The following is a 61,564-nucleotide window of genomic DNA, read 5'->3' as shown; positions in this document are numbered from 1 at the left end:
CGATATTTTGGGGCTGAAGGGAAAAAAATACGTGAAAATAGGGGGAGAAGGGAGAGGGTGATGCCGAGAAATTAGGCATTGATCCGGGTTTGATCGAGTCTGGGAGCTTCCACCAGCAATAAGCAGGCAAACACTCCCAAAACAGAGACAGACACACGCTCCCAGCTCCACTGATTATGTTAAAAAGGAGGGGAAAAAACGAGGACGAGTGAAAAAAAAAAAAAAAAGAAAAAAAAAAGAAAGAAAGAGCGAAGAAAAAAAAAGGCAATAAGCTGTATGTTCCCTCGAATCTGTGGTGCTGTAAAGAAATCAGTTTCTGTATAAATGATTGTATTTGGGTGGGTGCTTCTCCGACTTATTTGTTGAGTAAATCTCTCTCACCGCGCTGAAGGCGAATCCCTGTTGATAAATCCATCATTACCGTTTGGATACAGGGAGACAGCAGCGCCACTAAATTTATCTTACATTTGTAGCGCTTTAATAGACATTTATTAAATGCTTTCAGAGAGAGACATGGGGCGCCTGATTACATCCTAGTTATAGACAGAACATAAAGACACACGTTAACAGCAATTTACAAGAAGGAGGGAGAAAAAAAAAGAATAAAGAAAAGAAAACAAAAGAAAAGGCAAAGTTTGGGAGTGAAGCTGCTGGGAACCAGGCAGCGTGTGCCTCTCCGTATGGCCGCTAAATACCAGCTTTTTTCTCCTGCATTTCTGGGAATATTAATCGTGGCCTATAGATGTGTGTGCATGTCTCCATATAGAGTATGAGCCATGCACTCGCACACGCAGATGCGCGCGTATGGATCAAACAAGGCGACGCAGATTTCTGTTCCATTCCCCAACACACAAGAATACAGGAGAGCATTTACAATAGATTCATCACCCTCTTCCACACTCGCCCTCCACCCCCTTACCCCTCTTACACCCCCCACACCCCCCCCGCCAGCTTTTAACTCTAATTTCAATCTTCTTCAACTGGAGAATCTCCAGGGACCTGGGCAAACTTGTGTAAAATAGTTAAACCAAGCGTGTTTCAAAGAGGATTGCTGAGTTCCTCTTCCTGCCTTAATAAACCGAAAGGCCCAGTTCAAAGAAAACACGCTGGAATCAAAATTCAAAATATCTCACGACTCGCACGGATGGAGCAGGCTCCGAGCGATGGATACGGCTTCATGCGTTGGTGGGCATGTAGTGACAAACATTTCACCCTCCTTTTTGCGTGTGTGGAAACCCTTCCTTTGGGCTTTTTGTCCCTTTCTTAAATACATAAGTATATTTTAAACCTTACTATTTTCTTTCAAGCCCCTTCCTTCCACCGTCTCTCAGGTACATGTTTAAAGCCACCTCTCGCTTTTATGAAGTTAACCCGCTCCTGCAGAGATCTGATCAAATTCGGGTTCACCCCGCTCACCGCCCTCCGCTCCATAGCGCGCCCGCACCGCGGAGCTTCTGCCTCAGGACCAATGATTTATACACATATACATTTTTTTTTTTTTTAATTTTTTTTTTCCGGGCTTCTTGCAAGGATCGCCTCCGAGTTACCTTCCCACCACCCGAGTCACTCCAAGGGCAGCATCGCCCGGATAACACATGTAGCTCGGAGCTTCTCCTCCTCTAACACGCCGTGGGTCGCCTTTCACCGGGGACAGGGACACACACACACACACAGACACATCCGCACAAGCACAGAGGTGATCCCTGCACCTCCAGGAAAATAAATAAATAAATAGCCATCACGCGAAACCTTCCCTCCACCTCTGCCCTTCTGCGAGAACACTCCTTCTATCTAAAAGTTTCCGAAAGAAAATAAATACAAGTGACACAGTGGTGGGGGAAAGCTCATTAGTTCGTTGTCCAAGTCTAATAAAAGAACAGAAGTGCAAATTATAGAGTTCAGCTTCAACACACGCTCTGTCAACTAAAATCAACCGAGTGCAGCCTTGATTCAAATAGCTGCGAAGTTGGTCCGCAATTCAAAACCACCTTCCCCCTCCTCCCTTCCCCTTCCCACCTCCACCCTCCGCCCTGCCGCAGGGACATTTGGTTGGAAAAATATTGTTCCAAGGAAGGTAATGATAAAGCTTAACATTAGGAAGAGGAGTGCGCAAACTCATTTCCCCATCGGTAATCCCAATAAAAAGAGCGTGGTGCTTCGCTGGGAAGGGCTGGGACGGGGGCTGCGTGTGTGTGTGGATGAGGGGGGGGAGGAGGGACAGGACTCCTGAAATAACATCTTCTTTCCAGCAAGGTAGAAGAAGAAACGGCCCCTTTGTTTTGATAATTAGCTAAGCCCAAACTAGGAAAGCAGATGTGTTTGCTTAGCTAATCATAAGACAAGTTTCTTTCAAAGAACTTCATTGAGCGATGGCAATTCTGAAGGAAGGAGAAGGATTTCATTTTCCTCTCTCCCTTGCCTCCCACCCCCTCTCTATTTTTATTATTATTTTTTTTCCCCTATACTTCTAACATGATAGAAACGCTTCCGATTACCTAATGGGAAGAAAGCAAACCCTCTTCATCATAGCACCGGGCTCGCCCCCGGAGCAGCGCAGCCACCTCGGGCTCTCCCTGCTGCACGTTACCAGCCAGATCTGTTGACATTTTACTTGGGGGGGATGGGTAGAGAGAGGGGGGAAAAAAAAAAGAGAAGTGGGAAAAATAAAGTTTTAATGACATGTATGACATATTAAATTAGGCAGTTTTACAATTGGGTTTGAATGCGATGCTAACTGATTACAACTGTGTTATCAAAAGGGTGATAAGATTTATAACTTCGCGAGCACAAGCCTCTCCTCTTAATGACAATAGATGTTCAATAGCAGAAATCTGGTTTCTATTTCCCAAGAAGAGACGCTGTGTGTCTCCGTTGCCCCTTTATTACCGCAGGATTCAAGATCCTCTCTAAAACAGCTCGGCACTTGGAAATCCACAGGCCAGGAATACCTTTATGGTCCCTATTAAGTACTGTGTTATTTACACTTTCGCTGGTGCTTCTCACTCAATACCCGTATCACATACGAGGGGATAACACAGGCTCTCTCCTTGCCTTTCGCTGGCTGTTTTGGGTTTATATTTTGCATTTCTTTGCTTTACAAAAGGGGGGGGGGGGGAAGGGAGAAGGGGGAAAGGAAAAAACCAACCCCACAGCTCTGTCCCTTACACCCTTCTCCTCCCCAGCTCCCTAAACCAACACATTAAGCAAACTTTAAAAACTGGGTTCCTATTACAAAGCAGCGCCCAGGACTAACTGCTTTAAAATTACTGCATAATTAGATTTAGTTGAATTTCACCATTAATTAGGCAGCCGCACTGCGGGGAGCCTTTGAAATCTGAGAAAATGGGAAAAATCATCTGAAGCACGTTTTTTAAACCCAACTTCAATAAATCCTGACAAGGCCTGCATTTCTCCGTGTATCTCTTTCCATTCTACAAAGCAAAGCGAAGCGAGCGCGATCCCCAGGACCCACTAAAGTTTTAATTAAAAAAAAAAAAAAAAAAAAAAAAAAAAAAGAGAGAGAGAGAGAAAGAAATAAAAATAAAACCCATCTCCATTCCCACATCCCGCTCGTTATCAGCGGCGGTAACGGAGCGCCTCGAAACATCCTTGCCTTTTCCTAGCTATACCTCTTTCTTTCCCCCCCTTTTCTTCTTTTATTTTTTTTTTTCCATTCCCCCCATCCTTTTCTCGGCCCGTCCCGAGGATGCCGCGCTCCCTGCGGGCGCACACCCCGCTATCCCACCCGGGGTCGGTGTGACCCCGCTGCACCGCGCCGCGCTCGCACGGGGGAGATGCTTCCACAGGTCATTGACATGCGGATGGGATACGGGCTCCGGGGGAAGCGCCGCCCGCGGCCCCGCGGCCCCGGCCTGGCCGTGCTGCCCGAGCGCTGCGCGGGCGCGGACGGGGCCGCGGGGCCCCCCCCGGCTGCGCGGGCCGAGCGCCGGGCCCGGGGCCGCCATGTTGGCTGAGCGCAGCCGCCGCGCACTTTCCCACGCGTCTCCCCCGCGCCCGCGCAGCGCTGAGCGCGCCCGCCCTCCCTCCCTACTCCCCCCTTTCCCCCAAAACCGCTGCTCCTCCAAACCTCCAAAAAAAAAAAAAAAAAAAAAACAAAACCCCCAAAAAAACAAAAACAAAAACGCAACCTCCAAAAAAAGCCTCCCACCGGGCCGGCCAGGCCGCTGGCGGCGCGCAGAGCCCCGCGCACGGCCCCCGCGGGCGCGCACGGATAGGCGCAGTTCCGCACGGACACACGCGCAGTTCCGCGCACTTACACGCGCTCATTCACACACACGCACCGGCACACACTCACACCAGGGGCTGGCACCGCCCGCCCGGCGCCTCCTCCGGCCCCAGCCCCCGCTTTTGTCTGAACTTGGGGAGCCGCCTCCGCCCGCGCCCCCTCCGCGCCCCGCGGCGGGGCCGGGGGAGGTTTGGGAGAGCGGCGGCGGGGAGGGGAGAGCAGAGCGGAGGAGGAGGAGGAGGAGGAGGAAGAAGGGGAAGGGGGGGGTGAAGAAGACCTTTCCCGAGCTGTGGGTTGCACCGCGGGCGGCTCCGCAGCTCTCGCTGTCGTTCCGGGTCGCCTTTGGGTCTTTCCCCGCCAGTCCCGGTGGCAGGGGTGGGGGGGAAGGAATAGAGCGAGCTAAGATCAGATTAAAGCAGAAAATATAATAAAGGGGAGGGTTGGCAAGGGGGGAACCGCAAGGAAAATAATAAATTAGACACTTAGAGGGAAAGAGTCGCCATGTTTAACAGCTTTTTTTTTTTTTTTCCTTTTCTTAAAAAAAAAAAAAAAAAAAAAAAAAAAGAAGGGATCTCCTCAATTCAACATAGAACAAGCTTCTCGATCCCAACCCTCCTCTTTTGTCCAATTCAATCTTTGGATAGATCTTTTGTTCTAACTCAGCATGAAAAGAAAAACTTTCTTTAAATGCTATAAACTTAAAACTAACTGAAGTCCCTAAACAAATCCTCCTCTGAGTATTCCAAACATATATACACGGGGCTTGTGTGTGTGCATGCGTGTGTGTGTGTGTGTGTGTTTTTATTTAACCCTGGTGCATTTTCTGTTTACTATTATTCTCTGTGAACCAAAGCTCGCTGCAAGAAACTTATAAATACAGAGATAGCTTACAGGCTTTAAAACATAAAAAGCAGAGAATGTTTTGGATTTGAAAATCATAAATTATAATTTAATGCCAATAACAATTTACAACAAATGGTTGTTTACAATAAACTAACACAAAACAAACAAGTCAAGATCCTGTGTTCTTAGTAAGCATAAAAACTTCACACACACACACTCACATGGATAGCACTTGCAATAGAAAAAGCTAAATCTAGAGGTCAGCAATTCCCCTGCAATAATAGTATATTTATATATTTATATATATTTATATATTTATAGAAAAGGAGCCATGATTCAGATGTAAAACTCTGCTCAAATTCACAGTCATACGCCCCTCAGCCCCCAGTACAGATGTGTCTAACTGGAACACACTAAAGATCAGGGTTTAATCGACTTTACAGAATGATCTCTCTCCCTCCCTCTCTCTCTTTTTGTGAAACCACAACATGGTGTAGTTACGTGTGGTAAAAAGGGAGAGGGGGAAGCCTCAGACAAGAACAAAATTGCAAGCTTTCACATACAAAGCATCTGCTATAGACCAAGGGGAGGGCGGGCGGGGGGAGAGAGAAAGAAAAGAAAAAAAAAATAAATGACACGCACACACACGAAATAAAATATCAACCCCTTGCAAAAAACCACATCATCTTGCCTTCCTTCAGGTTTGGGTTGGGTTATTTTGTGGGTTTGTTGCTGTTTTTTTTTTTTTTTTTTGCCTGCTCGGGATAGCACTCAGCTCCCCAGTGGGGTGTCCGGTCCTGTGCCACCCGCCCAGGCAGGTCCCACTCCCGTGCCAGGGCTGCAGGAGAGGGCCCTGAGCCTCCACAGGGGACAGCCAGGGACGCCCACGCGTGTCTGTGTGCCAGCATACACACAGACATATAGCCCATATGCAAAAGAGAGAGATGACCTGTGGTCATGCTTTCACAGTCTAAGGTAAAAAAAAAAAAAAAAAAAAAAAGAAATCCACTTGAGAGTATATATACATTAAAAACCGACTCCTCAGTGCTAGAAGCTAAAGCCACTCCATTTGAAGACCTCTCAATGACAACGATAGATGGCAACTACGGAGTATTATAAAAAATCACACATACTTAAAGAAAACTCATTGCAAACAACTGACCTATATTTACAATACTGCTATTACCTTGCTTGAATGATCTTGTGCGCGTATGTCAGACATTTACAAAAGATTTTTCGCCCCATTCTGATCATAAAATAGATACTGATCTCCAGATTTCTAATACTTTTTCACAACAATACCTTTCCTACGCAGGCACTTAAGTGTGACAAAAATAAGGGCCTTTTTTTTTTTTTTTTTCCAGAAAATCCATTTTTAATTAACAGGAGGATTAGATGAGTGGGGGTTGATGGTTTACCATTTCAGCATAGTACTTCCTAAAACCAGAGATAAACCACGAACTTAAGTCCTCCACCCCCATCCCGGAATTAAACAGGTAAATACACTACAATACATCTGCTACAAACTTACTGTGACAAGTAAACAAATCAATCGCCTATGGACTTAAATGACTGCAAACTATAGAGAAGTAATGTGGTTTCTGAAAGACATTTATGACAGCCAAACAAGTTTCAGATATCAAATAATATTTTAATTTCTGAATACTTTCAATTTTCCTTGGAATATAACACACAAAGACTCGACCAAACAGTTCAGTTATTATAACTTTTACAGTATACAGAAATGTTGCACTTAAAAAAAAAAAACCTTCAGTTTTTTTAAACACAAAACTGTAAACTCTAAGATACTGAATCAATCACGTTATCTATAAGTGCCAACAGTGTTATTTTGTCATGCTGATTTCAATGGTATTTTTTAAAAAGGGAAAATATCAACAATTATTATAATACAAAGGGCTTGCAAATATACAAACAGATAGAGGAGTTTAATAACAATTCATGATGAACTATGTGGAACCCAATTCAAATTACAAAAGTTCACTTTGCTCGTTTGCTTGTTTTTTTGTTTTTTTTTTTTTAAATCAAAACCGTAGTGTGTCTTGGACACAAAATCCTTCTACCTATAATAAATCCCCACAGTTCATTTTCTGTCCGAAATATCAAAAAACCTAGATTTGGGGGGAGTTATATGACACGTGTGGTTCATTCGGGTCTATATAATTATAGCTCTCTCAGCTTCAAGCTAGATTTTGGGTCACCACCTTAAGTGCGCTTCCATCATTGTGTTGTTGAGGGTTTTTTTTTTTTTTCTCTTTTCCTTTCTTCCTATGATACTTTCGTGGACTCAGTTTTAATTCTTTCAGAACATATATTTTAAGGATACACAGTTTATTTTTTTTTTAAAGAAGCCAAGGTTATATCAAAAATTATTATAGAACCACAGAATAAACTGGTTTGAAACCAGAAAAATACAAAAAAGAACAGCTATAGGTACATAGACACATAGGACAATTAATAATTTGGAAAAAAAAGACTTACTTTCTTCCGTTCTGCTAATTTACTCCAAATTTCCTTTAAATGCACTTTAAGCGAGATTTTTTAAAAAGTTTACCCCAAAAAAAAGAAAAAAAAAAGAAGAAAAAAGAAAAAAAGAAAAAGCCCACCATCATTTCTTTTCTTCTTCTTTCTTTTTTTCTTTCCCTCTTTTTTATTTTTTTACAAAAAAAATGATAAGTAGCAAGTTTTTTTCTGAACGACACGGGAGTTTTTAATGCATTCTGTAAAAGTTCATTTGACAGTCTCTTTTTTTAAATTCACAGTCCATTATTTTTTTCCTGTCTTCTCTTAGCAAACTTGTAACATCCTTTTACATCCTTTCTTAGCAGAAGGAAATTTAAGAAACAACCAGAACCCAAATGTCATTTGCTTTCCTTTCACTCTCATCTCCCTTCTCAATTTCGAATTTTTTTTTTTTTTAATTTTTGTCTTTTTTTTTTTTTTTCTCTCTCTCTCGAATGTTTTATTGAATGGACATGTAAGGCCAGTTAAAACTGCTGCCAGACAGTAACATATCCCTGATTAGGGTTTCTATGGGGGTTTTACCTACCAAACGGACGAAAAACAATTGCTCTATGACAGAAGAGGAGACAGTGCGAAGGGAGGGGAGACGTAGTAATAGCTTCCCGAATCGTGTTGGCTGGTTGGGATACTGGCTCCTAACATACTCTTCCAAAGCACACTGTGACTTCTCCTGTAAACTTTCAACATGGGCTACATCAGAGAGACCACAGGCATCTAGAAGAAAGTGTATTAAAAAAAAAAAAAAAAAAAAGAAAGAAAAGAAAAAAAAAAAGAAAGCAATCATCAGATTAAAAAGGTTTTGGTGGATTGTGTTTTTAAAAAAATTTTAATTTGATTTTTTTCTTTTTTTTTTTAATGTCTAGGTTTAAGAGTCGATCGTGCGCCATCACCTCGCCCCCCAGAGTTTAAGTGGGTTTTACCAAAAGGGACAATCTCTCTGTGCATGTGTGCGTGTTTGTATTTCTCTCTCTTCTAGAGGGTCTCCTTTAGGACTGAGCACAGCTCCCAGAGTCGAGATTTCTAATGGCACGACAACCTGAGGGGTTGGCAAGGAGCTGCTGGCCAAGGCTCATTTCATATATCTGTATTTTTTGGGGGAAAGGCTGGGGGGGCGGGGAAGGCTTGAGTCAAAAGGGGGGAAAGGGAGCCACTATTTCTCCACACCACCCCTCCTTGGAAAATAATTGGGGAGAGCCTAACCCTGAGATGAGAAGGAATACTACTCATAGTGATAGAAATCATAATAATAATAAAAAACTGGCCCAGCCAAAGATAATGGCGCCCCGGATCCAGCAACAGATTCTCCCCCAAAGAAGACAACGCGTTTTTCTTCAGTCTTTGAAACTGATTTAAGTGGCCCTTTAAAACTGATCTTGTCAGTTTAGCCTATTCAGAGGCAGCCATGCAAACTGTGATCTCTCTGTTCATTTGAGCTGTTTCTTTTCCCCCCTCTTTTCTTTTCTCTTTCTTTCTTCCCCCCCCTCCACTCCCCCCTCTTTTTTTTTTCCTCTTCTTCTTCTTTTTAAACCTAAAGGCCCTTACAAGAAGAAAACTCCCTGATAGGGTCTGGACATTTTTTTCTCTTTTTTTTTTTTTTTTTTTTTTTTTCCTGATACGCTAAAATACAATAAGTTCCCTTTAAATCAGAGACGTCTGTGCTGAAAGAGCACAGGTTGTGACCTGACCTCCCTGTGGCTTTCCTAGGCACAGGGCTAACACATGCATATTCTGCGAGTCATTAGAACCCAGATTTTTCCCCCCTCCCTCTTAAAAGAGGCTGCAGCAAACATTATATGCATCTATGTGCGTCTGCTTTACATCAGGGAGGGTTATTGGGGTGCTGCAGAAGCTGCAAGCATCACCCTATATTTTTTTGCATGCGGCTGTCTTCCCCAGAATCAGATAACAAGAAACGTTTATCTAGTTGGGAGGCAATTTACACGCCAGGCCTCCCATTTTGAAAATAGTCATAAATTAAACAGTTACGACAGGATCGGACGATTGTTTTCTCAGAAGGCTCAAAAAAAAAAAAAAAAGTGATTTGGGAGAAAAGGCAGGATTGGAAATAAACTCCTTGGTGTGGGTGTGAGCTGGGCAGGGGCTGGGGAGGGATGTGAGCGTGTGTGGGATCCTCGCTGAGCGGCTGAGCGAGGGAGAGGAAAATGCATCCTAGAAAAACGATAGAAAAATAAAATAAGCACCCCACGGACACCCCTTCCCACTCGGGATCCCTGTCTCCCTGTGGCTAACAGCACCCTGCTCATTGATCACCTTAGGATTTAGCACGAGTAATTTGGGGGGGGTGGAGGAAAAAAAAAAGGAGAAGTTTTTTATGTGTAAAGCAATAATATATAAAAGGAAGTTTAGGTCACGACCCAGAACCTGGACAAAGTCCAGAAAATGACTTCGTTCCCCAGACCCCCTTTAACACAACAAGGAATGGATTGTGAGCCCTTCTTTTCCCACATAAACTACATTTTTTTCCTGTTTCCTGATATCAGGCTTTAAAAAACTCTGATGAGTAATTATTTTGCAGGTCCTGCTTCCATTCATATGTTTATCGCGTGGCCACTTTCCCAAGCGTCCAAATGAGTTACAGGCGAAATATATGTATTTTTAAATTTAATCCCCAAACTTCGAGGGCTCCAGCACACTGGCTTGCCGGTGCAGCCTCAAAGTTAGTGATCTGAGATAACGTATTGCACAAATTAGCGAGCAGATTTTTTTTCCCCCTCAGAAGAAAAAAAAAAAAAATTTAGCCTCCAGAGTTAATATCAGGATTATTACTCACCCAGGTTAAACTCTAGTGCAAGCTAATTAGATTTCACAACGCACTCAATTATTGCTTTATAACTCATGCACTATTTCTAGGCAGCAAAAGTTGACACATATTTCCCCCCCCCCCCCCTCCCCTCTTTGATTATCTAAGAAACACCTCGAGGTCTTTTCCTCGGGAGAGTCATGGTTGTGCCACCCCGGAATTACACTGCGGAGCGGCAGCTTCAGCCTCCTCTTACTTTTCCATACTATCCCTGTCTACTTATGGTAATGATCTTTTCGCACCCGCTACTCGCTTTGGACTATGCAGTTCCTGCTGGGTACAAATGCAAACTTTTCCCCTTAGCTTAAATGACACAGAACTGCTCACTGCCACATTCTGTTTAAATCAGAGACAGCTCTTTGCAAAGTTGATTTATTTTATTTTATGAGATGGCAGGGAACATATTTTAAACTCAGATTTGCGCATTTAACTTTTTTTTTTTAATTCAATTTTTAATCCTGCAGGGCTTTTTTCCCTTCCTGGCTGCCCATAAAATGATCCTCTTTTTAAAGTGATTTCACTGATAGGACGACTTGTATTTAACAACATCAAACAGATTTTGCTGCTGTTCGGATGCGTGTCATTAAATGCAACAACCCAGAGCTATACTGTTAAATAAAATATTATTTTCAATGGGAAGAGCGCAGTCTCTCGTGGCGAATGGGTGCCTCTTCCCGGGCCCCTTCTTTCCCAGTCCCCAGCATTATTCAGCTAGGGTTGGGGTGTATTTTGGCTGTCTGGTTTTTTTTTCCTTCAAAATAAAATAAAATTATGTGTGTGTGTATTTTATTTTTATTTTATCTTTTTCTGATTTGCACTCCCTGGAAGATGGGATGCTCGGATCCGAGGCCCTGAAGGGGAAAGCACAGGGCATCGCTTCCTAAAAGGAAAAGAGACCGCGCTGGTTCTCGGGGGGCAGGGAGCAGGGATGGGGTGCAGGCAATAACACTTTGCAAGAGCAAACAGTTCTCAAGAGGGGCCTGGGGAAGGAGGGAAAAAAAAAAAAAAAAAAAAAAGGAGCAAAGAAACGCAGCCTACCTGAGGTGAAGAGGACTATGGCCTTTAAACAGCTATATTCTGCAGAGTCGACATGCAATGCTTTCAGTTTTTCTACTTGCTCTTGGAAGATTCGTATGTGGTCCATAAAGGCGACCACTCGGTCAGCAGACATTGGCGAAGCGTGCAGGCCAGCAGCTGCCAGGAGCGGAGCTACGTGGAGGGGCATGGAGCACTGGGCAGCGTTGAGGACAAATAACTCGCTCCAGGTCAGCCTCAGGAGGGCCACCTGGTCTGTGATCTGGAGGTCTGGGAAGAAGGGGATATTCCTGGCCCACTCCACCGCGCTGAAGAGCATCCTAGCTGCCAGTTCACAAATGTTCTCGATGCCCATGATGTTGTTGGGTTGCATGCACTGACTGCCAAAGCGGGAGGTGGGGTAGGGCTCTGCTCTCAGAAGAAGGGAGATATATCCGGATAGGTAGGAATGGCAGTTGAGAGGGTCCCCATTTGTCAAGGCGAACTGACCATGAGTTGGCTGTGTGGGTGGCATTCTGCCCCTCTGGACCGCTGCAGTAAATAAAGAAGAAACTACAGCTATTAATATCTGAATTGCGACCATCGGTTCAAATACAGCCTGCTTTGTGTGCTTGTGCGTGCCTGTGTGACCCCGGACCCGGCCAGCTTCAGGGGGAACATGCATTTTCCCAGCCAGAGTTCAGCCCCAGCCCGGCTCTAAGGCTCCGCAGTTCTCGGGTCAAGTCAAAGCAACAATAAAAGCTGAGGGACGCTGTGGGCTCGGCCGGGGCTGCTGCGGGAGCCCAGCTCCTCACTTCCCAAAACACACCACAGTCCAGTTATCCCCCCGCTCCCCTCCACCGCCACCCCCTCCTTCAAGAGATGCAGGATACGTCTTTGTGTGCTTTTTCTCCATTACACCTAAAACAGCTCATTGATTTGAGGCTGGGGGAGCGGGATGGGGAAGGAGGAGGGGAGAAGGAAGAAACACTTCAGTTCGAAATCCCCGGCTCTGGTCCCACACGCGTTTGTCGCCCACTGAATACATTGTTGCTGCTGGTATTATATATCACCCCCTCTCGTAAAAAATACCAAAGGAGGCAAAATCACCCCACGACATCCCCGGCAGGTCCCCTGGTGAGGCTGAGGGCATTATCCAAAGGCACCTTCCCTCGCTGCCCATGGAAAGTGGGCCTTTCATTTTGTTAATAAATTTACACGGTGACAGCGAGAGAAAAAGGAGAGAGAAAAAGGGCTCAGAGGCAGAGAGACGACAAGAAGGGAGAACGCCTAAAAATGTGCTTGATTTATGTTTGTTATCGCCTGTATTCCAAGGTTAGTTACTCTTGCAGAAACACAAAGAGAGGAGCCCGGCGAGTCCCAAGCCCCCTCACCCTTAACCTACATAGCAGCGTCCAGACACAGAGCACGCACTGGAAAACTGCAGGCTCACATTTCCCGTCTAATTTTATATCACAAAGACTCCACTTGCAGAGATCCGAGCACCCCACACTTACTTCTGGACTGCTCCTTGCACCCCCCACCCCATCCCTTCTACCCCCTCCTGCCTCTCCCGGAGGAACAAGAAAATAAGAGGAAGAAGAGAAAAGTAAGGTAATAACAACCAGGAAAGGCAGGCACACGGCAGTGTGTATGTACACACACACACGCGTGGAGATATGTGTGTGTGTATATATATTTTTAAAGGAGGAAAAATCCGGCTGGGAATCCACAGTGGAGTGCTGTAGAGCCTCGGTAGGGTGAGTCCCATTGTAATAGTAATTTGAACCGCCTGTGTAAAATTGCAATCTAAGGCAGGGTGCTGGAGGATATATATATATATATGTGTGTGTGTGTGTGTGTGTGTGTGTGTGTGCATCTCGAGAGGCTCCGTGTGTGTGTGTACACACACGCACAGACACACACACACAGGGCTGCTCGGGGGACAGGGGCTAAGGCTGAGCATGCAAGAGGAAACACGAAGGAAAAGTAACCACACGTCAGAATCATCATCTCGCTCCTAAGCAGCGTGAAACTAAAAATCCACTTTCAATAAACCTCCATCAGCAAAATCAAAACAAACACAAATCAATTACGAGTGCAGGAGAAAGCATGCGAGAGCCCCTGCCTCCCTGCCCACCCTTCCCAACACCGCTTTCTTTCATTACGAGAAAGTTTCTGGCTGGTTTATTCGAGGGGGGTGGGTGGGGGGGAAGAAAGGTTCTGGTTGGGTTTGGGGTTTGGAGAGGAAAGTTAAAAATGCTAGGAGTAATTATATATATTATTTAAAAATAATAAAAAAAGGAAAACCAAACAAACCCCAAAACGCAGCGAGTGAAAAAAAAAAATTGCAAAACAAATGAAATCCCAATACCTTCCCGTCTCATGCCAACTTTGAGGCATTTTTTGAGGCGGCAGTACTGACACTGATTGCGGTGGTGCTGGTCAATGGGACAGTTCCTGTTGGCACGACAAGTGTAGCTGAGATTCCTCCTTACACTCCGCTTGAAGAAACTCTTGCAACCCTCGCAGGTAAACTGGCCATAATGTTTGCCACTAGACTTGTCCCCACAAACCACACATTCAATGTGCTGCTGCTGCTGCTGCTTGTCTCCTTGGTTCTGCTGGCTCGGCGGGTTGGTCTGGGCTGGCGTACTGGGAGGGCCCCCGGGCCCCGGGGTCTGTGGGGTGTGCGGGGCCCCGGCCGGGGGTCCCTGCACCGGCGGGGCTTGCGAAGGCTGCGTTCCCTGAGCTCCGGGCACATCGTCCTGGGGGTCTCGCCACGCACCGACTACCATTGCCATATCTATTGGACACCGTTGCCAAACTTCCTGTTCCCCCTTTATTTTCAAAGTTTGTTTGCTTTGCTTTTCAGATCAGCTTTGCAGCAGTCTTTTTATTTTTTGTCCTCCCCTCTCTCTCTCTCTCTTTCCCTCTCTCTCTTTTGTTGTTTTGCCTTTTTTTTTTTTTTTTTTTTTTTTTTTCAGGAGGGTCGGGGTGGGGGGGATCTCCCGGTACCGGCGAAGGTGCAGAAGCACGGGGCGATGGAGGTGTGTGTGCGGGGGGGCGAGGTGCGAGTCGATTGTCTGGGCTCCAGGAGAGCAAAGTAAAGGGGTGGTGGGGGTGGGGGAGAGAGGGGGAGAGAGAGAGAGAGAGAGGAGAAAAAAAAAAAAATCTCTTCAAAGATCTCCCTCTCTCTCTCTTAGAGCTGATCTGCAGCAGAGTAGTTGAAGGAGGAGAGGCGGGTGTCTGGGGGCCAGGTCCAGGGAAGCTCGCAGTCAGCCATTCAGGAAAGCCATCAAAATAAGAATGAATAAAAGGTTAAAGATTACACACACAGCGGAAAAAAACACGCACAGCGGAGGAGACTCTTCTCGGCGCGGAGAGCGGTCGGTCTCGCCGTAGTTTTTGGAAGTCCAGCTTGCAGCAGCAACATCAACTGCGATCGCTTTGTTTTTGTGGGCTTTTTTTTTCCTCCTCCTCCTCTTTCCTCCTCTCTCTCTGCTCTGTCTCTCCTCCCTCCTTCGCTCGCTTTAATTCTTCCTCTCCGCCGCTCCGCCCGGCCGCTGCGCTCTTGCTCTCTCTCGCTCCCTCTTTTGGGCTCGGGGGTGTGGGGGGGCTGTTGGCTTTTTTTTTTTTTTCCTCCTCCTCCTCGCTCTCTTTTTTTTTTTTTTGTTTTATAAAAAAATTCTTATTATCGTTACGATTACGATTATTATGAATTATTATTATGATTGTTTATTTGTTCCTCCTCCTCTCCGGCGCCGCCGCTCTGCTCCGCTCTGCCCCGTTCCGCCGGTTCGCCGCTCCCGCCGCGCCGCGTCCCCGCCGCCGCTCCCGCTCCCGCCGCCGCTCGGGTGCTGCTGCCGCCGCTCCCGCCGCCGCCGCTCCCGCCGCCGCTGCCGCCGCCGCCGCGCTGCCTTATGCTGCTTCTGCCGCCTCGCAAGTGGGCTCTCGCCTCCGCGCCGCCGGTGCTCACGGCGCGGGCAGGGGGAGGGGGGCCGCGGGGCGGGGGGGAGGGAAGGAGTCAACTCGCCAGCGCAGCAGCGCCCAGCCAGCCAGGATGATAAAAGAGGGGAGCGGGAGGAGGAGGAGGAGGAGGAGGAGGAGGAGAGGAGGAGGAGGAGGAGGAGGAGGGAGAGAGAGAGAGAGAGAGGGAAGGATCATAACCCAGCGCGCAGCATCGCTCCTCAGCCGGGGAGGGAGGGAGGAGGGGAAAAAAATCACCACGGGGAGAGCGCGCCAGCGCTTCCCCCCCACCCCCCCGCCCCAAAATAAAAAGAAGCAGGGGCTCCCCCCCGCTCCCCTCCCCTCGCGGCGGCGGGGAGGGGCGGCGCGGGGCGGGGCGGGCGGGCGGTGCGGGCGGCGTGTGGGCCGAGGAGCGGCGAGCGCGCTCCCCGCCGGCCGCTCGCCCCGCTGGCGGGAGAGTGAACTTTGACACGGCTGCTGCAACTCAGCGCGCGTCGCCATGGCGACCGCGCGCCTTATAAGGCAACCGGGCCGGCGCCTGAGTGGCCAGGAGCGCGCGCCCCGCCCCCCGGCCCTCATTGGCCCGCGCCGCCCTTGCGCTGCCCGCCATGGCGGCCGCCGCCGCCCGCGCGGTCCCAGCGCCGCCCGCCGCCCCGCGCCCGCCGCCCCGCGCCCTCCGCCCGCCGGGGCCAGGGGTTACGGCGAGCCCGGCGTGCGGAGCGCGGCGCCGCCGCCGCCGCCTCACCTGGGGCTGCCCGCCGGGGCACGGCCCCGGGGGTCGGAGGGGGGTGGCGGGTGCGAAGCGGAAGGCAGGCGCTGAGCCGAGGTGAAACTCCGTGGAATAAAGTAAAGCCGAGTCCCCGGCGCTGCTGCCGCCGCCGCCGCGGGGAAGGGGCGGCCGCGCGTTCCCCGAAAGCGGTCGGGGAGCGCAGGGCGGGCTGGCGCCCGTCGGGGGTCTCACGGCGGAGCCCCCCAGCCCCGCTTCGGGCACCTGCGCTGGCCGCGGCCGCCCCGTGTCCCGCCGCTCGCCCGAGCCGTGCCCCGGCCGCCCGCGGAGCCGCGCCGAGCCCGGCCGGGCTGCGCTGAGCCTCGCCGAGCCGAGCGTGCCCGCGCCCGGCGCTCCGGGACCGGCCGCTCGCACAGCCCGGGCCCGGCGGAGCGCGGGGGCTCCGCCGCTCCGCCCGAGCGCTCCTCGTTCCCGCTCGCCCCGAAGCGAGGGGACCGCGGCTCCGCTCCAGACGCCTCCGAAGCCCGGCACGCCGCTCCGCAGAGCGTGACAGCCGTGCCTTTCGCACGGCATCGCCACGGCGTGGCTCGGCTCAACCCCTTTAACTTTATTTCGGGGTTTTGCGGGTTCGGGGGTTTCATGACCACACGTACCCCGACACTGTAACACGAGCTCCGTGTTGTACCGCGAGCAGGTAACAGAGCCAAGCACGGAGACGTGTCTGTTTCCCGCTGAATGGAGCTACCGGCCAGCGGAGCGGGGACTCGAGTCCGTCTCCCGGTGAAAATGGCCAAAAGACACTCGAACAAGCGAAGGGACGGAGAGATAAAATAGAAAACATGTTAACATAGACAGATAAATGCCCGGCCGGACCATTCCTCCTCTGCGAACACACGCGACTATGAGCGCTCACATCCCAGCCGGTCACCAAGCACGGCCGCGGGGACACAGACCTGGGCACAACTCTGTAAGCCACTAATTGCCCCTCACCTCCTCACACACACTTTTTCATGTTGCCACATGCCCACACACTTCTGCCGCAGAAAGAATACATGTGGCTGAAGCCGCAGGTGCGGAGATGGTTGGAAAGTTGTAAAAAGCACTTCGACTTTAGAGTGTCCTGCCTGGAAACCTGGTGTGTTCAAACCCCACGGGCGAAGATGTTTTTGCGACTCAATTTCAAAGACAAGGCTCCAGCGATCCCATTGATCCTCACGGAGCAAAAAATAACCTTTACCCGAAACAGTGACCAGGAGGGACTGGGAAGACAGAAAGTGGGAAAGCAACCTTTCCTGGTTAAAATGTGGGGAAATGCCTTATGATTTCCAAACAACCCAGAGCTGAGGAGGTCACTTTTCGGGGAGAGCAGGAGAAGATGGGGGTTCAAAATGCAGAATAGTCACAGATTGTTGCTGATGTTGAATTTGCTGAGGAAAAAAATAAAAGCCAAAACCCAAACCACAACCCAACACCAACCTTTCCTGTCTCGGATCTGACAAAGTAAACAGGATTAATTCACCATATGAAAAAACATAAACGCAGTCCTAACAAACGCAGAAATAAGAAGAGAAAGCGGTTTTAACAGGACGCACAATATTAATAGTTTGAACGTATGATCGTAAAAATGAAAAACCATTGATACACGCTTAAAAGCCGCCGTATACGCTGATTGCTCAAGCATTAATGAAGAATGCCCCAGATTAACTATTTGCTCTTCGAGGGATGCAGCGATATAACTATCTATTAGCACCATTAGATGCTTTGCTATTTATTTGAAAACACCCCTGCGAGTGGGTTGAGACAGAAGAGATGAATGTAAAAATGAACTGCAGCTAATTTCGCTAAATAATCCTCGAAACCTGAGCGCCTCGCAAGGAAGGGGGAGATTCTCCACTGTCCTTCTCCGAGGCTAATGACAATAGAAATGCTCTGGTTTAAAAGTGAGACCGTGTTGGTTTTCCAAATAAACAAACGCATCCCTCCTGCCATTTTACTGCAGATGTAAATTTATTTTAATGAGAGGGAGTGGAAGGATTTATTTTGCTAAAATAGAGTTGGGGATAGAGCCGGTGTAAATCTTTAGGTTTCAAAAAGAGAGGAGGAAGGAGGGGGAAGCTGCTTTCCTGGCAGAAAGCTGCCTAACAGTCTTCTAATTCTTTCTAGATTAAATCGCAATATGAATACAGCATCGAACAAATACCGAGTTTCGCTCTGAACTCAGTGGAAAGCAGTTACGTCTAACAGAATTCAATGAATTCCTCTTCTCCCTCAATGTAGTATGTGTGTGTTTTTCTCTTCCACCACACTGAAGTTCCATGAATAGGGAAAGTGGCTCCTATTGTGTGCCTCTGAACTTCCAAGTCAATGCAATTTTTAACCACTGGCTTGTGGTACTTTGAAAATCACCAGGGGCTGTCAGAGTTGGGTCCTCTGAAAAATTTACAGTGCTAAATCAGAGCATATGCTGTGAGAGAGGAAAAAAAATTGCTTAAGATTGGAGCAAGTACAGTATCTGGCTGCCCCCTAGTGTAAGTCTCTTATCTGCCTAAAATTCAACTTTAAAAGAAAAGGATCTCTTAAAGGGAAACGACTTTTGGCTCACGTATGCATACGAGAATGAAACTTCTGTACATTTTAATCTGATTAATTCCTAAGGATTTAAAATTAATTGGCTTGGGCACTCCTAGACCGGACTATAAGATTTCTGCATCAGGGTTTCTGCGAGAGCTGTGCCGAATAGGTATTTTTAAGGGATAGTGGTAAGGGATGGGGGGGTGAGATCCTGTTTTGTGATTTTTTTTTTTTTTAACGAGGATCCGTGCCTCGCTTGCTGTTGTCAGAGCAAAACACTTCTGCTGCTTAAAGTCAGATCTACGCCTTTTGCAATAATACTTTAAAAAAATTTTAAAAAGGATAAATAATTGCCTAAAGCCTCAGCCGAACTGCCAACCACACCTTCGGATGGTGAGTATATTCCAGCTTCTTTCCATTGTACTTGCTTAGCCAGGGAAGGGACCGGAGGGGAAGAGGGGATCTCGGCGCTCTACCTTCACCACCGACCTTTTTTTTTTTTTTTTTTTTTTTTTTTCCCCTCCTTCCCCCCCAAAATAAACGCTGCCAGCTGCACACGGCGACGCGATCCCGGGCAGTTTAATACGTATCACTTAAGTTAAGAGGCTCGTCCTGCCCTCCCACCCTCCGGAGCAGGTCGGTCCGCGCTCCCCCCCGAGCAGCCCCGGCGCCGGGCAGGGGCGGCAGCGCCCGGGCGCTGCTCCTGGGGAAATGGCTCGGAGGCGCTTTGCCTCGGACCTGCGAGCCGGGTCCGGTCCTTGGGTTTGTTCGCTTGTTTGTTTGTTTGCTGCTTTGCTTTATTTAGCTAAAGGACGTGCTAACTGATGGTGCTGCAATTACACATACTTGGGTCTGCCCCCCTCCCCTCTTCCCCTCCTTAGAGCAACCCACGTAACCTTAGAAACGATCGTTTAAGACGCACGTTAGCTAACATTTGCTTTTTTGGATTTTTTGTTTTCCTTAAAAGAGAAACACAAGAATCACAACACATTGCCCGAAAAAAGTGTCAAAGAAGAAGAAAAAAAACTATAAGTAAACATACCAAAACCATATTTGCCTTGTTCAAGGTCCCAAATCGCTTGCATCTTCCTTTTTCTACCTCTCCTTTAGTTTGGCAGGTGAAACAAACAAATGAAAAAAAAAAAAAAATCAGACCGCTGTTTGCCCCCCAGAAAGATGTGCGTTGGGTAATTAAAGAGAAGTCTCCTTCTTGGTGTTTATCTAAGCGATTGTGCAAACTGATTTAAAAAAAAAAAAAAAAAAAAAAAGAGAGAGAAAAAAAAAAGTAAAGTTACAGCCTTCAGGGGGGGAAAAAAAGGAAGCAAGGTGAAGGGAATAGATTTCCCACAAGCTAAAGGGAAGTGCTTTCGATGTATTATTAGCGATCAGCCTTGGGAGAGAGAGGAAAAAAAAAAAACACCCTGAACACACTCTAACTTTACACAGACAAGATTTCAGGGGGGGCTTTGTACACAGCTGCTTAGGAATGTGCGCCTTGCCTTTAAGAAAAAATCCCCAAGCCCAAGGTAGGAGATGTCTTTGAGTGATCCTTGTCTCATTTCATTCCTTAGAAGGAAGAGCGTCTCGCTACACCTTGTTTGGAGCTGGAAAGGCGAGACTTAAAAAAAAAAAAAAAAAAAAAAAGGGGAAAAATATTCACAACCCACCCTTCCAATTGGGGAGAAAAAAAAATAAGAGAGGGAAATCTCCTAAGTTAATGACTGTGGGGGTAGGATGCGACGGATTTCAGACCCCCCTCCCCCCCTTTTCCACCTCCCCCCTCCCCGGCAGGAAAAAAAAAAAAAAACGAAAAGGGAAAAAAAAGCCAACCGCAAACAACTACAGGCTGGACTATCAACACATGCACCGAAGGGGAAAAAATATATAGTGTCCTGTGTAGGGTCGGCAGGGAACGCAAGCACACGCTAAAGCAAGTTGGGAAAGAATCCGAGCTAATCAGCAATCTCTTTCTCTCTCTCTCCTTCTCTCCCTCTCCCCCTCTCTCTCTCTCTCACACTGCCCCTGAGATCCCAGCTCGAAAGAGGTACTCCACATTTTTTCATTACCAAAAATCCGTTGCAATAATCATTTGTTGCTAATTGAAACCCTTGGAGACATTTTTCCCCACCCCCTTCACAAACATGGCAACTTTTAGTCATGGGAAGCACGTTTAGTTTTTATTTTATTAAAAAAAAAATACGGTTAGGAAAAGGCTGAATCTTTCACCCACGAGAAATATCAGCGAGTCAGCCCCCTTCCCCAGGATGGCAGGGGGGGAGTGGGGGGAACGGGACCCCGGTACAGTGAGGGCTTGGGAAAATTTGGAATACATTATACAGCCTTTGGCAGGAGAATACTCTCCAACTAATGGATTCCTGCTCCTTTTTGTGTGTGTGTGTGTATCAGTGTGGGGGGTTTCTGGAAAGAGGGGTGGTGGTCGTGGTGGTGGGGAGCCGAGCTTTTATTTTAAGAAACTGTTAGGGTAGGGAGTGTGTCATACTTGACAAATGGAACAAACGCTCTTCCATTTCTTGCTTGTCCTTGCCTTAAAACAGGAATTAAGTTAACCACAGTGCTGCATGTTAATTGCATGTTTACTGGGCTAATGAAAATTACAAAAGGGTTTTGCCACCTCGATCGGTGATGAAAAAGTATGAAGGCGATTGTCATTGCAGCCTTCGGGGAGGGCCCGGGGGTGGGGGGAAGGACCGGGTACGAACAATATTGATCAGAAGAAGGATAAATCTTTTAACTGCTTGTTAATACCATAAATATGGTCTACACAAGTTTCCACTCTTGTTAAGTCTAATCAGTACATGGAAGATGGAGACATAGCCCACTTGAATGAATTTTTATTATTGCCAGAGGGGTACTTGCATCTGTGGGCTTCCTCCCCTCCTCAGTTTGAGCACCCCCCGCCCCCCCTTCCAAAATCCCCCCTTGCAGAGGAGGATCGTGAAGGTGTGCAGAAAGCACAGGAGACAAATCTAAGCTTTTTGTCCTTTCTTCATTTTTCCAAATGCTTCTTTTTTTTTTGTAAAGCTAAACGGGTCATGGCGGGGAAAGCCTAAAGGGGGGAGCCCCCTGCCCGCCCGCCCCCCCCCCCCCCTTTTATTCTTGAGATCTCTGGATGAAAGGCTGACCCAGTAATTCAGTTTGATGATAACCATTTTCATGCTTGAAAACAATCTGCCAAATTAAACCTAAATGGAAAGAGCAGTGGGAAAGGTAGTGAGAGCAGGGCATTTTGAAATCCCCCCCACCTCTCCGAAAGGGATTGTTTGGCCAAAGGAGGAGGGAAAGGCAATTAAATAGACTAAAGATGATTTAAATCCCAACCAAAAATAATTCCAGGGAGAAGTTTGCCCCCTCCGGTGCTGCCCAGCCCTGGATTTGAAAACTTTGGCCCAACTTGTGGCAATAGCTACAACTTTGCTCCGCAGGGGTCAGAGGTGAGGGCTATTTTAACCCTAAAAGCCTGCGAGTGACCAAGGTTGCGGCTGGGCTCGCAGCACTAATAGCCATAATTACCTCCTCCCCTTCCAGGGACATTCCTCGCAGCAGCAGTGTTAGACGCCGAATTGAAGAAAATCCTGGAGTTGAACATATCTTCGGGGGTAAATAGCAGCAATATGAAGGAATTTCAGAGCTCTCCCTTTTGCTTGGGGGGATTGAAGCTTTTTTCCTCTTTTTTTTTTTTTTTTTCCCCTCTTTTTTTCTTTTTTCCTCCTTTTTTCCCCCCTCCCTTGCCAGCATTCCCAAGGCGCTGGGTCTTTGTCTTAGAAGGAATGGAGTGTCTGAATGGTGTGAAAGGGACAGAGAGGGTTGCTTCAAATCGATTTTACTTGTCCTCTCTGTCTTTTCGGATCAACGCCCTTCAATGGACACATAGGTGCTCTTTCAACCAAAAACTTGTGCAACATTTTCTGCCTGTATTGGTGCTAAATACAATAAATGCTGGGCAGATTTTTTTTCTTTCTTTCCAAAGCAGAAAGCACCCTAATTAAATTGTTTTATATGGACAGTCAAGACAGACCAATTAAGTATGCATTAGTATAAAGATATATTCGAGAGATAAGCGCTCTATAGGAGCCCTGTCTAGGCAAGGTGTGGAAAGTGTCCTCTCGAAGAGAGGCTGTGAGCAGGGTTTCATATGGATTTTTCCCCTCCATTGCCTCCTATACTCGAGTAACGGGCTGAATAAGTTCGAGAAAAGCCATTAGTGAAAGTGGTTTCTAAACAAAGTTAACAGGTGGATGTAGCTGGTTTTACATTTGAATAACAGTCGCACATCTGTAATACACAGCCCTGGATTTATGCAGCGCCTGTTCAGGCAATGTCCATTTGCAGAGATAAACGCCTTCGACCTAGAGCTGAGGTGCAAATGCACACGCAAGGGAATAAAATAAATATCTGGGCACCTCTGTGGGCTGCAGGACATGATGTGAGTGAGCACACACAGACGATGCAGATATAACTGTGTAGCCATTGTGTGGAGGCACCCAGCCTGCATCAGACAGGCACCCACACAGCAGGCACTGCTGTCTCGGACACCTCACCGGGCACAGCACACCCCTGGGGTAATTGCAAGGGGAGGCATTGGCTTTCCCAGGGGTGAAATAGCAGATCAGGATAAAACATACACATACACACGCGAACTTCTCTTGCTGCCCATTTTATCACTCTGGGAAAGCTCTCGTTATGGTTAACCACAGGAAACGGGCTTTAAGCTCTTCTCCATTTCCATTATTATTATTATTATTATTTTCTTCTTCACTGCAGATTTTCCATGTCGTTCAAAAAAACCACCCCAAACAAAAAACCAGACAAACAAACAAAAAACCACTGAGCCCTCAGCCCTGCCTCAGCCTGGTCCTGGGGCAGGCAAAGCCGCGGGATGCGATGAGGAGGAGGAGGGAGGTGGGTTGGAAGTTGCTGGGGCACCCTGCATCCCTGGGCACATCGTTCCCACCCGCTGAGGCTGAGCTGTGCCCTGTGCCCGAAGATGCTGCAGGGTGCGAGCGGGGAATCGCCCTCTCGCCGTGGCATTGCAGCGCAGGGAGCGGACGGGGTTTCACTGGAGAGGTCGGGGAAAAGGGGATCGGGGGGTTCGGGGATGCAGAGCAGCGGTGCGGGGGCTGCTCGCTTTGAACCCCATTTTCCAGCAGCGCTCTGCGTGTGTCAGCCCATCCCAGGGAGATGGGAGACGGGGATGAATAAGGCATTCCTTGCTTAGGTGCTTTAATGGCACGGTAAACAGGTTAGAAACAGACGTTTTTAAAGACTCAGTTTTTCTTTATTGGTCACCTTCGAGGATAAATCATAACAGACAGTATGGGGGGCAAAGAATTCATCTAAAGGAGATCTCAGCAAGTCACTACCCGGACAATAGTCCACCTCCTGTTGGGTTGCGTATTGATCAGGAGAGGAGCTGAGGATGTCGCCACACTAAATATTTACTGATCACACACAAATAGCCGCGACTTGAACGATTTTCTCCTGTGAGGAGAGCAGAGAGAGAAGGGTAAATCATTTTATTAGTGTGTATAAAGCAAAGAGCACACTCTGGCTTGGAGTGTTTTAAAATGTGTCTTCAGCTGGATGAAAAGAGTTAGGGAAATCGATATGGAGTGATTAGACGAACCAGTCGTGTCAAAGAGAGAGGCTGTGAATTTCATGGATTTGGTTATACCGGGAGGGGGAAAATATACCGAGAGATTAAAGGGAGGAACCCATTGTAGCAGAGCCAATGAAAAAATAATATCTAATCAGAGCCGGCAAAGGTAGGGACGGGATAAGACCCACATTTCTAAAGAATCACATCAGCTGGAGAGGGATCAGGGACACAGATGAAAGAGGCAAACGGGGGGAGAGCTGCAGAGTGGGAGCCTAGAAATGCTACAGAGCAAATCCAGGAGAGGCAGAGAAAAGTCGCCTCTGTGGAGCAAAGCTGAGATACCACGAAAATGGGGACAAAAGGCTCAGGAGCGAGGGAGAGGGCTGGAGTAACCGGGCGCCTGCCTTGGAGGTGAAGTTGAGGGGTGCCCAGCCCGTGTACCCGCCAGGCAGAGAGGGCTCTGGCAGCAGAAGCGAGGGCACATCCAGCTCCCATCCGAGGGGTTTAAATCCTTCTCCTACAAGTTTGTTCTCCCCTCTCCTTCCCGCCCCCCTCCCTCCCCACAAGCAAATGTGGTGAGTAAAATGGATTTTAGCGTTTAACCACCTCATTTTATCCACGTAATGACAAGGCTCGTAATATGTAATCTACAGATTACTGCCATTCGAGGGTGACCACAAGTGGCATAAAAAAAATTAAAAAAAAAATAAAATTCAGCATTTCTGCAAATGACAAAATGGCTAAAAACAGCCCTTGCTCTAAGTATTGAAGTTGGGGAGTTGCTGCTGCAGGATTTTATCGGTCGTAGGGAGCAATTTAGCCGTGGCTCAGGTACAGCCCTGGGGTGTCTCGGCGGATTAAAGAAAACTTTGCTGGAGACAAGCAAATATCTGAGTGCCAAAGGGCAGAAAGCTGGGAGTAAGGCAGGGCTCTACCATGCGACGTTAAAATACGTTCTCTGGGGATGCTCAGAATTATTATTATTATATATTTTTAATTGTTTTTGCCTCTAATCCGTGATGTTTGGCCCGTGTTCACATGCTACCTTCTCTCCGCGTATTTTTCTTTAGCAGAAAATAGGATGCGACTGCACAGAACTAAGCCAAAGCAGCGAGAGAAAGTTTGTACCGCACTTTAAATGATGCTGATTGCTGGGAGGGAGGAAAGGCATCTCAAGCTAGGAACCGAGGAGTAAAAACTGATGTGAAAACAGCTTTTCACTTCTCCTCCAAGTGCTAATTTTGCTACTGTAAACAAACACCGAAGTTAGAAACAGCTGCAAATAGCCTGCCGGGCACCCAGGGCTCAGGGATAGGAGGGGGTTGACTTTTGTTCATCTCTCGGGCTGCATTTTCCCCCAGCTTTGCTTTTATTTTGTACCCCGAAATCAGGGGCTGGTGGTGATTTCAGTTGCGGAGAAGGGACAAAAAGTATGGGCATACTGAGAGCGTTTCATGTGAGCCTATGGAGCACAGGCAGCTCGGCTGGATCTCTAATGCAACAGGAAACCTCGGGACAGACTCAGCCTAATTAACAGTTTTCCATAGCTGAAGCGATTTTTAAGAATCCCAGTGGATTAGCCCAATATGTTCAGGTGTGAGGCTACGAGGGCCTATAACTCCTTTCACTATAATCTTATAACCTCCTTACCTAATTCCTTAGATTGCAGATAGGAAGAGTCTGACCCTGGAGGTCGTAAAGAGCTGGGTTTCATTAACCCTTCCCTCCCCGGCGCCGCTCCAAGGTTAACTGCGCCGGGCTGTGCGCTCGGGGGAGCGAGGGAGGGCGGCCAGGAGAAAGGCATTTGCAAGAGGGGTCGATCTGACGGGAGGGCAAAGCTTAAAATGATTTCTGCTCCCTTCATTCCCTCCCTTCAGCCAAAGGAAATATGGAAATAGGGAACTTTTCTTTTTTTTTTTTCCCCAGGCATCCGGAGGTGCATAAATGTACGGATGTTTGTGAGGCAATTCATCCCCTTTACACCATTTCATTATTGTTTATTATTTCTAATTTTTTTTTCCCCAAACGTGGAGGAAATGAAACATTCTAGAATCATCAGCAAAAAGTAAAGCAATCTCCATCTTTAGGACCAGCACCAATCTCTTGAGCTTCTTGTCCACAGTAGAGCTGTAATCTTTAAATAATAATAAAAAAATCTAGAAAAGCTTCTCAGACTGTATTTGCCTGGGAACACACCTGGTTTATATTTTAATAGGTAGTTACATTGTATTGATTCAGGGTACACCATTGATGTTGAAAGTTAATAACTCTCAAATTATATCTATCTGCCTACATACATAATTGCATACACAGTATAACACTGGAGGAATTTGCATTTTGCAGCACATTCTTTGTTCTTAAATCTTTTAACACACTGAGTTGTTCCTTTGAAGAAAATGTTATTGAACCACATGTTTAAGGAAAAGATGCTTCTAAACTATATGTTTAAGCAATGAAATTGTTGAGTGAAATACAGATTTCTTTGTATCTCACACAAACCTTACCACACGCCAATCTTAACCTGCACATCGAACTGCCTTTTTTTCTCTCTTTTTTTTCCCCCTCCCAGTTAGAAGGCAGAAATATTTGAACTGCTGAAAGAGGTGGGTACTTTTTGGTAAGTATGTTTAGATATGATCTTCAGATACATTTATTGTACTTTCAAATTCTTGGGATACTAATTGAGCTGGCAAACAATATCCCAGCTGAATGTCTCAGCTTCTTCCCTATTTAACAGGCTTTAATGTAGAAGTATATTATAGCCATCCTTCTACTAAACAATGTAGCTGAGGAGTCAGCAAAAAATGAAAAAAACATGTTAAAACCAAATTATAATTGCTGCCTTATATCTGACTCTTCTTCCTTTCCGCAGTCCTAATGAACTCTTTAAAGTTTTATTTATTTATTTTTTTTATTTCTGAGTGACAGATCAAAAATAATTAGCAGAATCAGAAGCAGCCGGGAAGCTTGAAATAATGTGTCTAAATATTTCATATTGCTACTTATAATACCAGCCCTTCAGTTGTAAAAAGGAACCATTCCCTATTTATTCTGTGGTGGTTTATAAATACAGAAGGATAGATTCTTTTTTTTTTTTTTCCCAGGGCCTGCCTCAGCAATGCCATAAATAGAGATTGAGCTATCAGGAGTAAAAAAAAAAAAGAAAAAGAATAAAATAAAAGCAAAACCCTAGACAGGAATAGAGACAGACAGATAAATGTATAACTGCATCTGAACAATGTTACGTAGCACATTAGGAGTTGGTAAAAAAAAAATTAAATCTATCGCATATTTATAACCTCATAATTAAAATACATTCTTATCTCTCTCCTCTGAAAGGTTGCAGCTTTCTTGGAAGTATTTTGAGTGCATATTTTAAAGTCCATGTCTCGAATTGAATTAAGATGAGCTGTTTTGCCCAAGAGTAAAACCCTTGTTTACAATTTAATATTTAACTTTCAGCTGCCTACCCATCGCCATATCATTTTCTTTAGATTTCACCGCCTTAGATTTGCAGGCTTTATTTAAAATGATGTTAGCTTATATCAAATCCTAATTGCTTATCATAAGAAATGAGTCAACATAATCCAAAACAGTCCCCCTGGTCTGATCGAGGTAAATTGGATGAGAATATTTCACATTCAAAGAGTTAAAGCTAAACCGAAAACTTTAAAGCAAAGAGATACCAGCAAACAGTGAAAAATGGTACATCTGCTCTCTCTTGACAAGTTTGCATTATATCACATGTAAGGAAGCCCAAATTTTTGAATCTGAGACCAGTTTTAGTTTTTAATAGGAAATAATTACATGGAACTTTATTTCCAGAGAGAATGTCCCTTCCAGCTACAGTGTTTTGCTTTGATCTAAGTATTAACTGGTAATAAAATAACCATATTTTGGATCCTAAGCATATTGATGCTTAGAGGAATGTTATGCTTTCAATCAAATTTTAACTTTAGATTATCCGAAGGTATTCATCCTTCTTTTGTCAGAAACCAATTTGCTCTCTTACTCCTACAGCTACCCACATGTGGTTTGGTATACTTTGTTATTTTATAGTGGAATTTGCACTATCGAGGTGGAAAACTTTTAGATGGAATGAGATCATGTTCCAGGCTGGCAATTTGGGCTGTTTCTCATACAGGTCCCCGTCCAGCCCTTCTTTACCCTTGTGCACCACCACCTTTGCTCACCTCCGAGGGCGACGGCTGTGTCAGGATTTTGTTTTAAATATTCAGATTTTTTTTAATTTAATTTTTTTTTTTTAAACCTGGAGAATCAATCATTTGGACCCATCCTGAACAATTAACCTCCCCTTTATATTACAGCCCCAAGTGCAGTACTTCATAAAGACATGAAAAGGACATCCCAGTCAGCAGGACCCGAGCCCAGGCTTGTCACAGAGTATAAAAGGAGAGAGAAGGGGAGTTTTTATCTCTTTGCCCCGCCAATTCTTAATAGTTCTAAGTTTCAGTGTGACAATAAAACAGTTTTGATAACATAGCTCATGGGTTTCTCTGCCACATAAAGTTTTCTTAATAATAAAAAAGAAGAAACTTTATCCCTGCTAAATTAAAATAGGGCAGATGTTGGATATGGTTCATATTAGCCAGCCTTTCACCCCTTTGCCCCTGGCACTAAAGTTCTGACTTTTTCTTTCTACTATGTCTGTTTTTAACTGAAAGGTATTATTCCTGCCCTGGCTCTCTTCTTCTATTTATTTTTTCAGTGTCTAAAATTAAACCTATTCATTTAGTAATATACATTCTATTTCACTTTGCTAAACCTGGCCAGAGAGGGGAAACGTTTTCCAAAAAAGTGATGCACCACTGACCTTAAAAGAAAACATGAAGCAGGGAAAGCTGTTCTTAAAAGGTTTATTTCTTGAGAATTTTGTAGCTCTGTTGACATTATAGGGATAATGGCTGTATTGCAATGGGCTTTCAAGGCCCAAGAGGTTTATGTTTTCTTCTGACCATAAGTCTAATAAAATTTTAAAGGTGCACAAAGTCTCATCACTTTAGATATTTAAAACTAGTTTGAAAAATCCCTTGGGAAACATACATTATGGTGGATAGCTCCACTGAGAAAGCAGGGGATAGACAAAAAAAAATACCCTGAGTCCAAACCCAAATAAACCCCCCTATTTTTTTTCATGCTAGCTCTATGAAAATCTTGGCTATTAAACTCCCAAGGATAGTACAGCTCTTTTCTCCAGGGCTGTGCAGATAGAATTTATTGTCCATTTGGAATGATCAAGTTTAGGCTAATAAAAGGCTCTCTGTAAGCAGAAATGCCCAAGTTGATATTTGGCAGAGTTTTCAATGGTGGAGTTTATACAGGATGGGGGCTCTGCACTATTTGAAATAACTCCTGTCCCAGCAGCTGAAGATGATCTGACACACAAGTAAACGTTAGCAGGCAGTGACTGAAGGTTAATCAGCGCTGCTTTCTGAGCTGGGTGCTTGAAAGCAGGAAAAAGTGAAAGCTGCTTTCTCTAGCCCTTCCCTATGCTAAGGTGCTGCTAACTTTTATGATTTTTTCCCCCCCCTTCCTCTTTTACTATCTGTCTTTGTGCCTGAGGGCCAGTGAAAGAACACTGCAGATTCTAGATTGCTTTCAGAGTTTCCCTTTGCTGATGATGGATTACCATGTCAATTTAAACGGCATAGGATTAATTTGTTTCAATGATTTCTCTTTAGGCTGAATGCCAGTCTTTTTTTCTATCTCTCTCCTTGCTCTTCAGAAAAAAATAATAACAATAATAATAATAATAAATCCTTAAACCCCCCAAACACTTTTGAGATCCCATGTTAAAACGACAATAATAGAAATAGACAAGTTAGGTGTAATGTTGCAACACAGTTGTAGGTTTGAGTGTTTTTATCTCGTTCTAAGGGGCTGCAGCATACAGTCAGTCACATTAAAATGAAATTGGATCCAACGTTTATTCAATAAATACTTGTCTTGTAGGTAATCCAGAACAGAGTGCTTTTGACACATAAGGACTTAATTTGTCTTGGATAACAAGTTATTAATATGGCACATTTAAACTTGCCACCTACAATAAGGTCATTTAGATCTATAATATGACTCACGAGAGAACTTCATAAAGCCAGAAACAAAGTTTGAAACTGCCTCTGAGGCGTGGAGCAGACGCACGGCTCACGGTTTGCTCTTTTCAGAAGAAAGTTCAGAGCAAGTAGGAGCCACCCAAACCCAAATGGTGTGCATCTGCTCCTCTTTGAAAGGCAAACGTAAATGGAGTAAGGAGGGGAGGAAAAAAAAAAAAAAGGAACCCAAACACACATTTTTGAATGAGTAAGCTTTAAAGCTGTGCTGCGTCTGCTCGCAAACTCATCGCAGCTTTGAAAGTGAAAAAACAACATTTGGTTCAGAGTGGAAATTCGCCTGCATTTGCACCCTACCTCTTCCATGTGCCTCGCAATTTACTCGCTTTTAATAATAAGTGAGGAAGTTGGAACATAATCCACCCATAAATGTTATTGCTGTAATTTGACTGCTCTGTGTTTGTTCATGCATTAGTTGTATATGTAAAGCAAAGTGGGGATGGATGGATGGGGATCCCCGTGCAGCACGAACAAACAGAGGTGTTTGGGTTTTCAACACCCAAACATCCTGCAATTGTTTGCAGGTTTGAGGTGTTTAGTTTCAGACCTATCCTAACCCAGTGGTGCCTGCAAGAGGTGCATCAGGAGGGGAATATTGTGGGAATGCTGCTCAGGATGTGTTTGATGACGGGCAATTCCTTCTCCACGTTATGTCCCTGAGCTTTGTTATTCTGCTTTTCTGTACTAAGCCCCTGGTTGCTTTTGCTCTGGCAGATTCTGTCTCCTTAAGTAACGAAAACTCATTTTTAAGCTATTCCTGGGAAAAAGGTGTTACACATGAGTAGAAAAATGCAGGCAAGAAAGGCTAATTGAATGAAAAGAGAGAATTAGGTTAAAAATAGAGTACAATCTAGTATCACATTTTCACTAGTGTAACCTGAAATGAAGGTGTCTCCAAGTCCCCAGTGATGCCAGAGTGTTTAGATGTTGGGCACAGATGGAGACACCTATTGAAATGTGTCTGAAGAAGATTAATAGGACTTGTCAGTGTTGGGAAAGCACTGCTTTGCTGTAAATTTCTACTAGCACAAGATGAATTACCGATGAATGCTCAGTTATCAACCCCATCACTATCATTGGACACTAAATCAAATTGAGCAGTTATCTACAATCAGAAAATTTCTTTTAAAAGTAAGCATACACCTTTAGGCTTAAACTCTTTAATAAGACAATATCCTCGATGGTATGTGTGTGTTCACGAAGGGATATGATTTAAAGTTTCTATACAAAAAGCTTCTGCTCAGAAATGAACTCCAAGTTCAGTGTGAAATCAGGATTGTCAAACAATAGAAGACACTCAGAAAATGCTGGTTATATAACACAGAGTTCTGGTAGGGGACTGGTCCAAAATGGATTTTCATGCGTGTCATTAGATTTTGGATCCATCCCTATTTATGAGAGGTTTTTTTCAGTCTCTGCTCTCCCCTTATTTATGGTGATGATAAACTCCCCCCTTCTCTCTACCTTAAAGACTGAGCATCCAAATCATACATTAATGCAAAATAGCCATCATGACTCAGGATATATGTATAATAATAATACCACTCCCCAACATATTTAGGAAATTATAGCTTAATATAATGAACTATGTGATGAAAGAGTCAATGAATAATATTTAACTGAGAATATTTCTTTCCCTCCTTTATGAAAGGGGAAACTGTCACAAGCAAAACTACCACGAGCATTTACCAGCCCACTCCTGAAGAATATTACCTGCATTTACCATCTGATGCTGCTGATGACAATGATATTAAATAAGCATTACATACTTTCAGCCTCTAGGATTTCTTTCTCTCTCACCCAGGCACTGCATGCTTTATCCAAGGAGATTTATCATGGCGTGTTTTCCAAAGTCAATTTTTCCCTTTTGTTAGAGACAAGGGCAGTCATTTGTGTTTAGGGAGGGAGACAGGTACAGAGCCTTTATCTGATCTGCGTCCCCAGCCACCACCACCTTCTTAATCGATGGCAGATTCCTGCTCTGGAGGATCTGGCCCTCTCTGGGTTACTTCCCAACCAAGGAATGTATCCATCCCTTCACCTCCACATATCTCACCTGTGATCCATGCTGCTTTTGGAGAAGGGAATAACACGCTGTTTACCACACAGCACAATTTCAAAGCCTTTGTGTGTTTCTCATCGCCAACCAAAGCTTGTTATTCACCCCCCTAAAAATTTACCAGGAGAAGGGAGAGCAGAAGTTATTTTCTTCATTTTTACACCCCAATTTTCACGCAGCAAATGCCCTGCATTAGGACCAGGTTGCACTCAGATGGAAGTTATTAACTTTCAGCAGAACGGGGCCGATTTCAGCCAGCCACAGCCCGTGCCCTTCGAATGCAGTCGCTTTGCAGCATCCCCGTGTTTATTTTTTTCCTTTGGAGGGCATGATTCTTTAAACATATTTGTTTTACACAGAGCAGCAGTTGAATCCTAACTTTTATTTTTCCCCCCACAAACACGTAAAGAGAATATTAATAGGGAATATTAACAGAGGTGAGTGCAGCATGAAGCTAGTTAGGTTGTAGTAGCTGAGAAATATGAACTAGTGAACATAATCCATAAACTCCATTTGGTTACTATAATACTCCAATCTGTATTTATTACAACCCCACTCTGATGCTTATACAACTGCAATTGCTAGATTTATACACTCTAATGGTTTCACAATAGGAAAAACCTGTGTCTTTATCTTTCTTTTCCTGTCCAAAATAACCCCTTCCACATATACTTCAGGCTTCTCTGGACCTTGTCTGGGTTTAATCACAGGCTTTGGGACAAAATGTGCATTATTAAGAAGTATAAATATTTTCAGAAGCAATCAAAGGGTTGAAAGATTGATTCGGCATGTAGATTGGATTTAATTCGAAGCAGCTTTGTTCTAATGAGGACTACTGGGATACAAAGACAGCAGCCGCTTATGGCCACCAGTTGGGAACTTCGACTTGCTGCAGCAACCTGTCAAGAATTCCAAGAAACTGCCAGGTATTGAACAGAGAAGTGGTAGGGAACACGATGGTCTATTGTTTGCAGCCTCTTTCCGAGGCTGGGTTACGATTTCATAAATCAAATTTACCAAAGTCCTATTTTACCGAAATGACAATTCGGCTTCTTGCTGCCCACAGGGCCAAATCCTTCAGCCCCTCACTCGGGGAAAACCCCTATGGACTTTGTGGGTGGCTTTGCCTTGAGGGAAAGGTGGTAAAGCTTGGCTGAGCCTCAACTCCAGCCAGTTTGGGAGCCATGTAGCAATTTTGCCTGCTCCCAGACCTGGTTGCTTTCACAGTGACTCGTTCCATTCACTTTTGCTATCTGCACTTCTAGATGTGATGGGACCTTTTTGCATAGGGAGGTGTTTATTCCTGGGTAGAATTACAGCTCTGTGAGGGCTTGGAAGCTCCTGTTCTTATTGGGTGACCCAGCAGAACTGCTGGACCTGTCCTGCTTCCTGCCTGCAGTGTCCAACAAAACATTCTTGGGATGATGCTGAGCCAAAGGGGACCCTTGGCTGCTGTCCCCTCAGACTCAAGAAACCCCGACAGTAAAATGTGAGTGTAGGCTGTGGGGGGGTGTCACGTCACAGGTACTGGGTTTCCTAAACGCCCAGTGTACAGTCAGAATCACAGGATATACAGGATCAAACATGGACCAGTTTCTCTCTCCCCATAGCCCCCCCTTGCCTACTTTTGTCCATAAAAGCAATAGAAAGAGAGAAAGCTTGAATTTTCTGAACTGTTTCACCCATCCACAGCTGGAATTCCAAAGCAAAATGAAAATGCCTTTAAAATCAACCCTACATGGGAGCCTGAGAGAACAAGTTTTCCTTTGTTGTAGGGTATAGTATTATTTGCTGTAGGTTTTTGATATACATTCTAAATTAGGCCTGCAAAGGAATGCTTCATCTTTAATTCATCACTCTCAGCTGAAAGAGATTAGCAATGTCTAGCACGCACCCTTCGTATGGTGCTGACCTCATCAAGTATGGCCTGAAATTAATTAGCCTCATTCATTCCAAATGGAAAAGGATAATGGAGCTGCATTTTAGAGATGACCATCACAAATTGTATGCAGCATATTTAAAATCTTTCCCCCCCTCTCTCCCCTCCCCATTTAAAAAAAAAAAAACTATGTAGATTAAAATTCTTTCCAGAACTTGCAATATGTCGGAGTTATCGAGGCATTAGGAGCAGAAACCATTCCGTTTTTATTTGTGGGACTGGGAGCCACATTTTGTATGTGTGGCTGTAAAAGCAGCAAGCCCGTCTTAATGGCAGAACACCTGGAATTAATTTGATATTTCCAGGTGCTCTGGCAAACTGGGACATCAAGCACTTGATGTTTAAACATTCTTCCACTGGCTCGCTTAAATCAATATGAAAGTGGTGTCCCTTTGTCATTCATACATGCAAAGTGCTAGCACAAACTCCAGCTTGGCTTCAGAGTCCTACATCACTCATAATCTAATTAGAAATCAGAGCAGAGCTGAAGCAGCATTCTTTGTGGATTCTTGGGCAGCAAATAGGGATACTTGTCTTTTGTTTCCCTCCTCGATTGCATCGTTCACAAGCTTTCACACCACATCTCTAAAGGTGGTTAGGTGCCTCAAGATGTTGACAGGCATGAAGGACAAGATTATTTAGGTGCCTAACCCGGGTGATTTCAAATGGAATTAAGCAACTGGATGTTACTGGGCTGGGAGGGGTGATGGTGGTGGTGTGGGGATGGGGGGAAAGAAAAAAAAAAAAAGCGGTCAGTGCATATTAAAAGCTCTAATTTGTTGTCCTAAACTCTAGCAACGTGGGCGATGCTTTTCCAGGGTAAAGTTGCCTGCAGGGTACATTTGCTGAAGCCTGTTAATTTCTCCTGAGGTCAGTGGGTACCGGCTGTTGGGCAGCACAGCCTCTCCTGGCCAGGCACAGTGGTTGCATGTGCTCCGGCTGCTTCCCAAGAGACAGGGACAGTAGTGAAGAACGTGGGGTTTCCCACAGGAATTTGGAAGATGCCCATGTCTAAGACAATGGTGAGGATTGGGCCAAAATCCAGATCCAGCCTTGATTCCTTCCTCCAAGTAAGCCTGTGTTGAGCCACGACTGCTGATGGATCGCAGCGTCCTCTCTCCTCACTGCCCTGCATCACATCACCAGGAGCACCTGACAGTACTGTGAGTAAGAGACGTTTTTTTCCTCACACCAAACAATTCATTGCAAAACTTCAGATTTTGAAATGACAAGGTCAAAATGGCTTATATCTGCAATGCTGGAGCTTGGGGAGCATTCCTGCAGTTCTTATACCCAGGGCTGGAAACACAGGGAAAATATTTTGTGGTGCGTACTACAATCACCTCATACCTAGAAAAATGGAGAATTAATTATTTCTCTTTTAACACAAACAAACATTTGTCTTCCAAAGACTCCATTCATTAAGAACTGCCATTGAATCCAAGATTGAACCTATTGTTATTAATCCTAAATGAATTCAAGTTTGCCTACCATGAACAAAGCTGCTCGCCATCTGATAATCCAAATTTGCTCAGGAAAAAGAATGAGCAAATGTTAGAAGCAGCAGGTGAAATCATACCACAGTTATTAAGCCTTTTTTCAGGGGAAGCACAGGATAGATTAAATTGTTATGTTAGGCCATGTTGTGAGTCCACGTCAATTTTGTCTGAGATCTTATCTTAGCTCAGAACTGTTTCCTCCTAAATTAAACTAAATGTTGAAGACATGAGAAGTGTATTGACCCAAAGATTCAAAACTTTGGATTCAGCAGACTTTTGATCTTTTGTCCACAGAGTATCAAGTTGTAAAGCTGTGGAATATTAAATAATCATGATTATCTTCAACTTGCTCAAGTTCATTTGTCATGCTGGGACACTGGCACAGATTTTCCTTGCTGGTTTTTTGTCAGAACCAGGCATTGATTTTGCCTGCTTGCTGGTATCATTTGCCACTGAACTTATAGACTGTGGTCCTTTCCTAATATTATGCACCAACTGTGAGCTGTAATTCTGTCTCTAGTGCTCTTAATCTCTCTTTTGCAAACACTGTTGTCCAATAAAGCAGCAAACAAAAATCTTACAATCAAAACAACTGAATTATGCTGGTACTTCGATCAGCTGTTATCAGGCACAGGCAGTTCTTGAGATTCAAAAATGCAGTGTAATTCACCCGGGACAAGAAATCAAATTTAAAAATGAGCTGAACAGACATTTTTAGGAATAAGTAAATTTCTAAATAAACCAGCTTTTTAATTCCCCCTTTTCTATATTAGAACAAATCAATATTGTCTGCACTTGGAGATGAGTTTCAACTGTCATAATTAAATATCATCCTTCTTCTTGCAGCACAGCCAAACAAGGACTTTTACTCCTGACACAAGAGTTTCCTCAAGTAGGGACAACTTACTAGCTTATTACAGCAATGATTTAAGATCCACATGGTTCCATCATATTTTAGAAAACAAATCTCTACCAAAACACACAGCACAATTCATCCCTGGAGTCAGAGCACTGAAGAGATGGAGTAATAAAAGAAATAATATATTTTAAATGCTTTTTAAATACAAACATAATGATGATACATTAAATAATGTGATCTACCCAGCCGGACTTCTAATTATCTACATGCAGACCTCATGTTCATTCATCACTTCATTCTCTTCAGCTGTATTGTTGTTTTTTGGTAGGCACTAACACTGAGCTATAAGTTTGAATGGAAAGGGAAACAAGGACAGTGCAAGGCTGTATATTAGCTTAGACAAGTAGGATGTCATTGCCAGCCTGAATTTGTTGATGACACCAGGCATTAAGCAAGTAAATCTTCAGCCACTGAAGCACGAGTTTGCTGACTTGAAGTAATGACATCCAGGAGGTGATGCAGTGGATTTACACCAGCAAGTACCTATGGACTAATAATGGCCACTTAGACCTGACCACAAAATAATTAGTCAAAATGGAGATTGACCTCTCCTCTGAAAAGAAAGATTTTGTTTTTCCTTATTTTAGTCTCATTTCAAATGTTCAAGAATCTGGGTTTGACCTTTGAGGAAGGGGAAGGACTTTTGTCTCTGAAGAATTGAGCTCATGGAGTCAATTCCCATTTGCACCCAGCAAAGACCATGGAGATTTTCAGTGGTACAAAAAGGTATCAGCTCCCAATCTAGGGGCTGAGTGTGAGGCTGGGCCTTTCTGTGGGCTGAGGTTTGTTTCCATTTGTACCAGGTATTGGTGGTCTATAGTGGTTTCACCTAAATCCTTGGATGTTTCAGGTCCACACGCACATGGTGACTTCACCTGCTGAAAACACAGGAGCCATCACAGTTCTTTGTCCCAGCTAAACTATCTCGCTCCCCTTCTGCAATGTTTTCTTTCCATAATCCTAATTCTACCATCCCTTTCCCCTAATAACAACATAAATGAGTACTCTACAGGTGTAATTACAGTAATAGTTCTTTTACTGCAAATACTGGAAGCCTGTAACCTGTAATTCACTTTTTCTGATAGTCTCCTATTCTAACACTAGACATGTTATTTTAAAATGTCTAGGACCTGAAAGCTAAATTTGTAGTGATAGATAATAGTAATGGAAACCAAGTATCCTCCTTAGTTCAGACTTTAGAGCTGTGCTGTATCTCTTGGCCAATTGTTGCCTTGTTCACCTAGAAATATCATACCCACCACTCCCACAGTAATTCAAATATCAGATTCAAACAGAAGAAAGCAAAATACATCTCAATTTGTTTATTTTAGGGTAGGAATCCATGAAAACTCAAGACATACTAACATGCACTGTCTTTTTTGTAATTATTCCATGGCAGATTCTGGGGCAATTATTGCTTCTCCACAGTGAATGTGCCATATTTCTGATAACATGAGCTCCCCTTCTTTTCTAGGGATGAGCCACCACCACACTGTGATTGGAAAGTGTGGGGACCAAGCACTCAGGGAGATGCTGATGCATCTGGTTCCCTGGCCCTGGGCTGTGGGTCAGCTCTTGCTCATGGCACAAGCCACCAGAGGCCAGAGAAACATCGTGGGGATTATTTCTGTCTTGGCTACTCCTCATCAGTGCCTTGAGCTGCATGAAGCCCTGAGAACCAAGGCAACACGAGTGCACCACCAGGGATTTGCTCCTCTCATGGTCTACACCTGAAGCACAGCACAAAGTTCCACCCTTTGCTTCTGCAGGTAGGAGCTCAATCTAATTTACAGATTTAGTGTTAGAAGCAAGGCAATTATCCTAAAATAACTCATGCAAACGGTCACCCTCTTCTAGAACTGACATTGTTTTGTCATTTTCTCTCCATTTTCTGGATGGAGCAGCCAGCATGAGGAGGGCATGCTGGCACATACCCCACTTGATAGCTGAAAAGAACAGACTGACAAGTATTTTTAATATGCTTATGAACATCCCAGTGAATAAAGGGCAAATTAGATTTTCCACTGGTTATTCATAAATCTACATGGAGATGTTGATAAACTGCCATTTAGTCCAGAGACTAAACAAATCACCAGATAAAATACAATATTCCTAGTGAAATCCTTTATGGAATGTGTTCCTGCCCCAAACCCGCCCTGGAATAGGCACAGCAATGCTCCCCGAGACCTGGCAGCCCTTCTAAGTGAGCATATGGTCTGCTCAGCTCTCACAGTCCTGGTGCACGGTGAGTAAACACACTGTACTGTCAGGGCAAACAGGGGGCTCTTTAATAGCATGACATTCTGTGCCTGCTTCAAACTCCATCACTACTCCAGAAATGGATTTCCCTTCTCTGCTGGAGCGTGCACTGTTTGCAGGAGGGGCAGGAAAAAAAGGTGAGAGAGTCTCCTCGGATGGTGTCTGTAACCATCTCCCATAAAGCTGGTAAGGCTGTGGAAGGGTCTTGGTGTGTCAGAAGTTGCATTTTCTGGTGATGCTACATCGCCTTCCCCGTTCTATTGAGATGTCCCCTGATGCATTGTAACTTGCTCAGTTATTGGCATAGAAAGAGGGACCTGAAGGTAAAATTCCCGATGTTGATCAAGGCTGGCAAAGGGCAGAACATTAGCTGCAGTAATTGTTTTTCTGAGGGAGTCAACAAAGCCGGGCTCGTCTGCACTAGCAAACAGATCTGGTCCTGCCTCTGTGCTCCTCACACTGGCAGAACACTGCCCTGAAATCACTGGAGCAGGGATCGGGCCAGGAATGAGCAGCTAAGTTGCAAAGCAAATTAATTCCTGCCAAAAAAGTTCAGCTATGTTCAGAAGTATGTAAAGTGTCTGATTTGAGAAGTGTCAAGTAGCATTTGTGACCAATTATCCAAGATGAAGGGGGCAGAGCTATGTTTACATGTACTAATCTTCAGCCAAAGTTTGAAAACTCTAATTCATGGACACGCATCAAATTTCCTTTCCAGGCTTGGCATTTGCCTGTACGCACGCATGCACATTGCTTGGGGATGACAGGAAAACATGATTATGACTTGCAAATAATACAAATAAAAAAAAAAAGAAAGAGCGAGAAGAGCTGCCATGCAGCAGCAGCGTGGTAATTAAACCTATATTGTGATATGCAAAAAGAATCATGGACCACCGTATGAGTAAAATAGCTTTATCAGCTGTGCTGAAATATGACGTGTGGTGTGTCTGTATTGTTATTATTCCACAACCTGTGAAGCCCTGGGAAATGATCTACACAAAAGAACAAGAAGTAAAAGCTGCCTCTGCCATCTTCTGTTTAATTAACATAGGTATACCAATTTAATGCAATTAATCAAGATAGGAGGGATTAAACAGTAACTCAGCTGACAACGACAGTGTTAGCATTGCTGTGGCATAGGAAGGGCTGCAGAATGAGAGTGGTGACTGGGAACACTGTGAGGAAGAACAAGCTGGCTGCAGTTTTGGGAGGTTTATGCAGATGTATTGAAATCTAGGGGCAGCTGATTTTTCATGTGGCCAAGTGTTTATCTGCCCCTGCCCTTTCCTTTACCCTCTCAGACCTTCCAGGGTAATCCCCAGAGTGGCAACAACTTTTAAAGCGATTCCTCTTTCTTCTAACGGATTCCTGATGCTAAAGGTCTGACCTTAAAATGAGCAGTGCATAGGGCAAGAGTGGGTACTGCAGTGAGCTTCTGGCCTTCAACCCTTCCAAATACAGCTATTTTGGTAACCAGAACAGTATATTCATGATGGGTGAGGGAGCAGAGCCTTCCAGTGCAGGGCTTCTCAGCACATTAACTCTGTCAGTGCTGGATTCTGGGTCCCTATGCAAGTTGCCTCTTCCTATTTAAGACCATAAATGAAGGTTTGCTGAAGTCTGAAGCATTCTGTAACTTCATGGGTGTGCTTTGGTGCCCAATGCACCTAAAAACTGGACTGAATCCTGCAGATTCCTATGTGGATCTGGGAAGGACTGTAATCACATGCAGCTGAGAGTAGCTCAGACTTGGATTTCTTGTTGGCAGGAGGGGCACAGCCTGGTTTGCTACAATGCAACTGTCCTCATTAATGTTCTTCAAGCCCTGATGTGCTGGGACCGCCGTGGTTGGGTCAGAAGATGGCTGAGTTTTCCAGGCTCATTCTCTTGTCTTCAGAATGTTAAATTGGGTGATAATGAGTAGTAACTGTGTCCTTTTTTATGGTGAAGTTGACACTTGCCTTCTAGTAAACAGACACAGAGATGACCCTCCTCATTTCGCACAGGTCACCAAACAGCCCTGGAATGGTAGGGGTTATTGGCCATTTACCAAACTCTGTTTGACTTGGGTTCATGGGTGAGAGATGAAAGGCTCTATATTGCATTACCAATCCCTGAGGCCAGCCAGTCTCCCTGAAGAAGCATTTCATTTAGCAAGGCAACTGCTGGCCCATGGGAATCGGAGACTTGGGAAAAAGAGGACACAGTTTCAATTGCAAATGTGTCCTTAGGGCAGATGTCTTAAAGCCACACAGAAACTCACTGCTTCAGTGTCACAATAGTTGCTCCAGGACACTTAATGACCAGCAGATTTTCCCCTTTAATTAATCTCCCTTTTTTCCCCCAGAAAACATCCGCTAGGTTACTTGTGGTGTTTCTGCCTCTGCTCTGTTTTGTCCATCTCCTTGGGGCAAGACCATTGCAGCAGCTGTGAACTGTTACCTTTTCCAAGAGCTTCAAAATTGAAACAGATGAAGCAAGGAGCCCTGGTTTCACACTTAGAGGTGTTGGGCTCTTGGGAGGAGAAATGAGTACTCCTGAAGTGTCCAAATATTTTCCTTACCCTAGAGCAAAGATGCTGACTGATTTTCTTGGTTATAGTTGAGTGATCATTGCTATTGGGGTAGTCCGAGTGCTGCCTTTTTACAGATAATGGATGAAGTGACTGATGGCTACAGGAAGAAGAATATCTGGTTCAGACCAAGAATTCAACCCAGACTCATCCTGAATTTCCTATGATCTGAAAATCCAGTGTTGTTCTAAATTCATTATCACTGATTAAAATCCTCTTTCAGTTTCCTCCCTTACTGCTTGTGATGTGAATCATGAGACATTCAGAAGTTGCATTTGTTGTTTGATAAGTTTTGCATCACGGTTGTAATAGTGTATCTGCCAAGTCAGCAGGTTTTTGTTTTTTTTTCTATGTTTGTTTATTTATTTACCACTCAATTTCCAGCAAGTTCTTGTTACCCAGTTCCTGCTGACAGCAGGGGAAGAGGCACAAGCAAGCTCAGAAAATGAACCACTAGAAGGTAAGTGAAAAGAATAGTAAATGCAGGCCATTCATGTAACAGGATCCAATTCATTTTAATGCCAGGGAGATTTTTTAAATGGGACTTCTCCCAGTGGAGAGCTCACAATGCTCAAGGCCTGTTTCACTATAAAGACAATACATAATTATTCTGGGCTTATTATTATTTTTTATCACTCCTTTTCCAGTTGCAGGGAGTGAGGGCAGAGATGAGATCAGGACCCAGTTTATTGCTGTGCAGACTGTGCAGCACACGGGGCTGCAGGACCCTGTGGAGGCAGGGAAATGCACCCAGGATGAAGGTTCAGGTGGCAGAACCTGAACCATCTCCCTGAGATGGGAGAATCCATCAACAGCAAAAATGGGGACTCAGCCTCCTGAGGACTTCAGTCCTGGCTCCTGCTGCTCGGTGCTTTCAGCATCTTTTCTTTTCACACTTATTTTGAATCACCGAAATGATGAATTGAAAAAATGCCATGTCATTTGAAGCACTCTTTATTGTATTTATAGGAAACAGATCATCTGTTCTCTCAGGATAGTGGAAACTGAATATGATGAACTCATGTGGAGAAAATGTAGGTTGGGTGTGACAGAGAAACTTGTGTTTTATACCGCAGTGACATCTTAATTTCTGGTTTTGGTATGACAGACTCAGTGATACTGAACCATCCTGGTTCCTGCTTTCAGGCTGGAGTCACAAGCTGGACTTAAACGAAGAAACTTCCATGCAGGTGTGTGACTGCAGTGTGAATGCTGTGCCAGGGTAAGAGAACTTTTGTTTAATTTGGGGTTTATACAATATGTAAAGTCCATACAAAGTCTGTTGTTCATCCTAGCCTAGTTAAACTGCATTTGACCACTACTTGTTCAACCCAGTAAAGTGTACCTGGGTACCACAGAAACACCTGCTCTATTTTGCCAGGTCAGCCCTTTAGGATTTAGCACTTCATTCATAAAGGATTCTATAACACATGCCCAGTTGTGCTCTCTCTCTCTACTTCCTGATGATTCGGGTGATTTTCTCTAGCCAATTTATATTTTAATTAGCTGTAACACTTCTTTACTTTCTAATTTGAACAACTGAGACTTTAAAAAAAAATAAAAGCTAAAAAATAACTCTCGAAGTCTGAATGGATACTCATTATAATTTTCTCTTCAGTACTTGCAGGTCCTGGGTTATCTTAGGTGACATTTTCATGTTGACTGCTCTGTGTTAGCTCTGCTCACACAGAAGGTAGTGACAGTGGGTCATGTATTATAGGTTTCTTTACAGATGAAACCTACAGAGTGTCCTAAAGTCTAGTAAATACTCCATACCAGCAACTTCCACATCCCTCTGTACTCCTACCATTGCTTTGAACCAATTTATTTATTCATTTGGGCTTTAAATGCTCAGATGCATTCCTTCTTGCTGCAGCAGCAGCAGGGGTACAGGAAGGGGTGTTTGAAACCACGCAGTCATTTCCACCCTGGATTTCATGAGGAGTTATTCTTGTCTCAGAGATGACGCATTCAAATATCCCTCTATGGATTCCAGGTGAGTTAGTCACATTTGCATGCTTCCAAGTAATACACAGAAAGGTGCTGAGAAAATTATGAGTTTCTGCCTAGTCACACACACCAAAAAAAAAGCTCAGAAAAAGTAGATCTGAGCAAATTACATGTACTAGCCCTCAAAATATTCTAAAAAGACCTGGGGCCAAAGGGCTTTTACCTTAAAAACAGTAGGGCTGCACAGTATTTACTTTACTGACTGACCCATCAGCTGCTCTCTGTCCCCAGAAACAGTTCAGGAAATAACTGAAAGTATCTGAAGACATAAAAAGGGTAATTAAGTTTCATTGTGGAAATAAGAGGGTAATCTGTCCAGACAAATCTAGGACCCAGCACTGAAAGCTGTAGTATCTGAATATAAAAAATGAGTAATTTTGGAAAAAGATGTCTATCAGGACTGTAAATTCAGAGAGTAAAAATGTAGCTTTGCTTAATAGACCATCTCTCTCTCCATCTCCCTCTAACTCATTTTCTTATTCTCTTTCTTCCTTTTGTGTTATTGCAAAATAAATGTGTGCAAAATCTGATACTGAGAATGCTTTAGCTTCATTTCAATCTTCCATTCTCAAAATGTTTTGTTCCACTGGGAAGATTCCCCCTGGGAGATAACCTCAGCCAAGACTGCACGAGGCTTGTGGGGTGACTGATCTGCAGAGGAGCAACTGTATTTTGAGTTGGCTCTGAGGCAGCCAGGTCCCCACTCTTCTGAGGCTCTTAAAGATATTTGTGAGCTGGCATGAGAAATCACCTGGGACTCAGTGCAGACCACAAGTGCTTAGGACAGTGTTTTCTCTGCACCTTTTTTTGCTGAGCAGAATTGCAGCACTATAAACAAATGTGAGTTTTGCCTCATTCTTAGGTCCTGTGAGTTATGAAAGCCCACTCCAGATGTAATGAATGTATAGATCATTTTGACCAGATCATAATCTATTAGTAAATAATGCTCCCTGAAAATGTATAGGTGAAATAAAGAACTTCTTGCTACTATTGCTGTATTGGTATCCAGGATTACTGTGGAGGCCAACGTGAACCTGAGGCTTTGTGCCACTGACATTTAAATACAATGCAGAATTAGCTCCAGGGTTTGGTTAGCAAATTCCCTTCTGGATTAGGATATTCAGGATTTACACTGCTGGAATCAGAACCCAAAATTATACAAGGCTTACCTGTGCCTTGTCTTCAGCTCACTGACCCCCTCAATCATATTTATAGGATTTTTCCATTAGATTCCTAATTTTAGTGGTGATATTAATTAGCAAATCACACAATACTTTTCAGAATGAGTGTAGTCTGATAGAGCAAACCCCTGTAACACCTATGACTTTTCTTCCCTACCCCTGGAGGAAGCCCAAGGGTACCAGACTAAGACCTAAGGCAAATTGTCAGCGCAGTCTATAGGCCATGGGAAGGTTAGGTTTAAAGAAGATGTCACTTTAGGGACATCTGTGTGACACATGCTGCAGTGTCCAGACATTGGAGACTATGTTTTTGCTCTAAATCTAGAGAGGAAGTCACTAGGAAAAAAAAGGGAAAGAAGCACGGGGGAATAAAAGTACTTTTGAAAGAGAAGAAATCTACATTTCAATGAAAATCCTTTCAAGGCATTTCAAATAAGAGTCTGAGAGAAATAATTACAAAGTTTGGAGAGAAAGAACGTTAGCTTTGATATCTTTTTCTTCTATGAAGCAATTAAAATAAGCAATTTTTCAAATACTAAGCAGAAAATTACTAATGGCTGAACCCAAAAGCTTTCATTTCCTTCTTGGGGCCTTTATTCTTCTAAAAAAAGACAAAAAAAATGTGAAGGTGGTTTTCCAGATAGATTAATGCATAAAGCAGTCGCTAGTTGGATGTCATAAAAACTACAGCAGCATAGAATAGCTGAGATTAAGAGCTAGATTTAAATCATGCAACAGTCCAGTTAATATCAATGTCTAATTAAGAAATGCATAAGAAGTCTGTAATGTTGATTTGATGGAGAAAAACTCTAATAGGGTTTCTTTTGGAATTTTCCATTTCAATTGCTGTGTAGACTTTTAATGGATGTCCTATCCAGTCTTTGGTATTAGCAGGAATCATCCTCAAATTAAAACCAAGGCCTAAAATGGAACACAGGTAGACAAATTAGCTGGTCTGGGAAGCAGCCTGGGTAGAATGACAATGTGAGCTGAAGCTGAAATTTTAGTACAAATAAAAGATAACAAACGTCTCAAATCTGGCGTGGAAACCCTCTCTGCTTCTCCTTTGAAACAATCTAAAAGCCTGTAATTTGAAACAATGCGATGTTAACCCATTTCCCCACCTCCCTAAGCCTGCAGAAATCCCTGACAATTCATACTTAGACACCTAGACCACTTAGCATTATTAATTAGTCTTTTTTATTTAAAAGGCTTTCCATAGTTATGCATATTAGTGGTGTGTAGAGGTGGGTTCTTCTCTGCTTGTGATGGGATTTAGAGCACACAGGTCCCTGTCACCATCAACGAGCACCATTAATCTCCCACTCCTCTCTAGGTAACTAAATCTCTTAAACCCCTGGAGCAAAACTAAGCCTGTGGCATCTTCTGTGTCCCATGGATCATCCAAGATGTTTGGTCTCTAGATATGAAAGGGGAACTGGTTTTGAGCAGTTTGACTAATGCCCTGAAGTTGCTAAAAGAGGAGCAGTGTAACTCTTAGTATGCACAAATCCACTTAGTAAAGAGGGGGAAAGCACAGTGCTGGGTTAAAGCAGCTGTGTATTTGTTATCACCACTCTGTTGTTGACCCAACAGATCCAGAAGGAATGTTCTCAAGGATCCAGGAAGATGTCACACTCAGAATAAACCCTCTGACCAATGCATGCTGGGGAATAATTTTAAAGTTCATTAGAACACATTAAAATATAATACACTGTCCATGGCAAAGCAAGACATGTGATTCCATCTGTCTACATGTCTTTTTCCAGTACAAAATCCATCCACAGACCTTTCAGAATTATATCATTAAGTCTTGTCAGTTCCACAGAGAGTGGAAAAGACTGGAGGTGAAAATCAGAGTAACAGTGAAAATTTGGCACTTTTATTTTTGGGTCATTGCCTGAAATGTCACGGTCCAAATTCATGCCTGACATTGTTCTGTTGATCCATGAGGCACAAATATGTTATATTAAAGAGTGACACCGTGGTCCTGGGGGATGTCTTAAGGATTTTTCTCCTTGAAAGAGATGGGAATAAGGATGTTCTCAGTGGTACAGAAGGTCTAATGTGAGGACACTCAGGCCATCAGAGGAGTCTGGGTTTTTTACCCTGCTCTTGACTGTAAGACTGGGTTGGGATGATGATGCTAGAGGATTGTTCAGGTGGAGTTCTAACAGGGTGCTTTGTCTGCAACCTTTATTAGATTTATGCAATACTTAGGGAATAAACAAGAGTATGAAGCAGGCTGTCTTTTGCAAACACATGCAACAGGAAAAAAACCCAAACCTTAACTTGTCCAACACACTTGAGAGCCACAAATTCTGTTACAGTTTTGCTAAATGAGAGGAATATTTCTCCCCTCCTCTATAAAACCATCCTTTTAGACATTACTGCAGTCATGACCTCACCGCAGTTCCTGGATTCCTTCTGAAAAGATTAAAATGAACTAATACACAAATGATCTCATCCCAGCATAAAGGACATCTTACACAGGGGGAAAAAACTAATCAGGAGAACTTCAGTGCTGTATTTGTAGTAGCAGTAGAAAAAGAACTGTAACACCACTGTGGTAAAACAAACTAAAGGTACAATGCCAGAAAGGCATTTTTCCATCTTCTGAACCATTTGGATTTTTCCTACCTGATCCTGGCTGTCACACCTGTCATCCTCTTAACTGTCTCCACATCTATTATCTTTCATTTTTTCCTGTCTTTATCTACAATTTCCCTTGTCTCTTCTGTGCCCTCCCCGCATATTAATATTTTAATATTCCTGGTAACTTTGAATTGTATACACTACTTTTCTAAACTACATCCAAAATGCATTTTGCAGAGTACATGCATACAATCACCTTACACAAAAGTATTCACACATACTTCATCTGTAGTTTATGTTATTCTGGATTAAGAACACCTTTTCTATGTTTTCCTACAGTTCTCGGGCCAAAGGGTCATGGATGACGACAGCTCACATCACTTTGGAGCTGCTGTATCTCCTAAGAGAAATCAGGAAGATGACTTGGGAGAGATGCTTTACTTTCTTTGGTAGGAGAATCTATAAATTAACATTTATGTAAGTGAGACTCTCACCACATTTTTAATGTTGTATCACATTTTGAGGCTGGAAAATAGAATATCTTGGAACTAGGTGATCTTTAAGGTCTTTTTCAACCCAAGCTCTTCTATGATTGTGACCTTCAGAACACGATGAATTCAGTGTTAATAATGCAATCTTATCTCTCGTGCCCATAGGTGCTCCTCAGCTCTGCCTTGAGGTGACACCATTAAGCAAGAGGTGACAAACCGGTTTCCTTTCTCAGGCTGAATGTCACGAAACTGCCCAGGGGCCCATTTTGGTGGGGGTTGCACCCTGGCTTTTCAAGGAGAGATGTGCTGCTGTGGCCCCTTCCCACCCTGGCAGGAGGAGCTGAAACTGCTCATTTACAACTGTGACATTTCTCAGGCAGGAAGAAAGGCAGAAGACATCAGGCTGTAGGGAGGAATCAGAGCAGCCACCTTTAGACACCTCCAGAAAAAGAAACCTCCAGAATTCATCCACAGGAGATGAGCTCCCAGGGCTAGACCATGCTGGTACAAAGGACAGTGGTACCTTTCTGTCCACCCAACAAAATTTGCTGCTTCTAAATGGGGGAGCAGATACATCTAACCCCAATTGCTCTGCAGCTGATAGCCCTGCTTCAGTGAAGAGAGCTCTGAGCAGTGATGAGTGTTGTAGGATATGTGCTGCAGCATTAGGAAGGTCCAAAAAGCCCAAGGAGCAGTGCAGAGCATGTGTCACCAACAAGAAAACAGCATGAGAAAAGCTGTTGTAATTCCTGTCCCCAGCAGCCTAACTGGAGGCACAGACTTCCCAAGGCAGAGAGGACTTGAAGAACTCGGGATCTGAAGTGAGATCTCTCCCCAAACCCTGCAGATTTACCAGGTCAGCTCAGTCCAGGCCAAAGTTTCTGGGAAAGGTCCTGGGCTCTACTCCAAGTTCAGTGCTCTATTGATTGGAAGAGGTATTTATTGTAGATCAGGATCTTGAGCCAAGGCAGCTGAAGCTGCAAGGACTAAATTGTCTATTCCCGACCCACAGATAAAACAAATGGCCACTTTTAGCCTAATCATCACTTCTGCCTGAGGAAAGAGAAACTCTTTGAGGTAAGTTCCCTTGGATATAATTCTTTCTTTCTAGGTTAAAGAAGGGCTGCAGCTAATACATATCCTGAGTCATAATGTGGATTTGCACCTTTCCTGTTAAATATAGCTGGTTTATGTCCAAAGGATCCCTTCTGTCCCTAATGCTCACTCATATTGTTACAACTTCTACATTAGTTGCAGGTGTGAAATGCCAACTGATCCACACTTCTCCTGCTGTCAGCAGGGGAGTAATGTGTGTCAAAGGCCTGGTTCTCAGAGGGAAGGTCACCCGGATCTCCATTTGCACATCTGCTTTGCTAAACACAAAACTCTGGAAGTCTGAAAAGCTCCAATGTGTATAAAATGGGATGTGGTCACTGGGGGCCATACAGAAGGAACTGCTTGTGCCTGTCATTTAGTAGGCAGGACACAGAATTTCCCTCTGTATAAAAAAAAATTCTTCCTGCATTACAACAGGTGAGGTGTTATTTGTAATGGTAACTTGGTTGACTTGTTACTTGTTTTTATATTAATAAGGAAAAAAAAATACTACACTTCTCTGCATTCCACCAGAAGACAAGATACCAAGAGATGAAAAAAGAGCCTCACACATTAAGCAGCTTCAGAAAGATGCAAATATTCAGCAAGTCCCTTCTTGGAGTGTGCAGACATGAAGATCAGGAAAGTGCCTGATCAGGGCTCCTGGAGGGGCCGTGCTGCTGGAGCCTGCCTTACACAGAGGCATCCTGGTTTGCTTCTGAGGGCTTCCAGAGGAGCTTTCAAATCTTTCTCTTTCCTGCTGTTAGTGGATTTTTTTCATACCTTGGAATAAGTCTTCCAATGGTAATGTGTTTGCAGTTGATGCCTAGATAATAGTTCTTGCTCAGGGGACCTCTAATACACAGTATTTTATGCTTTCTACATTTTATATGAGATCAAAGACTCATCCTATATATACACATATATGCCTAGTTTTTTCTTGGTTCCTGCTAGGATCTAGACTATCCCTCAGTATCTTCCAAAAGGATGCCCACAAGTAACCTATACAAAGTGGTTTTTAGTCTTAATATATTTGGCCTTTTAATGTCATATGTTTATGACATCATGATTCTGGTTACTCTGCACTAATAGGACATCTTAAACACATGCATCCAAGCATCATTCACCACTATACACTGTATTTTTCCTCTCTCAGTTGACTATTTACAAATTTTTTGTGGGGATAGTGAAACCAATATTGACTTTTTTATCCAAAATGAGAAAACAGGGACTTGGTCATCAGTTGAATGCTGGTGTTCCATGGATGTAACATCATGTTACATGGAATTTAGACCTTGTATCCTCATGGTAAGTTAACTGGAATTAAAGAAAACTGTTTTCTAAAGACCAAAGCATACTGGGGAGAGCCAGGAGCTGAACACATAGCTCAGAGCATGTTTCATGAACACCTCTAAATTCCAGCCCTAAGCCTCTGCTGCTCATAATGGACATCTCCTCAAGGAAGGAGTTGAAAATAATTTTCACAAGAATCAGAAGAGATTTATTTTTAATGCTGAGGAAGGAGAGCACTTGAATTTTAAAGAAAAGTTTGATTCTGGAAAAGACTCTCTGTTAATAAGTTTGAGGAGTTGTGCTTTACAGTGGCTGTTTGGCTCTGCATGGAAGCATCTGTTGAATTCAGAGATGCCTTTCCCCTGAAATTTACACCAGAGATTCAGAAATTTCATCTTTGATCAGAACATCCTCATTACCTTCCTGAGTAAAAGGAATGACCCTGGTTTCCCTGGGCTGTATGCTATAGATATGATAGACCTATGAAAAGAAATGGAGAAAGGGATACTGATTTTCTTGGAATGAAATACATGCAATTTAGGCTTGGAAACCATTTGAGTATAATATGCTAAAAGTTAAAAGAAACATTTTTAAAGAAACATTTTCCAAGAGCATGACTGTTAGTTTTATCTTCATTTTTGCCATGTATAATTATGAGAAACACAGACAACTCATAAGATATTTTAGTTTCTGTTGAGAATTGCCTTTTTAAAGATAATTCTGTACACTATTACTTTAGCCCACTGGGTATCATGTAGGGAAGGTGTAAGATTATGCACATGAATATTTCTGTCTACCACTTATGCGTGCTGAGACAATATCAACTCATACTTTCTCCTGTCATTGGTCCTTATTCCATAGAGGATATTCTTAATTACCAGAAAGACAATTTGGTAATATCATGTAAAGTGTAACAGCATAATTTCTGTGATGATTTACACCTGCTAAGGATGTGAATACTGAATTTTAAAGCATATTTTAAGTTCAGAAGAAAGAGTATTTTTTCCACAAGACACTATTTCTATTTTAAATAGAAATATTCTGATTTATTTAATTTATTGGTGCAGTTCTTATAAATGAAATGAAGCATTTGAACATGAGGACACCATTTTTACACATTTTCACTGCCCTGAAAATTTAGAGCACACTTCTGTACTGGATTAAATCAACTTGAGTCTAAATGCCTAAACACTATTTTTGACAACTGTGCATGAGGGACGTGCCTGTACAGGGATTCTAAAGAATAAAAAACCTAAAAATATCTCAGTTGCAAAGAAAATTCCCTGTATTCCTTCTTATACTTCGTAATAGTGGTTATATATATATCTTTTTTAACCCTCACAGGTTTATCCCTATTTCTGTTGGAAATGATTGAAATTATTCCATTGACTTTAACAAACTTGTTTCCTACTGGATTAAAGGTGAAATTTGTGCATTGGATTTGCTGGTGATGTCCCACTAATGAAACAGGTAATTTTATAAACGTGTCAGGGAGGGTAAGTGCCCAATAAAAAGATGTCAGATAGAGATCCACAAATTACAGTCTATTTGTAATGGAAATAAAACCAGGAATTCTTACTATGAGTCATGAATTTCTTTATAATTGCTTCCACATTTGGGGCAACTTTTTTCTAGGTTGTCTACAGAAACTCTGCATTTCTTGGGGCTTTTGATGGCAGTTATGATCAAAACAACACATCTCATTTCTGATAAAATTTACTTACTTTGAGAAGGATTGTTTTTTTTTCTCAAATTGCATTTCTGAGTCTTTATCTACAACTATTTTCTTATCCTCCTCTTCATTTTCTATTTCTAATATAAAACCAGAAGTCTTTATCAATTTAGAAGAGCAATAAAACTAAAGAAAATTCGGGCAGAACTGCAAAGCATGGTCTATTTTAAAGTTCCAATTCAGATAATAAGGCTCTGGTTTGTGCTGCATCTCACTCATGGACTCAGTTTTCCATAGTGCATTCAGTGTTGTAATAATGCAAATCAAATACAATTTTAATAACTCCTTCCATTAATGTTTTAAGACTGCAACACTTATGAGCATGATTCTAATTGCATGATTTTGCTACAGGCAAGTTTTATAGATCTGCCTGATCTTTGGATATTTGCACCGTTTGGATTATTTTAAATAATTAATTTTTGGAAGCATTTCAGCCTCAGTAACAACAGTTGGGTTTGATAGTGGTTGTCTTGTCAGTAATTGTATGTATCTGCTTCCATGCCAGGATAAACTAGATAAATTTAGAACTCTTTGGAAGGAGGTGGCTGAGGTTTATACCATGGCAAATGTTATGGAGAACGTTCTTAGGAAGGGAATATTTATAGACTATGTTAATAGGAGCAAAAGGGGTTTAGAGTGAATAACATTTTGTCATGCAGCACAATTAGTTAATTAAATTGCAGGACTTTCTGCCAAAAGAATACCAAAAATATAATCAACTTAGAATGCCATTAAACATTCTTGTTTTATTCAACTTCTATTGCCAGTCTCTAATGCACTGAGTGATAGGAATAGGGAAAGTACCTCATGAGAAGAATTAGTTTGACTTCTGACATTTTTCTGTATATCTGCTGGGAGTTTCTGCCACAGGGGCCATAGAATTATGGAATCAATAATGCTGGAAAAGACCTCTAAGATCATCAGTTCAACCATTAACCCAACACTGCCAGGTCCATCTCTATGGTGTTCCTAAGCATCATATCCACACATTTTTTTAAGACCTCCAGGTATAGTGACTGCACTTCTTCTCTGGGCAGACTGTTCCAATGCTTGACCACCCTGTCAGGGATGAAATTTTCCCTAATATCAAACATAAACCTCCCCTGATGCAACTTGAAACTTCTTCCCCTTGTCCTGTGGCTTGTTACCTGGGGGAAGGGACTGGCCCATACCTGGCTGCAGTCTCCTGGCAGGGAGTTGTAGAGAGTGACAAGGTCCTCCCTGAGCCTCCTTTTCTCCAGGCTGAACACCCAAAATTCCCTCAGCCCCTCCTCAGGTGAGGGGTGAGGGGCTTGCAGGACCTCTGGTGTCACCCAACCTCTGTTTTTAGCCGAGGTAAGCAGTTTGAAAGCTTGCTCCTCTCTCCAGAAACCTGTGTAAAACCTCACGCTTTCCTGTCATTGTGCAAAATGGGATGAGGAAAACGACAGGACGTGGGAAGAAGGTAAGTGGGGCAGCAAAAGTCACAAAGAAAGCATTTGCTGAGTGGCTGGTGAGGGCCCTTACCTTGACACTGTCCCCAGGGTTTCTCTCTAGTGGCAGGCTCTTGGCTCTCCTCCTTGTATGTGCTGTTCTTCCTCTCGAGCATCACTTGAGATCTGCAGCAGAAGGTTCCCTCCTTCAAGATGAACAGAAACACCAACACAGTCTTGCCCACTCTTGATTCCACATTTCTTCTGTAGAGAATTTACTCCAAATTTTGCTCGTGACAAATGCCTACACAAGGCTTGGACAAACAAGCGTTAAAAGTAGCAGTGGAAATTTTATTTTGGGGGTTAAAGAAGAGCTATGAACCAAAAGTTGCTAGCTGTACCCTGAGAAGTGATTTATTGCCTGCAAAAAATAGCATTTTGTTCAGTGAATATGGCTTTACCTACCCAACAGTGCAGGTTTTCCTGTGTGTTTGGTGAATTCTGTGTCTGGCATGACAGAAAAGAACATCTCATCTGAAATAGCTTGAGTGCATTTTCATTGCAGGAAAAAGTTTTAACAGTCTTGCTACAGAGTTTACACACTGACAGAGAAATAGTGCACAGGTTGTGTAAAACCTATGATAAACCTTTACTTCAACTTCACTTTTAGTCAATCCTGTTTGAGAGGAATGGAAGGAGCCATAGGGATATGGATTCTCATAGACCTTTGAGAAATGTAAGTTTTCCATTAATGGATACTCAGAAGTATGGATAATTACAGCAGTATTTGAGAATTTCACTGCTGGATCAACTCAGCATGAAGTTCTCAATTATTTTTTCTAGGAAGTCATCCCAAGCAAGTACAACCTGATATTTTGAATTAATGACAAAAGTAGATTATGTCCAGGAGAATTTTGTTCTGGAAAATGCCAAACAAGTAAAAAGATTTGGATTGAATCATGCAGTTTTCATGAAGCTTCTCCGCTGAAAAAAAGATGTTAAAGACTTTTCAAAATCATTGTAAGGGTCCCAATACATATTGTAGTAAGTGAACATATATTTGCTTTGAAATATATTTTGATTTTAATTTTTTATTTATAAGTGAAAGTAAAAAAATGAAATATTTTGAAACTACTGAAGCAAATGGCTCAGTTAGATTTTTCACTTTTTAGCAGCTTATTGGTTAGCCACAGAATTAGCTGAAAAAAAGTGAAATCTTGAAAACTCCCAAAGGATGGGAAAAAGCACTTCCCTGTCAGCTATAAAATGAATGAAAATTATAATGACATTTTCATTTAGTGCAGAGATTTACTAAAACACCTACATTTTCACAGAAGTTGCAAAGACTTGAACTCGGACACACTGTTGGTTTCTCCCCAGGTGTGATGCTTGATGATAATGCTCTTACTAGACCTGGTCACCTGCACTCTCAGATAAAGAGCTGGAGGTACTCCAGCTTCTACAGGGGTGATAATCTCTGTTTCATATGCTAGCACCAGAAGGAGGGCAGAAAGCACGAACAGGAAATTTCACAGTTTTATTTCAAACTAATGCATTTAAACAGAAAATTATAATTCTTAAATAATTTGGAAGTGAGCTATCCAAGGACAAAGAGCCCCAGATGCTCTGAAGGGTTAATCTTTGTAGGGTAGAGAAGGAAAGCCTGTGTAGCTTCACTGTGCTAATGGTGTGGGGAAAGAACTTCTGAGATGCCTGCTCAATTTGTCAGGATTTTATCTTCTGAACTATTACCTCCAGCTTTCCCCAGAACACCCTCCCCAGCCCTTTTATCTGCGAGCTATCTTCAAGTTAACTGTCTGCCTATTGCCTTGGCTGAACCACACTAATAGTCAGCTAATTACACATGAACACTCTAATTTGCTTTGTCTTTCTCAAAAAAAAAACTCACGCGTGTGCAGGCATGCACGCGAGTGCGCTTCTGCTCCTGCCGTGGAACTGCACCAGCTGAACCAGGATAACATTTGATGCATTTGTTTTCTGCCCCCTCTGATGCTTCCCCCCCACCAGGCCACCACCAACGCTTGTCATTCCTGATTTGCAACATCACCTGTTGCTCCAACACAAGGCTCCCGTAGAGCAGAAACTGCAGCAAAGAAGAGAAATACGTGTTTGTCATTGAACTGAGCTGAGAAGAAGGAAGAGGAGAATGATAAGATCATAGCCTGCAGCACTTTGTTTATGAGAACATCCTTCCAGTGATATATGTCTGCACCAGGTGAAAGTATTGTGTCACCCCTAACATATTTTAAATGCCAGGGCTGTCATGCAAGAAGACAATGATGAACAAGTTTAAACAGAATATGGTTTTGTAGCCATGTACAGAGTTACCCTTTGAAGGTTTGCACTAGTAGTGCTTCCTAGCAAAATGTTTCCAAGCTCTGTTATATTCCCCAACAGAACCCATCTCACACAGAATTTAAACTAAATGGAGACATTTCTATTGCAGGCAAACTGATGGGGTTATACAGAAAGCAGTGCATTTCCTCAGGCAGGATTTTCAGGCCATTTCGCACGCCCTCCCTGCCACACTATCCAAGTTTGTCATAACTCCTTGGATAGGAACCCTGCTCCACTCAGCAAATAGGCAAAGAACAGTCTGAGGAGCAGGGACTGGCTTTGCTGAGAGGTTTCCTCAGACTAGCCCTAGCATGCTGCCGTGGACTGAATTCCCATTAGCTGCTGCAGCTCCCAGACCACATCACCTGCTTTAATTCTACACACAAGAATTCCGTTTGCGTGCTCCGAGGCTGCCTGGCCTGGTGGGATGGGGTAAGCAGGGTTATTTGGAGGATTCTCTTCCAAAGTGCACTCCTGGGCCAAGTGAAAGGCTAATGCAGAAGCCTTTCCTCACCAGGCAGATATGCCCAGAGCTATCATCACATGGCAGTTTTCTTCCCAGATATTTATCTGGAGCTCAACTGCACGAACACCATCCCTGCGTTATAACACCATTGCACAACACCACTCACTGGCTCAGACTGACAGCTCAAATTTAGCCCTGGGAAAGCCAACATCCCACATATGATACTGAGAATGGGCATGACCATATCCACCTTGGATTCAGGTGAAAGAGCTTTGGCTGTGTGTGTCACGTGGGGATGAAGGCAACCGTGACACCGCAGAGTTGTACGTCTTTGAGGAAGACTAAGGTCAGAGCCACTCCATGACCCATCCAGGACAGCATTAATAACTTTACAAGAGAGAGGAAAGGGAGCTTCTGATTGCCTGAAAAAACCTTCCAGGAGGTAGGATTTCTTAAGTACTTATTAAGGTCCTGTGTGGGCTTGTGTTAACGCTTTCAGCATCTGCCCCTCAGTTTTCCTTTCTGTGAAATGGACATACCTTGTTTTCCTTACAAGGTTATTAGGAGGATTTTCCAATTAAGGTTTGTCATAAATGAAAGCGTCTTGCAAACAGTATTTAATCACCTGGCTAAAAATGCTCTCCAACTTCTTTGGGCAGAATGTGAGTTTTTATAAGGACTAGTCACAGTGTCCAGCTTAACAGAAGGCTAAGGGATCACACTCTGCATCTTTAAGACAGAGTTTACTTCTGAATCAGTAAATGTACTAGACAAAGCAGCTATTATTTATGCATTCCTGCATACATGGCAAGGTGAAAATAATAGAATAAACATCATATACTTCATTATGATATCGGTTTACACTTCCAGGGTACACAAAAAGAGGCCATTTCATCAAGCTAATTGCCTGAAAGTAAAAGAGAGAGAACTTTAGCTATTAGTCTATTATGGGGCTTTTTTCTTAATCACAAATAGGGGCCGTGTGTCCCCAGGGGGATGTGTATTCTAATTTACAATTGAACTACAGATCAGAGCAATCAATCTTGTGCAGCACTTTTACAGTGTAATTGCTGCAACATAACAAATAAAAAAAAAAAAAAAAAAAAAAGAAAAAAAAAAAAAAAGGCAGCCTAAGTCGAGTTTCAGCTTGAGGTGGAGATATTTACCAGGCATTGGTTCGGGGGTGGGAGGGAGGCAGAGAGAGGAGAGAGGCGCCAAAGCCATGAATATGCAATGAGGGCTCATTAGTGCCCCAGTGTTGCCATGACGAATGGCATTATCCCCAGACTGGTGCAGCCTAAACATGAATTTTATAACGACCCATTTATCATGACTTGTCATGGGTTTCTTTACTGTACTTTCTACTGACTCTCACACCTTCCACCATTAGCACCTCAGAATCCCTTCCTTTTGTTCTTTTATCTTATTCCATCTTAGTTTTTGGTAAGGATTCTCAGGCGATGAGGAGAAGGAGGGCTGCAAATGCTGGTGTTGAAGAGTTCAGAGCTCCCCAAGCTGCAGACCCACCACCAAACATGTTGGTGGTCTTCAATCCACTTACCAGTGGGTGAGTGTCCTCATTGTCACAGGTATCTGCAATCCTGTCAGTTGGCTCAGCAGAAAGGTCTCGGGTTGACCGAGCATCCAGACAACTATCTTTCCACTCTGCCAGATGTGATGGATGGATCTGTTTTGTTGACCTAGGCCTGCCTCCTCCTCAGCCCACTCCAGCTATGTGCACAGTGTAACAATCCACCCCTCATCTTCACGTTGAAAAAAGGCACAAAATCAGATAAATAAACAAAAACTGCTTTCTCCCCAGTTTCACTTAAATGAAAAAAAAAAAGTACTAGGTGTGAAATCTAACTGATAGGGAAAGCATTTACTTTACAGGAGGAAGCAATATTAGTCAACTCTACAGGAAAACGAAATTACTGTGAAGCAATTAGTGTCTGGCTTTAGCTCATTTTTGGTCACTGCACGTTGTCTCTGTTTTACTGCTGTCCCTTTGGCCTACCAGATCCCACATTTAATATACCACTGCTTATAAAGAAATCCCTGTGGCTCAGGAGGCTGAATTGCCACCGCTGGGCTAGGGCCTGCTCTCTAGTATATAGAGGCTTTCATTTCCCAAGTTATGAATCTGACATCTCATGGCCAAATCTGTGCCAGTTTATTTCTGAGAAGTCTATCCTCATTATTTACCCCAAATAGTTTCACTGTCAGTCTGCCTTTTTTCTTTCCCCACTGTGAAGTGGCTGGAGTATCTGAAAGTATCAAGCCCCTCTTTGTTGGATTTTACACTTTTGCTATTACAAGAATTTGTCTTTAGGGATTGAAAAATCAAGCAACTTATTTCCAGCTATTACTTGGATAGGACTTCATGTTCTTAAACAAGTTGTGAGCTCCCATGATCTCTGAAAACAACTCTCCCGAGGTCTTACATCAGGGTAGTCCTACAGTTCTTTCATTACTCTACTGGATGTTTGAAAATATTAAAAGGCATCTAACGTCCCAGGCCAGCAATTTATAGACTCAAAGTCTGGTGCTGTAGTCCTGAAAACCTCTATTTCTTCCACAAAATCTGCACTTTGCTGTTATTGTCGCCAAGACAGCCACGTGTTTCACCAGGAGTAGTTTGTCAAAGCAACAGTCCATTATCCAAAGATTCATCACAGGTTCCCACTCTGGTACACGATGGAAGAGAGGCTGGATGTCAGAAAGGGAGGAGAAAGGAAAGCTTCCTCTCAGAAAGGTGCATTTGGGAAATGACACACCTTGATTAATCAGGGCATAGCTGATTAGGCCAGCAAATGCTTGCCTTTTTTTTTTTTTTATTTTTCAAACCCATCTGTGTTCCTTTGGAGAATATAGATATATATAAAAATATATGTATGTGCAGTTTTCTAAAGCCCTAGACAGAATCTTCCACAAGTCCGTGACCTATGATGGAGAACTCCAGCTCCCACTACAATACAAACAATGTTCTGTTAATTATCAGGAGACAAAAGAATAGAAATCACTCTTAAGGAAGCAAACCAGAAATGACATCTAATATTGCAGAAAACGTCCACTGTCTTCACAAGGACTCAGGACACAGCAAATATTATCATTATTCCTGAGAATAAATGTTTGCCCTATGACCCAGGTGATCTGATCACCTATTGAGTGGAGAGAATAGAGAGTTGTCACAAACAATGTGGTTTAATTAAATTATTTTAATTTAGCTCCTATTAGGAGTACTAAAACTGACTGTACTCAGTCTATAAGATCAGATTGATACATCTGATCCACTATCTGTAGTTTATGTGATGGAATAAGCAAATTCCTGTTTGAGTTGGTTGCAGAAACTCACAGGTCCAATCTATGGAGGTTAATCCATTATTTTTATACCAATAAATTTTTATACCAATAAATTTTTATACCAAAATTTTTATACCAATACTTGCAGTTCCCTTTGAGAAACAGGCTCATCTTTCTTCCACTCACGTCATGGAGCAGATAAACATGGAAACAAGGAATTTAAAGGGCCAGCCAATGCAGATGACACTGAGCTCTGTGTCACTTTAGCACCCAGTACCACTGGAATCACAGAATCACAGCAGAGTTTTCTAGGTTGAGATCAACATCCATATGGAGGGCAGCTGCCCAGGAAAGGAAAACGTTCACTATTCCTCTGTCAACCCACAAATGGCAATCATTAACAAAAAATAATTGCAATCTCTAAAATATTAAGTCCTTAGTTCTAAACCAGCAGGACTCTAAGGATAGGAAACACACGAATTTCAGGAGGAAAATGCTACTTTCATTGTCATATGAATCCAGCTTCCAATAAAGCATCAAATTTGAGATTGTTTCATAGAGAAATTAAGAAATATAAGCAATATTTTCAGGTGGAAGAAAAATCTATAAGGTGGGACTAACTGTTTATCCTGAATATAGGGTAATTTTTGTGACCAAACACTGTAGGATCAGAAAAAACTGTCAACATGACAAGACTCAGATGAAAATTCTGCTTTAAATATATATATTTGAATGTAATAAAATTCTGACCATATAGTAAAAATCTGCAAAATTATATATGCAGTAGTTTTCTACATTTACAGATGTAATTAATAAACTTAGGGAAAAAAACGCTGAGAAAAGCTTCAGGTGTGATTACTATTTAATGCTTTTCAATGTCCTTTCAACTTACATGTATACAAGAAAATTAATAAAAGCCCCCGTAAACCCAGATACTATTTCTCTGTGTAAAGTGATGTTCTTTTAAAGACTTGATAAAATTCCAAGCCTGAACACAAAACTCCTTCTGACTGAATATTGAAGTGTTTGAACACCCAGGCAGTGCCAGGGACACATCCTTATGTGCTTGTAAGGGCTCCTGATTGTGCTAAATAAACCTGACCAACCCTTTTTTGCTACTTTTGTGGAGAAATCCATCCCTCCCTTTTTAGTTCTGTTTCAAATATGACCTAATATATTTTTTTTCTCTGTTCAAAGCTTGGCTTTAGTCCTCCTAATGAACTAATGATCTTTTCCTCTGGATATATACTTCAGCTTTGTCTTTAAGGCTCCTCACCTTTCTCCAAGTGGAGCCAATGGCTTGCTGCTCCCCACCTTTAAACAAACAAACACAATGTCCTTCTTCCCCCTTCCTCCCCACTTTCTTTAATGACATCTTCAGTCATTAATGAGTTAATAAAAATCTCAAAGTCATCTGGGAATAGATAAGGGGGAAGAAAGAAGAGTATTGTACACATAATGACAGGCTCCCTGCTGGCCCTAAGATGTCATGGGTCAGCCATGTCAAGAATGTGTGTGCCCAATCATCTGCTGATTTTTATCAGCAAGGCCTGAAGCAGAATCTGACACGGCCAGTTTGGGAGTTCCAATGAATAAACAATGACTTCTTGGATTGTTGGCGGCTGTGTGATAGAGTGAGAGGGTTTATATATACTAAAACATGATGACATTAGCAATCAATATACCAATTACTGGACAAGTTATTGGACGAAGAATGCACATGTCCTGAGCTTTGTGCACTTTGAACATGCTACCAGCAAAGGAGACCACAGAAATCATGTTAATTAACCCATTCCAAGCTTGATATGCTAATACCTGATGATGCCTTGAAGTTTCTTGAGAGCATGAGGTAGAAAAAAACCCTTGGTCTGATATAGCACATTAAACATTTTAAATATAAG

General features: G+C 43.3%; 1 protein-coding gene and 1 long non-coding RNA gene across 16 annotated transcripts; one reads left to right on the top strand and one right to left on the bottom strand.

Moving 5' to 3' along the window:
* Nucleotides 1–6,719: 6,719 nt before the first annotated feature.
* Nucleotides 6,720–20,248, bottom strand: NR2F2 (nuclear receptor subfamily 2 group F member 2). 3 transcript variants are annotated; one of them, XM_014874602.2, is made up of 4 exons: nucleotides 20,232–20,248; nucleotides 19,775–19,836; nucleotides 11,490–12,017; nucleotides 6,720–8,344 (listed from the first exon to the last, which is right to left on the bottom strand). In XM_014874602.2, exons 2-4 carry the CDS (start codon nucleotides 19,815–19,817, stop codon nucleotides 8,070–8,072), a joined length of 846 nt encoding a protein of 281 aa, XP_014730088.1. In that variant the 5' UTR covers nucleotides 19,818–19,836; nucleotides 20,232–20,248; the 3' UTR covers nucleotides 6,720–8,069. The 3 variants fall into 3 exon arrangements, with proteins under 3 accessions (XP_014730088.1, XP_014730087.1, XP_014730085.1); XM_014874601.2 differs by lacking the exon at nucleotides 20,232–20,248 and having other exon boundaries at nucleotides 19,775–20,125; XM_014874599.2 differs by lacking the exons at nucleotides 19,775–19,836; nucleotides 20,232–20,248 and adding an exon at nucleotides 13,840–15,280.
* Nucleotides 16,711–60,601, top strand: LOC106852161 (uncharacterized). Of its 13 annotated transcripts, none has more exons than XR_015806563.1 (7): nucleotides 16,711–19,125; nucleotides 26,919–26,966; nucleotides 32,132–35,641; nucleotides 38,371–38,665; nucleotides 42,112–42,187; nucleotides 42,874–42,917; nucleotides 47,853–60,601. It is a non-coding gene; the product is annotated as an uncharacterized LOC106852161 (long non-coding RNA). The 13 variants fall into 13 exon arrangements; XR_015806562.1 differs by having other exon boundaries at nucleotides 42,874–42,949; XR_015806561.1 differs by having other exon boundaries at nucleotides 42,836–42,917.
* The last annotated feature ends 963 nt before the right edge of the window (nucleotides 60,602–61,564 follow it).

The sequence above is a fragment of the Sturnus vulgaris genome, chromosome 13 (assembly GCF_052056855.1).
Source record: "Sturnus vulgaris isolate bStuVul1 chromosome 13, bStuVul1.hap1, whole genome shotgun sequence".
Taxonomy (NCBI): domain Eukaryota; kingdom Metazoa; phylum Chordata; class Aves; order Passeriformes; family Sturnidae; genus Sturnus; species Sturnus vulgaris.
Note: the sequence above shows the minus strand (reverse complement) of the source record. Positions and strands in the feature narration are given on the sequence as shown.

What these genes read in the sequence shown, in the direction of transcription:
- NR2F2 (XM_014874599.2), bottom strand. Translation starts at nt 14,269, where the DNA reads ATGGCAATGGTAGTCGGTGCGTGGCGAGACCCCCAGGACGATGTGCCC. An exon ending in AGTTGGCATGAGACGGGAAG is followed by an intron (nt 12,018 to 13,839) that starts GTATTGGGATTT and finishes TATTTACTGCAG; the next exon opens with CGGTCCAGAGGGGCAGAATG. An exon ending in CATAGTCCTCTTCACCTCAG is followed by an intron (nt 8,345 to 11,489) that starts GTAGGCTGCGTT and finishes ACTTTCTTCTAG; the next exon opens with ATGCCTGTGGTCTCTCTGAT.